A 72,089-nucleotide genomic window follows, 5' to 3' on the forward strand; every position below is an offset into this window, starting at 1 on the left:
TTCCTCACTATCCATTCCAAATTAGAAAGAAATGCTAAGCATTATGTTCTTTGCCTTTGGTTAAATATCATACCCTCTTGAAATACTGAAAGAAATGAGTATAAACAAACTTTAAACCAAAAAATAAAATTAAGATCTCTAAAGTGGTTAAAGTTTCAAAATATGAACTAAACACATTATTTGAAAAATTATGCTGTGGAATTAAGGAGAATTGGCAGAAACACTTTAATTAACTCTACTCTTACATTCCAAGAAGCTAAACCCAACTTACATTTAAGAATCAAAGAAATTCCATGAGTCAAATAATTTATTTTCAGAGAATCATATCAATCAGAATGGATCACCTTTCTGGCAGCTGACAGGGGTAAACCTGTGACGCTGGGTCACATCTGTGTATTCCAGCTGGCTTACTTAGGCTAAGTAGGGTGTTGCACGAGGCTGAGGCTCCCTTGTCAGTGCTCACATTCCAACAGAATATTCGTTACAGTTTAAGGGCAACCCGCTTGGAGGAAACCAGATGGGCTCCAGAAATGCAGGCAAGCCTTGTAAAGAAAAATGAGCCCAAACTCTGTAGATTTCATTTTTGATTTCAACTCAAGAAGACAAACAAATCTACAGATTTCTGCCCAAGAGTGTTTCTCAATTGCCAAGGAGGAAACTAGTACCATAACCTCAGAGGAGGAGGAGCAATAATATCCACAGAAATGTTTTAAAAAGAAGAAAAAACCTCCAGGAAAAGACTATCACCCCTTTGAATCTTGACACTGGACCAAATCTGAAAGTTGTGAGAGATTAATTTGGGATAAAAATAATTCAACTCTCATTGTGAAAACAGAAAATTCAATTGTGAAGAACAGAAACTTCCAAAGTGCAACCTATACTGGAGTTAGGCTGAATTCTTTTCGTTGTCAAAAATGTACTTTCGAGTACAGAAGATTTTTAGGGCAGTGTTTGTGTCACTGCAAAAGAGAATTTTTTAAAGGAGAAAACCCAAAACTATAAAGGGGAAAACATTGACACAATACATATTTATGTTATGGCAAATGTTTACAAGTGATAGACTGGAAAAATACATGCAATATAACTGACAGACATAAGGTTAATATGAATGTCTAATGTAAATTATCCTAGAAATTATTAGGAAACCATAAGCCCAGAAGTAAATGGGCAGAAAATATGGACAAACCCATCAGAGAAGAGGAATTGCAAATCATCTGTAAACATGAATACTGACTCTCTGTTCTACTCATTCCAGACAGGTCCAACTCTTAGGAGAAAAGTTCAAGGTCAACAACAGCCTAGCCAGGAAAAATTATATATGGCATCAAGAGAGTTAATTTCTGCCGTTTTCCAATCTGTGGTTCCTTTAAGATAGCAAAGCCTATAAAAAATACATGGATTTGTTACAGTATTTATCACCTATACTGCCTTGCTGATATACTAGGAAAAGCATCAGACCAGCATCATTGAGAGTGCAGGTTAATTTAAGCTTTTAATAGATTCAAATTCTTTTCTCTCTCTTTCTTTTTTTTGTTTTTAAAGATTGGCACCTGAGCTAACATCTATTGCCAATCTTTTCTTCTTCTTCTTCTCCTCCCCAAAGCCCCCCAGTTGTGAGTGCCTCTGGTTGTGCTATGTGGGACGCTGCCTCAGCACGGCTTGATGAGTGGTGCCATGTTCGCACCCAGGATCTGAACCAATGAAACCCTGGGCCACCAAAGAGGAGTGGGTGTACTTAACCACTTGGCCATGGGGCGGCCCCTAATAAATTCAAATTCTGTTTCCTCACTTGTGTGAGGTAATATCTCCTCATTAATCTCTCCTGAGCTCTCACCCCAACCAAAGTGAAACTAACAAACCATCTATGGCCACACCTCCATTTTGGACTCAGTTGTCTATAAAAAGTATATAGTCCCAGACAACCAAAATGGTGACACATGCGATATCCCACTCTACTGTCATCTATTGATTCCATCTATTTTAATGATTATAGTTTTATTTTGATTTTCTACTTTTTCTTGAGTCAATTTTGACACACTTTAGAAAATGATCTATTTTATCTAAGTTTTCAAATTTCTCAACATTAAAGTTTTCGCTGTGTATTGTGTAACGTCTCCAATATATTTAATTATCCTCTATTTTCATTCCAAATATTGCTAATTGTGTTTGCCCTGATCAAAGTTGCCAGAGTTCTGTTTAACTGATGTAATCTTTTCAATAACCTGTTTGTTTTATTGGTCCTTTTTAGTGCATCTTTTCTTCTAGTTTATAAATGCCTGATTCTTTTTATTTGGGTCTTTCTACTTTATTTGCATATTTTAAATATTTTTAAAAATTTTCTGTATATTATGACGTTTGACATCTAAAAAATCCTTTCCGGCTGGAGAGAGATGTCCCATCCTGTGGCTAGCTAATTCTTAGAGATAGCAAAGCACCCAGCAAGGAGTGTGCCTTTGATATGCAAACTAACCAGTTCAGAGCCAAACCTCCTCTCTCTGGTTCTTACACCCAGGAGGCAATATTCCTCTGCCTTAATCATCCCAGGGCTAGATACCAGGCCACTAAGAACCCCTTCTGTAGCCCACAGTCTTTTGAAATTACTCAAACTAGCCAGTACTAAACTGTACAACCTGTCTTGCCTGCAGGAAAGGCAATGGCCTAAACCTTCCCTTGGCTCCTGCCTCTGCCTCCTAACCACCCTGGTTTCTTTTCCATGTGGCCCTGCATGTGTCATGCCTCCTGTCTCGAGGACCTGTGAGTATGATAAATTTTGGTTGGAGTCTGGGTAATCTCTTTACATTCTTGAGATTTATCTTCTAGTTCACTAATTCGCTATCTGTATCTAATATTCTGTTAGTCTATCAACTTAGTTTTTAATTACAAAGATATATGTTTCTAGAAGTTCTGTCTGGTTTTTTTCAGATCTTCCTAGCCATTTTTGTAAATCTTGTTATATATTCATATTTTTAATTCCCTTTTCTATTTCTTTAAGCATTTTAAACAAATTTATTTTCTATATCCAATAATATCAGTGCTGAGGTTCTAGAGGGTTAACTTCTGCTGTTTGTTTTGTTTCTTATTTTGCCTTTTTTTCTCTTCTGACTTGAGCTTATCTAATTTGTTTCCTCAGATGATTTGTAATTTTGGATCATGAGTTCATGTTTGGCTGTGCTCTATCTATGGGAATCTGGTTTGTGTATCTATCAAGAGAGGATTTGCTTTTGCTTCTGTCAAGATATCCAGGACATTAGAAAGCTAGGGGATAGTTTTAGGTAAGTTTCTAAAACTGAGTTTCCTAAACAATGCAGGAAGTACAAATTCAATCACTGAAACTGTACCAGGGTAGAGCACTGCTTACCATTTCTAAAGGGAGACTTTTTTCACTAGTGTTCAGGCTTAGATTATTAAGTTCCTTAGCCATTTCTCTTTCTCAATAGACATGTTTTCCTGCCCATACCCTCTTCACTGAGCATGTGTCTCAGTTCCATAGCACAATTTTCACACAGGGCCAACTCCTTTTTACCTGCCCTGATGTAGCTAATAGAACACAAGCTTCTAAAAAGGCAAGTGCTCTAAAGTCAGCTGCAGATTCAGCATCAGCTACCACCTTCATATAGCTATCAGGCCATAGATACCTAGAGGGTACATAATCCACACCAGGCCATTCAGAGTTCTTGTATGGTTTTTGTTTTTTACCTGAAATTTAGAAAAAAGGCCCATCTGCACTAGTGAAGCTATTGGTGTCCATGTTCTGCTTCATGTGGACTAAGCTGGTCTTTCAAAGGAGAGAACAAGACTAAGGTGCAGAGTGATAAAAGATGAGAGGTGATAACAGAGTGTCCTGGAAATGTAAAGTTTCTGCTTTTACTTGTTCTTTAATCTTAGATGATCCAGTTCTGTCTATACCTATTTCACAATTCATTAATTCTCTTCCTTTAATTGCTGAAGAACCAAGTATACCTCTAATAAAATTTCCTTTGGCATAAACTAGTTCATGTTATGTTTCTAACATTTGCAATCAACAGAGTCACGACTAATACACACCTATTTTGTTTCACATATCTTTTTCTTTTTAATATCCTACAAAGCCTACCTATTGCATGGCAATGAATATTGTTGAATTAAATTGACTTGAATAAGATGGGCACATTAACTCCACATAGACTGAAAATCGACTTTTGGTTTGGTCTCAGACTACTTCCAGTTCATGCCACTATGTTCCATCTATCAGGATCAGAAGAAATAAAGCAACCCAAGATCTTACTCAAAATAGTTTCAATCTCCAAGAGGGACCAAAAATTATGCTCCCTTCCACCACAAAACTCACAAACTTCCCTAAGGAATTCTGAGAATCAACCTACATATGATACAAATGTTCAAGTACTAATCTGAACTGTCTGAATATCCAAAACTTTTTCCTAAAGTCTCTGAAGTGGAAAGATCTCATAGAAACAGAAAAGACAATACGTTGTTGAATCAATGACTAAGTGACCACAAGCAAAGAGGAGTGGAAGTCTGAGGCAACAGATCAGGTAATTTATGCCAAAATTTACTATAGTATAAAAATACCTTTGTGCCTCAAATTAGCCATGTTTTCTGTTATCAATGATCAAACCTTTCTGCTTTTCACCCCCTGGATACAGAGACGCAATTCAGTGAGTCATTGGTCAGAATGGAACTGGGGGTTAGAAATTAAATCTTTGTGCTAACCTTGAAAGTTGGCTCTCCTGCAATGAATGTGTCATAATGAAGGCCTCATTCTCATCACTTCTCTCCATGTTTAAACTCTAATTTGTAAAATGCATCTTTATCTAGCAGTCCTACATAGACTTATCCTCACTCCAAACATTAAGACCAAGGTTTATAACCTATATAAATAGATTACTCCACTAAATTTTGAAAAGCAAAGAAAAAGAAGAATACGACATGAACACCAAAATGCATCATTTTGAAATATCTTTTTAAGCTTTCACATACTAACATTTCCGTTTAAATCACAGATTATGTATTTCAAGATCAAGTGTCCCCATTCCTAACCCCATTATCCTCCCATCTCCATTCTCAAACTTCAGAATTTATCTATTTGTTCTTCTGGAAGACACAGATCTTCTGGGAGTTCCATTCACTGGCTGTTTTAGTCCTCTGTCTTTGACAAATGGGGTCCTTCCCAGTGGAAGCTTCTAAAGGGATTTTTCCAAATGATCCACACCACATTGAAGTGACCATTCAGGCAATTATTCTAGGAAAACACTCTCTGTGAGTTGGCCAGACAGGATGAAATAATTTTCTTTAAACCCTAAAGAGAAGAATAAGACATTTTGGAATGAAAATGGGTGAGGTGCCAAAAAGAATTTCCCCACACAGAAGAAGGAGTGGTGGAGGACCAAAGCAAAAGATAAATTACAGTGTCTCTGCCTGCCCTCTCTAACGACGCCTGCTCTGGAGCTTTGTTTTGTTCTCTCTACGGTTCTCCCTGGACTTACAGCCTGGCTTTTCAGTGTAAAGTGAAAATAACTAAAATGAATAAATAAATAATTGCTGTTTCTAGAAGATGCTGTGTTTCCTAGGCAAGGCATTAAAAGTCCAGCAGTTGTGATATATTTGACCCTCTGAAAATAACACGCCGCTGGAACTATGAAGTCTACTTCTGCAATAAGCAAAACTTCTTAGCTTAGTACTTCAATATGTTATCAGTATGCTCAAAAGTATTTTCTTTAAGTGAAATCCTTGCCATGAAGAGTCTTTAAATGTAGATAATAACTTAAATTCCCATGAGAAATTCTCATTGAGAATTATAAATATTATCAGCACTGAGAAAGACTGCAAAACCCCTTCTCATTTTACAATTGAGCAAACTAAGACCTAGCAAGGTGTTCAAGTTCACTCAGCTGATTAGCTGCAGTGTCACTTCCAGAATCTAAGTGTCCATGATTCATAGTCCACTGTTCTAACTATCTGATCACCACCTAGTATTCTGCTAAGTAGGATATAAATATAATGATGATTCATGCAGATACAATTTTTAAATTATTTCTGTAAGGATACTAGGAATAAATTCATGAATTGCAAATTTTGTCATCCTTTCTCAGTGGGCAGTATTGATAAGTTTGGCTTATCTTAAACACATTTTACTAATTCAGTGCCTTCACTATATTTTATTTTTTTCTATTCAAACATTAAAGTCAAAATCTCTGACCATAATAAATACATGAAGAAATTAATTCCACTTCTACATTGTCAGCAGGAGTACCACAGCCATCCTAACTGCTATCAAAAGTAGATAGTAAACTAATTCTCAAAGTTAATCTTAATAAACTTAGGTTGACAGTGAAATAGATCACAGAGAATAAATTATGTGTTGTGACCCTGGAAGATATATTCATGAACAACCACTTGACCTGTGAAGTAGGTTTTCACTGCTACTGTTTTTCCTAAACCAGTATTATTTCTAAGAAGGTCTAAATGGGAAGAAGTTTCAGGTTAACCTCCGTGTAAAACATGTGTCTGAATCTCGTGGGTGAAAAAGGAGAAATAATACTGATGTTAACCTAAGTGACATAAAATAACAAGAAAATCAGAATTGATTGGAAATGGCATATTTGGGTGTTTTTCACGGTTACTAATGAAAAACATACTGTATTTGTGTAAACAATACACTCAAAAATATGATCTTAAACTTTAGACATTTAGCAAATGAGAATTTTCCCTGGAAATGATAAACATTTGAATAACAGCTCAAAAACTGCTGAGTATGAAACTTGAAACTGAAAATAAGGCAGACAATGAGGAAATCTGAGGGCTAGGCACGAGGGACACCAAAATCGAAACCACAGTCTTTGCACTCAAGTTGCCTCATGTCTAGTTGGCAGGCAGAAATGTAAATGCAACCCACATGTTGGCTGGGTAACTCTATCCTTTGAGAGTTCCTATAAAATGGGATGAAATACATGAGGTTTGTACTCTGAGGCTAATTCCTGATTCTGATAATCTTGTTCTTGCTGAACTCTCTTATCTCCTCGCCATCCTTCTGCCCTGCACTGCCTAGATTTTCAGTGCAGTCCCCTGTGTTTGATTTCAACTGAAACATTGCTCACACAAGGCATTGGTAGGTGGCAGACTTACTGAAACTTTGTGGCAATAAGGGAATGAGTGTTATACCACAAAATCAAACAGCAAAGAACTTGATTGTGGAATTGGACAGATCCCCGTGCTCAAAAGTCCTTTGGCCACTTTTCTTTGGTCTCTTTTCCCCATTTTCCCACTTTCCCACTATACTCTGCCTTCTTTACCCTCTCTTCTCTCTCTTGCTTACCCCTCAAGCCCCAATTCTCTTTAATCTCTTTAAATAGTTTTTTTATTTTTATTTCACTGGCTTCTTCTAGAGTATGCCTTCATATCTTCCCTTAAAGCATTCCCCTGTTAGGATGCTTTCCTAAATAGAGACAGTTGGCTCTCTAAGAGGAACTATCAGATAGGGGGTTAAAATAACAAAGTTCTCCGTAGCAACATGCATGATATGGTATGATAATTCCTATAAAACTCAGGCAGTACAAGCAGCAGCAGTTGCATAGTAAGAAAGCAATGGAGGGCCCGGTTTTATTATCTGCATTAATAAAAGTTATCAGTTATCTGTTTTCTCACACAGTTATTGTGAGAATGAATTGATTATGAGTGTGGACTCTGAGTTATATTCAAATGACACATAAGGTATTCAATACCTAGCCATGGTCCATAGCAAGCCTTCAACTAATTTGACAGGCACTCTTCTAGACATGGCAGGGGGAGATTGAGAATGTTTCAGGAACAAAAAAAGCATCAATGATGATCCTTTTAAAACATTTAGCTTTGAAACAGGTCACCATGGAGGCATTCTAGGAAGAGGGAACAAAGTGGCAAAGATATATATAGGAAAGAAAACATACAATGAATTCATATTGGGGAGTAGTGGTGGATAAATTAATAGAAGTAGGTTAGGCAGGGCCCAAGGCAGGATAACAATTTTGGATTTAATTCAATAAATTGAAAAAAAAATCATTGCTGTCACGTGTAATGTGACTGACAAACAAATGTGTTTGCTTGCATGATCTCATCAGAGTATCCAGAACATGAGATGTAAGAGTCTGTGCTGTCTGCTCTGGTCAAGCAATTCCTATAGAGTGGTTTTCAGCTTGGGACTCCACACTTTGTGGAACTTTGATAAGCTCCAACTCATTCAAAAGAGAAGAGTAGGAAGGAAGCCTGGAACTTGACACATGAGGAATGACAAAAGGAACAAGAGTCCTTATCCTGTAGAGTGGAAACTTCAAGGGGCCAGTGTAATAGATTGTGACATTCTTGAGAACATGGCTTGGCATTTTTGACCTTTGAATTCTCAGTGCCTGCATATGGTTGCTACTCAATAAAGGTCTGTTGAACGAATGAATGAATAATTGAATGGCCAGCTGCCATACAGAACAGAAATTAAATTTGTTCTTTGTGTCCCCAAAGGGCAGAGGGTGATGGAAGTTGTAGAGATATAGACAGCAGCTTGACATAAAGAAGACTTTTAATGCATACAAACTGTCAGCAATGAATGGAGCTGCTACCACAGCTGGTCAGGTTTCCACTCACGTGGTGGGGTGAGCAAGCTAATGCTTGAAAGGGGACGACATATTCACCCCTTACATTCTATGACTCTTCAGTTTAGTCAAAATTTTTGAATTATTAGTATGACGTAGATTTCTTATAATGACTTGTGAGCATTTTGTTAATATACTTACGTATGCAGGAATAAATTGCCCTGCAGAATTCTCTTCTTAAACTTAGTTTTCACATTGCATTTTGCTGTGTTTCACACGTCACAAATTGGTGAGAAAAGACCATACATATGTACATAAACACACAACCCCCACAGCTACCATACACATACATTAGACCAAGTATCCAATTTATTCAGCTGAAGATGTCAGTCTTTTCAGGAGCCAGGTGACCTCACCAGCAAGGGCAGATGTAGCATATCTTAACACACTTTCCTTGGCCCCTATTGCTCCTGAAGGGGCGATGCAATTGCTATTTAGATTTTCTAGCAAAATAGTATCATACCATTCCCTTTTATAGTTGCACTTGGAAAAACTTTTCCATTAACAGTTATATTATTTTGTTTACTGAAACCAGTCCCCTCACCTCATTCTTGAACTAAATTTAGCACCAAAAAGGTATAACTTCATCGTGGAGAGAAAGCAAAGTCACTACCCAGGTTTGGCTGAATCATACCTCTGCCTGGGCTTACCAAAATTCCCCCAAATCTACTACTTTGCACAGTTATAAAAGTAACTTAACTCATATGTTTTTCCTAAGGAATTAAATTATCTTCTTTGAACATATTGTCTAGTATTTTCTTAATTCAGCCATTCTGTTTCATAGCTCCTGGAAAGCATGGACAAAAGAAATCTTAGCACCTATGTAATCATAAGACTAGATAAAGAAACAAGAAGAACAAAGTAAAGAACCCCAAGAAGAAAACATGAAGGAAATATGGAAGAGTTTTGTCTCTAATAATAAAACAAAAATGTCTTGCTTTGGATTGAATGTTTGTGTATTGAATTCCCCTGAATTCTTATGTTGAAGCCTAATCCAGTATGAGATGGTATCAGGAGATGGGCCTTGGGGAGGTGCTTAGGTCATGAGGGATTGCTCTTTCCACCATGTGAGGTTACAGTGAGACGACGACAGTCTATGAACCAGGAAGCTGACTCTCACCAGGCACCAAATCAGCTGGTACCTTGATCTTGGACTTCCCAGCCTCCAGAACTGTGAGAAATCAATGTTTGTTGTTTAAGACATCCAGTCTACACAGTATTTTTGTTATAGCAGCCTGAACAAACAGGAGTCTATTTCACAATATTTTGATATCTATACAAGAGTAACAATTGTTCAAATCTGCCTAATAACAGCCATCCTTCCAAAAATTGTCAGAACAAAATTCTGATCTTTTTTAAAAAGATAAAAAGCATAATAATTTAAATGACTACCTTTGGACACTCTTTATTGTACCAACTGAATCTAGAAGAACCCAACCTTAGTTCTAAAAGAGATGAGAAACTGGGGCGTTAGAGTACTTATCAAGGAGATTTAGGCAGCAGATTTATGTGCCAGCTGTGGTTTTAGGACTTATGACCCTATTTTAATGGTGTAGAAGTTCATTTATTTATTAAATATTTATTGAATACCTACTCTGAGTCAGACACTGTCATGGCTTTTCTCTATTCAAATACAAATAGGACAAGATCCCTGTCCTAAGGAGCTCCTAAAAAGCTATATTATTTTATCATTCCCTTTCATTTTAACCCTCGCAATTCCTGCCTTGAGATATGATTATATCATGTATGAAATTGAACAAATTTTGTAAAGAAAATTAAAATTATATCATAAGGAAAAATAAGTTTTGAACAAAACATTAATGCTCTATAAATCATTGCTATTTTCACACTTGGTGCAATAGCTTAAAATTCTAATGAAAATAAATCTATTTAATTTAATATAATAGTTTAGATTAAAAGTCACTGTCTCCCAAAGTTTTCTCCCCAAATTCTATACAGATTAATCTCTCTCTCTCTCTCTCTCAAATTTTCCTTTTTTTCTACACTCTGTAGAAATGGTGACTTTTATAATGACCAACAGAATGATCTGTGAAGAGGGAAGGAGGAAATAGATTTCACAGCAGAAGAAATCGAACCCATCATAGTAGCAAACGAATAGAGAAGATAACAATGAATAATTCCCAATGGTGAAAATATTTAAAAAGATAATGTTGTCTGGAAAGCAAAATTTTATCAAACTTTCATTTGATCTTAAGCAGCATTAACAGAACTCCAGCGCACAGAGTCAAAATATGTGTCCCAAAGAACATTCGGGCTGCAGAATGTAAGCAGTCGCTAAGCACAAACATCAAACAAACAAACAAAGACACTCCTCATGGAGAGATGATTTCCATAGTGATATGTAAGTTAATGAAACACTGTTTAATACAAGACTACCCAAGATCTTTAATTTTCTAGTTAAAGTTACATATTACAACTTTCCACAAGGAACATATAATTTTCTACACTTATGAAATGTGCTTGCCTATGGAAACATTTTCTTGAAGAAACACCTTGCCGAAGTTTCCAGGAAACACAGACTCAGGTGTTGGGAGGCTAAAGGAAGTGACGTATGTAAAGCATCCCTTACAGAGCCTGGAACAGAGCAGGTACTCACTGAAAGGTGATGGCAGTTGTGACAGTAATGGAGGTGTTGTTGCTGTTATCACTGGACAAGGAAAGTCATTGATTTTATGATAGCCGGCCAACACCTGAAACACACATAAACAAACAGAGGGCAGAGGGGAACTAGCAGATTTTGAGTACTACAACATGTTAAGCATGCAAATGCATTATCATTTTATTATTACACCACACTATGAAGTAGGTTTATTGTGTCAGTTTTATAGATGAAGAAATTGAGGCTCAAAGCATGCTTACAGTTGCAAAGTGAGTAAATGATAGGCCCATCTGAATTCAGAATTAATTCTCCATTGTCAAATCACATTAATTTCTCAAAAACACTCTAGATCTTATACATTACAGAGGTTTTATTTTGTTTTGTTTTTGTATTTGCCTTATATTACACCAAATAAAGCAGTGCAAAGAGGATCACTCTAGAGAATAAAACAGAGCTGAGGGTATGTCTCATTTACTTACTGTGTTTACTTACTCATTTACTTATTGCCATTTACTAACTGTGTTTCCTTAGGCCTCAGTTCCTCATCATAAAATTCTAATAGTCCTTCCTTCCTTGCTCTCCCTCCCTCCCTCCCTGCCTCCCTCCCTCCCTCCTTCCTTCTTTTCTTCTTCATAATGGCAGTGGTTTTTGAGCAAACCAAGTGAGGGGAAGAGTGGAAAGAAGTAAAGTTGGGGGAGTAAGCAAGATAATGAAGGACATTCTAGGCCATGGAAGGAAGGTTAAATATTATATTAAATATAAGGAGAACCATTGTAGGATCTTAAAAGCAAGGGAAAAGCATCATCAGATTATCATTGAGAAGATCCCCTTTGTTGCTGTTTGAAGAATGGATGGGGGCACTCTTTTCAGGGTGAGGGACAAGAGTGAAAGTAGAGAAACCAGTTAGAGGTTGACATGTCAGAGGCAAGAGATGGTGGAGGCCTGGACTAAGTAGCAGTGGACAGGAGGTGAAGAAGAGAGTTTCAGATATATTTTCAAGGTAGAATCAATAAGGCTTGCTAATGTGTGTAATATCTAGTTTATCAGAAAGGAAGGATTCCTAGATTTTTGGCTTGAATAACTTGATAGAACACTGTACTTTTTAGAAGAAGAGAAGAACAGGGGTTTGAGAAAATGGACATGGAAAGGGAAAAATCCAGAATTCCATTTTGGATCTGTTAAATTGGAGAATCTGAGACACATCCAAGGGGAAATGTCAGGCAGGCATTTGGACATGAGAGTAAAGAGCTCACGGGAGAGATGTAGCCTCCAATGTAAATGTGGGAGTCATCAGCACAACAGAGCTCACTTCCTTGGGAACTGATGAGATCACTTAGGGGCAAAGGTTAGAGATGGAAAAGATGGCAGCCTGTGACCAACTCCTGAGTTACTCCAAATGAGGTAGTCAGAGGAAGAGCTAGCAAAACAAAGAAAAAAGAACACACTGTGGAAGGAAGGAAAGCAGGAGAGAGCAGTGTTTCAAAACTAAGAGAATAAAGCCCTACTAAGTGACAGACACAGGGAATACAAAAGTAGTGAATCACTGAACGTGTTAAATGGAGGATATTTTGAAATATTGATTCTCTCTTCCCCTAGGGTGGGATGCAGAGTACAGGTGATGCTGCGGTCCATGGGAGAAGAGGGACACTTCCCCCCTGTGGATGAATGCAAGTATGAGTTGGTGTAGAAATGTGAAGATGAGGGATATCATGCCTCATGGTGACAACTTTCCCCAGGAAGTATGAAGTTCTTAAATCAAATCAAATCTTAGATACATGGAACCATGTAAAACAAGGACAAAGTTTCAATATACATGAATCTCTGTACAAAGGTGCCCTGCAAAGTGAGGACTGTTTGTATAATCATATAAATGGGCATAATGGCAAAAAAGATTGCAAAATTTTAAAGTATACTATAGTATAAGAACAAATGAGTTTTCTGTCAAAGCTGAGCCTATTAAGCACTTGACTGAACCAAAGAATGGACTGTCTTCCTAAAAGGGGCCTGTGGCCCAAAGGAAAGAGGGAACGTTGACAGGGAATAAATGAGAAATTTCCTTACTCATTCTTCTCTCTTTCCCTGAAACTTTTACTTTGCTCAAGGCCATTAAAGGACAGCCTAGGGACTGTGCACCTCGGGATAGTTTATAGAGAGACCCTGACCTTGGTTTCTTTTCTTTTGAGATGGCATTGGTTAGTTTCTTAATCTGATCACACCTGGTGACTGGAATGGTATAGCAAGAGTCCAGTTGAGATACCTGTGGATAAAATCCACCCAAAATGTAAGGGAACACATAGTTTGAGATCCTGGTGAGCAAAGGACCACTGGTGATGCAAGCATAAAACTGTGGAGAGCTGATGTGTGCTTTGTAATGCCAATTCTAAACACGTACATCAGGTTTCACAAACTAAAGTCATGTATAACCTTACTAAGTTGAGGAAAACAGTGTATTTATAAACTTTCATAGCTTCTCCAACTTTTCCCATAGCTTAGAATTGACCTTCTTTTTAGTCCCTTGGTCTCTAAACTGAGTTTTGAGAAAAACTCACCAAGCCCAGGGACATCTTCTAGACTGAAATTGCCACTGTGCCTCCTCCAACCTCACAGCGAACTCCCCCTTCTCTAGTCTCAGTTAGATTTGGTATCTGGACCCCACGCTTCTCTCCCAAATTGAAGAGGCAACTCTCAAAATTGGATGGAAAAAAGACAACGAGATACCACTACACACCTATCAGAATGGAGAAAATCCAAAACGCTGACAGCACCACATGCTGTTGTGGATGTGGAGCAACAGGAATTCTCATTCATTGCTAGTAGGAATGCAAAATGGTAAAGCCACTTTGGAAGACAATTTGGCAGTCTTTTACAAATTAAGCATACTCATTATACAAGCCAGCAATCATGCTCCTTGGTATTTACCCAATGAGTTAAAAATTTATGACCACATAAAAACCTTCTCGTGGATGTTTATAGCAGCTTTATTCATAATTACTGAAACTTGAAAGCAACCAAGACGTCCTTCAGTAGGTGAATGGATAAATAAACTGGTACATCCAGACAATGGAATAATATTCAAAGCTAAAAAGAAATGAGTTATCAAACCATGAAAATAAATAGAAGAACATTAAATGCATATGACTAAGTGAAAGAAGCTAATCTGAAAAGGCTACCTACTGTACGATTCCAACCATATGACATTCTGGAAAAGCAAAACTGTGGAGACATTAAAAAGATCAGTGGCAGCCAGGAGTTAGTGGGGAGGGAGGGATGAATAGGACAAGGACAGGGGACTTTTAGGGCAGTGAAACTGTTCTGTATGATTCTACAATGACAGATGCAAGTCATTATACATTTGTCAAAATCCATAGAATGTACAACACCAAGAGTTAGGGTTTACCAAGAGTGAACCCTAATGTAAATTACGGACTTTGGGTGATTATGATGTGTCAATGTAGTTTCACTGATTGTAACAAATGTGCCCCTTTGGTGGGGGAAGTTGATAGTGGGGGAGCGTGTGCATGTGTGGGAGTAGGAAGTACATGAGAACTCTGTGTACTTTCTGCTCAATTTTTCTGTGAGCCTAAACCTACTCTAAATAATACAGTCTACCAAAAAAAAAAAAGGGGGCGGAAAGCTACTCTCTTAATAAAATTCATCCAATTAGCTGAAAACCCCTAGAACTCTCTCAGATAACAGGGCTTGCTGTGGCCACTCAAAAATATTCTTATTTGAGGGCTGGCCCGGGTGGCCTAGTGGTTAAGTTCAGCACACTCCAGGGGGAAAAAGTCTTATTTGATTCTCTCTTTAGCTGAGTAATGATAAAAAAAGAAAAAACCTTTAAAACTTATTCTTTAATGACTCTAGTTTCCCTGGAGGCTCTATGCTCCCCCCACCCCCTCATCCCCATACAGTCCCAGTTCAAATAGGTTATAATACATTTTTACATATTTTTAGGATAATCCATGTTCTGGACAGCATAGCAGTTGTAATTCATTGGTTTTAAATTTTTATAATCTATAAGTTTAAAAAAATCACAGGTGAAAAGAAAAATGCTATGAAGTTCCTAGTTTAGGATGATTTTTAAGAGTTTATTATATAAGTCTGTCTTTATTTTGAGAAAGTGACTTCAACAGGTCATGGTGGGCCTAAATTCAGACAGAACAAGCCCAAATTCCATCCCTCACTGCCATGCTAAACAGGAAGGAACGCATAAAACTGTCAGGCCATTTCACTGAAAGGTCTGTATTGGAGTTTAAAAAAAAAAAGGAACATTTCCAGTGGTCATCTGGAAGGTTTTATTTCATTTGTTTGCCTTATAAATTCGTGCTTGGTCATCTTATTAAAAGACAACCTTGCTATAGAAAACACAAGCCTGCTCCATGAAATTATGCATCAACAAATATTGATTTGCACCAGACTGGACCGTGGTTGCAGGAAGGCAAAGCTATGGCCCAAATAGTCCCATTGATTCAGGATAGAAGAACTGTGTCTTCTGTCTGTTTTGACTCTCCAGGATTTCCCTAACTTTTCCCTCATCAAAAATATATCAGTCTGCGGACTGAGGTGTTGAATGAATGTGCCAGTAGGTGTGAAGCACTGGGCAGGAGTGGAGAGCTCTTTGCACTTCCCTGTAAAGTCTTGCCCGCCACTGGCAACCTTGCCCTGCCCTGCCTTGCCTCTCTAGCCACTGCTCTGGCTTCATGCTAACTACTTTTCTTCACTGAGCTTTCACTCACAGGCCATCTTACCTAATACCAGACAGACTAAAACAGACCTGCTCTTTTATCCTCACAAAATGGTAGAATCAAGACAGATGTGGCACAGTTTGGAAATGTAGCAGAGGGTGCATTGAACTTATTACCTATATACAGCAAAACTTGATGAAACATAGCTGACTCCTCAGTCCACCCTCTCCATCTTTTCTGCATTAAAGAAAGTAAATAGGCAGCTACACTGCAGGGAGTTAGTATTATGAGAAGAGAATACTACAAGGGCATAATAGAACATATTCACTCAAAAGATTCTTGGGGGGTAGAGAAGGCAGTCAAGGAAGCCTTTTTTGAGAAGTGATGACTAAAAGGAGACACGAAGGATGGGGAGCATCTAACCACAGGTAAGATGTAGAATGGGTGAAATGCAAGCTCCATATGGCTGGAAGGGATCTTATTGTCCTCATTCATCATCTCAGGAAACTCAGAAAGATGAAGCAACTTTCTCAGAATCACATAGCTGTTAACTAGAAAACTGGGATTCAGTGTCCTTGAAGGAGACAGAAAGACCTAGGTTCAGTCTTACAAGTTATTTCACCTCCATAAGCCTTAATTCTCTCATTTGTAAAGTGGAGATGAATTAAATTCTTACTGCAATGCCTGTAAAATAAGAATCAAGCAATCAGTGGTATTAATTCTTCATCATTGTGTATTTCACCAGACTGCAGGCTGTGAGTATGCAGGCAGTATGTCCATCTTGCTCACTGATATATCTGACAGCTTTACCTAATGCCTGGTATATGACAGATTATTCAGATGTACGAAGAAATTATTGAGAGAATGAAATGAAAGAAGATGCATGAAGTTCAGGGGCAATGCCAGTACTTCCTGAATAAATCTCAGATCTCCTTACCTACCACCACATCAATAAGACAACGCTTTTTAACCACACAATTCTACTTGGGATACGAGCGTGTACCTTTACTCATTTGCTATTGCTATTGCATATTGGCATATTGCATATGCCATTTGCTGTTGGCATCCAGGCTCAATACTACACTAAATGGCTAACAGTTGTCCAATCTATGCATCTTGGCAATAGGTTTGGCATGCTCCACTGCTACAGGCACTAGTACCATCTCCAATAGACATAATAAACAAGAAGAAGGAGGACTGGTGTATCCAAGACAGAATGTAAATCTGCCTGTCTCCAGGACATCAGAGTCATCCTCGGGGGAAAATAGCTACAAACAAATGCTGTTCATTATTTTAAGGTGCTAAAACCTTAAGATTTGTGCATAATTGTAATTGTGCATTTACGTAATAATATTCTGAATATTCTGTAATAATTGTGCATTTCTCTGTCTTCTCCTGATATTTTGACCCTCTCATAAACATAGATTTCAGCTTTCCAAAGGCTAGCTGATTGTGTTGGGAGCAGAGAAGCCCTGGAAGGCTCTTTGTCTCCTCTGGGCTATAGTGAACAGCATCATCCACGAGACCCCGTGCAGTGGGTGGCAGAGTAGATGCATTTCTCACCAGTGCCTGTTGAGATGGTCACAGCCATCATATCAGAAAGCAATTCTGGTGATTTACACAGAAAAGAAGTGGTTGAGAGGCTGGGATTTGCTAAATGTCCCCTCTAATACTTAGCTATCAATCCTCATGACAGCAACTAGAGGCTTAGTCTAAATCTGAGTGATAATATGCCCACCAGCTTCACGAAGAGAGCCACAGAGAGCAAAATAAAAAGTGAATCAGGTGTCACTTTCACTCACTTTTCTCCTAATAATGAGAAAATGTGTTGGGAAGCTTAAAAGAGATACATCAAACACATTAACTTATGCTGATGAAATTTCTGAAAATAATTATCATTATCATTCTAGGCAACCCACATTGTCTGATTCCAAGACAGATTACCTGGAATTGGATTCCAGACAATCTATTTTAATGAGGAAAACACTATTCTATTAGTAACTCTATTCTGCTCCCACCCCTCCCACCCATCCTCATTTAAATTCTGGTAGGCCACAGACCACCACAAGCTGGAAGTGCTAATATAAGAAGAAAATCCCTGGTAATCTTCAGTTTTTTAAGCATGTGCTCATTAAAAAAAAAGAAGAAAATTTGAAAACTCCATGCTTTGGAAGGAGCAGTGCCTGTGTGGAGGGGCACCATTCCCCGGCACCTGGTTTCCAGGGATGCGGAGCTCATGCCCCTGCAGGCTGGTAACTTCAGGCCTGAGGCTTTCCACAAAATGCAGCAATCTGTTATTTGTCTCCCTATAGGTTCCCCCTGCAGTACAGTAGCACATTCAAGCAGAGGATAATCATAAAATAAAAGTGTCCACTGAAGATGGAAAATGTACACCGAATACTAAGCAGATGCCTGGAGACCTCAGTTGAACAGAACAAATTGCATTTAAGAGGTTGATTTGAAGGATTTATTTTTTTTTCATTTTTATGTTTGCAAATAAGGTAATTCAAACAATGCCGTCATAGAAAGTTTGCAAGTTTGCCAATTAATGCATTACTTTTACATTCAAAGACTACCTGCATATCATTATAAACACCTGAATGAGCAATGAGACAGTCTGCATTTTAGAATAAGCTACATATCATATCTGCTTAAAATAGAGATTATTCCCTTAAATAAAAGTGTGATAAAAATTCCTTCTCCTACCCAAAGCCTAACTTTCTGCTTGTAATAAGATCCCATCACACTTGTCTCTCAAGGATTTGGCTTCTACAAGTGTCCCCATTATCTCCTGCAATATTCTCTTCCCCTCTCCTGGATCATTGCCATCAGCACTCAGATCAGAGGGCCCCCTTGATGCTAAATCCACCTCCAGACTCACTTCTCTGCTCCTCTTCATAGCAACACTTCTCTAAGGAGTTGTCTATATTCTCTCTTTCTATTATTTCCCACCCATTCTTTCCTGAATCCACTCACTAGTAGGCTTTTCTTCCCACAGCTCAGCCCTAGGGAAAGCGATCTGGTTAAGAGTAGCAATGGTATGCATCATAAATCCAATGCTCCATTCATGGTCCTCACCTTACTGGACTTCCCAACACATTTACACAATTGAGCACTCCCTCCTCCTCATAACCTTGTCCTAGTCACCTCTCAATGTATCACTGCCTCCTGGCTTTCTCCCCATTTCACTGGCTGGCCCTGATGCATCCTCTCTCCCTGCTCCTTCTCTCTTCCTTGCCTTCACCAGGGCTCAGGCTCTACACCCACTCTCTGGGAGGCCTCATCAAGTTCCTTGGTTTTAAATGCCATCTACATGTTGATGACATCCCAATTCATATCTCTAGTTGCAATATTTGCTTAGTTCCTGACCCATATAGTAGGCACTGACCTCTCTACTGAGATGGCCAGTTGAAACTGTGCCTAGTGCTATTCCCCTTCAAGTAAAGGTGCTATTACACAGGCCCTCAGCCCCACACCTAGGAGTCCCTCTTACCTCTCTCTGTCTCCCCCTGCACACATATAATCTAGCAGCAATTCCTATATGGAATCTGATCACTTCTCATCACCACAGTGCTGCAACCTGGGCCCGGGCCGTCATCATCTCTTATCTGAATTTAAGCTAGAGACTTCTAGCTGGTTTCTCTTCTCCACCCAGAAGCCAAAGGAATCTTTAAAAATACAATTTAGATCATGTTCATTTCCTACTCGAACCCTCCAATGGCTCCCTGTCCATCCAAACTCCTTTTTGTAACACTTAAGGCTATAAAAGACCTGGCCCCACTTATCTCTCTAGCCCTCTCACACTGACCACTCTGTCTTGTGCCCTCCACTCCAGCTACTCGGGCAGCAGTGCCATTCCTTGACCCTACCATATTCAGCCCCTCCTCAGAGTCCTTGTACCTGCCATTCTCTCTGCCTGGAAAAATGCTTCCTCCAGATTCTCCTCTGTCCCTCACTGCTCTCTGCAGTCAGATATCAGCTCCTCAGAGGGGATTTTCCCAGCCATCCTTTATAAGATAACACTCACCCTAATTCACTGCCTAGCCCCTTACTCAGCTTTATTTTTATTCACAGCACTGATCACATCCTGAAATTATATGTATTTATTAACATATTTACTATAATTTTCCCCAATTTGAATGTAATACTACAGGGCAGACACATAATTGTCTTATTCAAGTTTTTGTTCCTAGTGACCAAAACAGTGGCTGCCACATAATAGATATTCAATAAATAATATTTTGAACAAAAAACAAATAAATTTGGCTACAAAAATTATTAATTATATATTTTTTATCATACTCTTAAGCCATTATCAAATCAATTTTAAAATAACTTAGATGAGAACAGGAACTATTGTACAAACCAATGTCCAAAATCATTTTAAGAATTTAACCAAAGTTCAGTCCAAAGATGAAAAGATTTTGAATGAAGGCAGAACTTGAAAAAATACTTTAAAATATATCTATTTGGATGATCAATTAAGAATACCAAAGAAATTCTGAAAAAGGGTAATGAGAGGTTGTGTGGGAATGGATGAAGACGGAGAAAATGCTTGGGAGAGACTTGTCCTACAAAATGCTAACTACATTTTAAAGCTGCAGTGATTAATAATGTACTTCTGCTATACGCACATCACAGAGATATTGAGAATAGCCGCAAAATCTGTGAAGAAACCCTGGCATGTGTAAAACCTAGTATAGTATAAAGTAAACATCACAAGCCAGTAAGTAAAAGACAAATAATTTTTTAAATGGTATTGGGCAAAGCAGGTATTTGGGAAAACTCCTAACCCAGGACAGGGCAACGATAATGACAACAAAATTCTAAACCAACCAAAGACATGAATATTAGAAGTAAATTATAAAAAGACATGACAAAAATAGAAATAAATATTTAATGGATCTTGGGGGAGGGGAAGGTCTTCCAGAGCATAATGTTTACAGAAAAAAATCAGTAACAGTGACCACGTTCAACAAACAAAAAACAAAAAACATGTTGGAATGTTAAGAAATATAAACAAATGGAAAAGGCAGTTCTCAAACTAGAAAAAATCCAGAAAACATTTCCCAAAGACTAATAAAGTTAAAATTTTTAGAAAATATATAAATCACCCCTACAAATCAGTTACCTCATGAAGAAAATAACCAAAATAATGTCTGCTTTGCACGGGGTGGTACTTGACAAGCACTTGGTAGATATTCAATGTCCTGCTTATTATTAACACATTTAAAACAAAACACTAATCTTTTAATAGAAAAGGGAAAATGACAAAAATAAAAGGTTAGCAAGTAGTCAAAATAAACAAATAAATGCAGATGAAAACTATGGCTTACCATTTCTACTGGGCAGTTAAAAATTACTCCATATTTGAAAACTGTTCTCAAATTATTGATACTAATATAAATTGATACAACTTTTTCTCAAAGCTGTTTGGTCCATACTACCCAAAGCAATCTACAATTGATTCAATACATTTCTTCTCAAAATTCCACTGGTATTTTTCACAGAAATAGAAAAAAAAATCCTAAAATTTATAAGGAACCACAAAAGATCCAGAATAGCCAAAGAAAAAGAGCAAGGAAAACAAATAGGAGGGGCTGGCCCTGTTACCGAGTGATTAAGTTTGCGCACTCTGCCTCCAGGGTTTGCTGGTTCAGATCCTGGGCGCAGACCTCCTCACTGCTCATTAAGCCATGCTGTGGCAGCATTCCACAGAGAATAACTAGAATGACCTACAACTAGGATATACAACTATGTACTGGGGAGGCTTTGGGGAAGGAAAAAAAAAGAGGAATATTGGCAACAGATGTTAGCTCAGGGCCAATCTCCCCCGCCCCCCCCAAAAAAGCCATAAAAAAAAAGCACCAAAATCATAGGATTGTCATAGGCATTTAATTAAAGCAAACAAACAGGAGGCATCACACTTCCTGATTTCAAATCGTATTGCAAAGCTATAGTAATCAAAACAGTGTGGTACTGTCATGAAAACAGACACATAAACCAATGGAATAGAATAGAGAGCCCAGATATAAACCTACCCATATACAGTGACTTAAATCTTCAACAAGGACGCCAAGAACACACAAAGGGGAAAGGATGCTCCCCTTAATAAATGGTGTTGGAAAAACTGGATATTCACATGCAAAAGAATGAAATTAGACCTTTATCTTACACCAATCACAAAATTCAAGTCAAAATGGATTAACGACTTAAATGTAAGACCTGAAACTGTAAAACTCCTAGAAGAAAATGTAGCGGAATGCTCGCTTATGTTGGTCTTTGCAATGATTTGTTGGATATATATGTGACACCAAAACATAGGTAACATAAATAAATAAGTGGTACTGTATCAAATTAAAAAGCTCTGCACAGCAAAGGAAACCATCAACAAAATGAAAAAGCAACCTATGAAATGGGAGAAAGTATTTGCAAATCATATTTCTGATGAGTTAATGTACAAAATATACAAGGAATTCATTCAACTTAATAGCAAAAAACCAAAGAATCCGATTAAAAAATTGGTAATGAGTGAGAACAGACATTTCTCCAAAAAAGACATACAAATGGCCAACATTTATATGAAAAGGTGCTCAGTTTCACTAATTATCAGAGAAATGTAAATCAAAACCACAATGACATATCACCTCACACTGTTAGGATGGCCATTATTAATAAAACAAAAGACAAGTGTTGGCGAGGACATGGAGAAAAGGGAATCCTGGTACACAGATGCTGGGAATATAAATTGGTACACCCATATGGAAAACAATACAGAGTTCCTCAAAAAGTTGAAAAATAGAACTACCATATGACCCAGGAATCCAACGTCTGGGTATTTATCTAAAGGAATTGAAATCAGGATCTCAAAGAGATATCTGCAGCCCCATGTTCATTGCAGTGTTATTCACAATAGCCAAGATATGGAACCAACCTAAACGTCCATTGACAGATGAATGGATAAAGAAAACGTGGTATATACATATAATGTAATATTATTCAGTCTTAAAAAAGAAGGAAATTCTGCCATTTGCAACAACATGGATGGACCTGGAGGACATTATGCTATGTGAAATAAGCCAGAGTGAGAAAGAGAAATACAGTATGACCTCACCCATATATGGAACGTAAAATAGTCAAACTCATACAAGCAGAAAGTAGAATGGCAGTCACCAGGGGCTGGGTGGAGGGGAAAATGGGGAGATGATAGTCAAAGAGTACAGTCTCAGTTATGCAAGATAAATAAGTTCTGGAAATTCACTATATAGCAGAATGCCTATAACTAAAAATACTGTATAATATACTTGGAATTTGCTAAGAGGGAAGATCTTGTGTTAAGTGTTCTTACCACACACATGAAATAATAATTATAAAGGGGGCAGGAGGAAATTTTGGAAGGTGATGGATATCTTTATGGACTGATGGTGGTGATAGTTTCACAGGTGTATACTTATCCCCAAATTCATTGAGTTGGATACATTAAATATGTACAGCTTTTACATATCAATCATACCCCAATAAAGGGTTTTTTTTAAAAGTCCATCTAATCTGAGTATAAGGTACAGCATAATTTTAAGTACCACTAAAAAAGAAAACAAACTAGCAACAAGATATGCCATTATGTGTAAAGTGCACGTGAACTGGAGAGATGACGAAAAGGAAAATGTGAGCAGCTTAGAACCAGTGAGATATATTATAGCAGGAATCTTAACATTAAAAAAATCAAACTCTTTCACCCAGTAACTTTCAATATTAGTAGTATAGTGGATTGAATGGTAGCCCCCCAAAAGATATGCCCACATCCACACTTCTAGAACCTGGGAATGTGAATTTTTTGGGGGAAAGGATTTTTGCAGATGTCATTAAGTTAAGGATCTCAAGATGAGGTCATCTGGCTTATCCAGATGGACCCTAAATCCAATGACCAGTGTTCTTATTAGAGATACACAGAGGACAGACACATGGGGGAAGGGGAGAAGACTATGTGAAAAGGCAGGCAGAGATTGGAGTTAAGTGGCCACAAGATAAGGAATCCCAGGAGTCAGCAGAAAATGGGAGAGTCAAGGAAGGAATTCTCCTCTAAAGGCCCAGAGGGAGCACAGGCCTGCAGAAACCTTGATTTCAAACTCCTGGCCTCCAGAATGGTGAGACCAAAAATTCCTCTTGTTTTAAGCCTCCAAGTTTGCAACAAGTTGTAACTGCAGCTCTAGGAAACTAATACAGGGGGATAGCCAAAATTTTTTAAAATATTGAGAAAATATAAATGAATAAATGAAGAATAAATGAAAAAGGAGATTCAAAGGAAATATACCAAATGTTGATATTGATTATATTTGGGTAAAATTATCATAGGAGGCAAATGTTTTCTATAATGTTCTTTTCCAAATTTTCAGCTATGAGCATAAATAACTTCTAATAATAAATGATATAAAAACATAACACTGAAAGAAGTCATTTTTAAAAAGGAAATTGTTCTACCATAACCCTATTACTATAGCTTAACTATGCCTTTTCCTCATGCTACCTTCTAAACTTTGTCTTTATGATTAAACAAGATATATGTTGCCAGTCAAATGCAAAGAAGAAACATTTCTTAAAATTTCTCTATTATAAAACTTTGGAAGGATTTACTTCTGTATGTTTTCTTTCCTCAACATGTGTTCACTTCTTTATGCATCCCCCTCATTCATCTTGAGCCCCCTTTTGTTCATTTCCTCCCAAGGTGTTCCTTATAAATGCATATTAGTATTGCTTTGATAAGGTTTGGGCATATCTTATCCAGATGGAGGGTTTATTGCTAATAAGAGTGTAGCTCGTCCTGACTCATATATTTGAATAGTTCAGGTTCTTCAAAGCTTTTATTTTGCAGCTAAAATTATTATAAGATTTTTAAATTAATAGACTCTATTTTTTAGAGCAGTGTTAGATTTACAGAAAAATGAGCAGAGAGTAAATAGAGTCCCATACATTCCCTAGATTCCCCAGCCAGTGCCCCCTATTACATCTTACATTAGTGTGGTACATTTGTCACAACTCATGAGCCAATATTAATACTGATACATTATTATTGACTAAAGTCCATTATTCTTAATCAAAGTTTACATTAGGGTTCACTCTTGGTATTGTATATTCCAGGGGTTTTGACAAATGTGACATGTATCTACTGTGAGAGTATCACATAGAATATTTTTACCTCCCTAACGGTCCCCTGTACTCATTCCTATTCATCCCTCTCTCCCTCCAAAACCCCCAGCAAACACTGATCTTTTTACTCTTTTCACAGTTTTCCCTTTTCCAGAATATATATATAGTTGAAATAATATGAATGTAGCCTTTTCAGATTGGCTTATTTCACTGAGTAATATGCATTTAAAGTTTCCTCCATGTCTATGCATAGTTTGATAGCTCATTTCTTGTTATACTGAATAATATTCCATTCGTCATAGCTTCTTAAATCAAGATAGATTTGGAGAAGCCTTGTAAACAGCTTTCTCCATTGCTCCATATGAACTTCCAGACCTCTACATGCTCACCTAGTAGTGGCTATTGCATTTATGAATAGACACTTTGCCCAAGAAAGCAAATTCACCATAGTCCTGAGGGGAAGTTTGCCCACAGCACTAATGTCCAGTCAAATTAGTTTCACCTAGATTGTGCAATCATGTCTGTCTGTTCCTTGAGAGACTAGTTTGCTCTTCATTCAATGGGGGGAGGGGGGGGATGTAAAAGAGTGCTTCCGAGGGACTCCTTGTTAAAGTGGAAAAAAAAATGGAGGAAAAAAAAGAAAAAAATAGAGAAAAAAAAGCGTTACTTATTGAGATTTCAGAAACTAACTTTTTTTTTCTCATTATACTGTCATTCACTAGTGGTTCACTTCAAGAGACTTGCATGTGCTACAATTCCCCATGTTTCCTTAGCAAAATTAATTTTCCCTAGGAGGATTTATTAATACTTTTCACACAGTGATAAATGCAGGTTTTCCAAAAAAACTAATTTGTTGAAACATATTATCTTTTTTTTTATTATTGTGCTATAAAATTCTCTTGGGCTTTGTTTTTAATGACTTATTTAATTTGATTTTTTATTTCAATTCTTCTCAAATGACATGATTCTATATAATGTCACTTCCCCACCTATTCTTTAGTAATTCTTTCTTCCTCATATGATTTTCCAAGATGTTCCTAAGATGTTGATTCCTTGAACCTGACAGGTAACTGTAATGATTCATGCAATGAAGAATTTATTAGTGTTGAGCAAAGACAAGCACAGAATCTGTAATGCTAGCAAGGACCACAGAAGCATTCCATGCACATACCCTTTTGGAAGCCATTCTTACCCCACCCCTCACTTCCCAATTAAGGTTTAACGTTTAGAAACTTCTCCATGAAGCATCAGAACAGCAATTTTTAAAACTTCATGTCATGTAACTGCATTTGTTCACAAGTGCTGAAACATAAAATTTCTAACAACTCTGTTTTATGGGGAATCTCAAAAAATAGGGAGGGAGAGCCAGCCCTGATGGCCTAGTGGTTAAAGTTCAGTGTGCTCTGCTTTGGCAGCCCAGGTACTGTTGTCAATTGCAGAACCACACCACTCATCTGTCAGTAGCCATGCTGTGTCAGCAGCTCACACAGAAGAACTAGAAGGACTTATAACTAGAATATACACCTATGAACTGAGGCTTTGGGGGTTGAAAAAAAAAAGGAGAAAGATTGGCAATAGATGTTAGCTCAGGGTCAATCTTTCTCAGTAAGAAAAAAAATAAGAAAGGAATACATTGAGAAGAAAGCTGATTTCTAGCAATTAGGCTAACCAGCGTTCACTAATTTGGACATAATAAATGATCAAACCTTATTTTGTAGTTATAAATGTTTCAAGTTTTAGAAATTTAGGATACATATAGATAGACACATTCTTATTTAAATTCAAAGTGCTATACTATTTGAGCCTTTGATTCTTTTCATTCACAGATTATGTAACATAGGGAAACATACACGAGAAAAACTCCAGTACAGTCTCATTCTACCACTCTTGTGCTTTCTACCAATGTCTACTATCTGCCACTCTTGTCAGGTATTTAAGGACAACTAAAAAAAGACTATAAAAGTATAGATACTGCAGAGATTATGCAGGATACTAAATTACACTGGAACACCCGTTATTAGGGCCTGGCCCATTTGAATCCCTAATTTATTGGGGTTGTATAGAAGAGAGATGGATGGTTTGGTGACCAGATCAGGAATGGCCATGTAGAGGATCAGAATTTTACCATCCCAAAATATGTCTCTTTGGTTTGACTATGTTTTTAGGACAAAAGACTCCGAAAGAGGGTCTGGCCCCGTGGCCGAGTGGTTAAGTTCGCGCGCTCCGCTGCAGGCGGCCCAGTGTTTCGTTGGTTCGAATCCTGGGCGCGGACATGGCGCTGCTCACCAGACCACGCTGAGGCGGCGTCCCACATGCCACAACTAGAAGAACCCACAACGAAGAATACACAACTATGTACCAGGGGGGCTTTGGGGAGAAAAAGGAAAAAATAAAATCTTAAAAAAAAAAAAAAAGACTCCGAAAGAAACTTTGACCTTCCCCTAACTGCCTAAAATAATTTTAGGTAGAAGGGCCTATCCCAGGAAGGAGCTATAACCACAGATAATTCTAGATGTGACAGACAGAAAGACATCTCGCAAGGTCCATTTTATCAAAATATCCCTTTTGGATCCTATTGTCTGTAGACGGCCCAGCAAATACTGGTTTATCAAACATTTTCATCTCCATCTCCATGCAAATTGCCTTCCTCGCCTTTGAAGTCTGAAACCACTAATGCAAAAATCCTCCTTTGTCTTAGCTGAAGACAGTATATAACACGGCAGTTTTGGATCTCAGTAAGATGGCGGCATAAGCAGACTCTGAACTCATCTTCTCCCACAAACACAACCAGGTTACAACTATTTTTGGAAAAATTATGCCAGACTGAAAACTGGATAAAAAGAATCCCCACAACATGGGACAGTCCTGACTAAGGCAGAAGGGACAGAAATTCCTGCTGGAGAGGAAAAAAGCCACCTTTGGGAGCAGCGGAGTTTCTCAGCTGGCCAGGTGGGACCGACCCTAAGGTACCCAGCCCTCCCTGGAGGAGTGAGGTCCAGAGCAGGGCTGAAACTGCTGTAAGTGTACTTCAGACTCAGCCCAACTGAGACGAGGGTCTTAGTGTCTGGCTTTGCTGGCTATTAACTGCAGCGAGGATACCCCCAGAAAAGCTATTGGCCAAAAGTCAAAAGACCCAGGTCTTAAAGGGTCCACGCACAAACTCACTCATTGCAGCAACCTAAAATCACCAGAGAGAAGGCTGACAGTCCTTTGGTGAAATGAGACTCAGCTGCTGGGTTCTAGGGGTATCTTGGTGAGAGAATGGACCTCTCAGGAGACTGAGACATTGGTGGGAACCATTGTTCTGACCTGGTCCAGGCATGCTGACACAGACCCCAGGGGGCGCCATTGAGGTTCTTCACTTGGCCTGTTAGCCCAGGGGTCTGCCACACCCACTAGAACACAGATTTAATCCAGTTCAGCCAGGGCAGGCAGCTGCCCCAGGGACCGGCCCCACCTAACAGCAAGCCCTCAGGCTACTTTTCAGCCTGCATTGACTGGGTGCCTTGACCATCTACAGGCAGGCAAGTGTGTCCACCTCTGTGGGGCAGGGCTTGTGTGAGGACCAGGTGAACTGTGGGAGGCATTGGGGGAGAGGTGGGGGCCTCTGCAGTGTGGTGTCAGGGTATGCTCCAGGGGGTTGAGAAGTGTACATGGACTAGGACTGTGTTGACAGTGTGTGTGGTCCTGTGGGGGGTGAGGCTTATCAGCGGCAGAAGACCTGTGCTTCACAAATAGCCATAAAAAGGATCAGCCCCACCTTCCAAAGTCTGAAACAATTGAGTGCCCCTGTGCCTAGGGCCAGCCCCACTCAGCTGCACTCCTAACAAAACTGAAAACAGCCTTGTGGGCCTGAGGCCTATCACAACTGTAAGCCCCTGAGCCTAGCAACCAGCTACACTGGGTACCAACCCAATTAAGAGGAAAACTGCAATAGGAGTGTGCTGATAGACTTTGTAGCCAATGGTGCTGAGGCTCCCCAAACTGGATTTACAAACAGCTGGTCAGGGAAGGAAAGACTAGACTCCCTGGGTACCTGTAGTAAGAACAACCCTGCCACAGAAGAAAGATACAAGTAGCCCACAAAGGGGTCACTCCAGGATCATTTGAATTAGTGACCAGAGGGAAGAACACTGCTGGGCCTCATAAGGCATCTCATACATGAGGCCACGTCTCCAAGATCAGAAGACATAGCCAACTCACCAAATACATAGAAATAAGCACAGAAAAAGAGGAATAATGAGGAGACAAAGGAATATTTTCCAAGCAAGGGAACAGGACAAAATCCCAGAAAAAGCACTAAATGAAACAGAAACAAGTGACCTACCTGACAAAGAGTTCAAACAAAATATCATGAGGATGTTCACAGATATTGAGAGAAGACTGGATGAACACAGTGAGCTCATCAGCAAAGAACTGGAAGATATAAAAAGAAACCAATCAGAAATGAAGAATACAATACTGGAAATAAAAATTCATTAGAGGGACTCAATAGCAGAGTAGAGGATACGGAAGAACGGATCAGCGAGCTAGAGAAAAGACTAGAGGAAATCACCCAAGCTGAACAGAAAAAAGAAAAGAGAATTAGACAAAATGAGAAAACTCTAAGGGAACTCTGGGACAATATCAAGCATACTAACAATAGGATTATAGGTGTCCCAGGAGAAGAGAGAGACAAAGGGGCAGAAAATTTATTTGAAGAAATAATAAATGAAAATGTTCCTAACCTAAGGAAGAAAACAGACATCCAAGTACAGGAAGCACAGAGAGCTCCATAGAAGATAAGCCCAAAGAGGCCCACACCAAGACATATTATAATTAAACTGTCCAAAATTAAAGATAAAGAGAGAGTTCCAAAAGCAGCAAGAGAAAGGCCACAAGTGACATACAAAGGGAAGCCCATAAGGCTATCGGTGGACTTCTCAGCAGAGACCCTACAGGCAAGAAGAGCATGGCACGACATATTTAAAGTGCTAAAAGGAAGAAATCTACAGCCAAGAATAGTCTATCCATCAAGGTTGTCATTCAGAATGGAAGGAGAGCTAAAGAGCTTCCCAGACAAGCAAAAATTAAAGGAATTTATCACCAAGAAACCAGTTCTACAAGAAATGCTGAAGGGACTTAATTGAGTGGGAAATCAATGAACACAAATAGAGATTAAAAAACATTATCAAAAAACCAAAAAAGACCCAGGCAATAAATACTTGTAAAGGTAAAAATATAATAAGGTAGCAGATCAACTACCTGTGAAGATAACATGAAGGTTAAAAGACAAATGTACTAAAATCACCTATTTCAATGATAAGAGGGTAATGATAAACACACACTAAACAGGAAACTACATGTGATTTCAAAAACATAAAATGTGGGAGGAGGGGAGTGCAAAAGTAGAGCTTTTAGAAAGACGTCAAGCTAAAGAGTCTATCAACTCAATATAGACTATTATATACATAAAATATTAAATAGGATCCTCACGGTAATCACAAATCAGAAACCTATAATAAGTAAGCAAAAATGTAAGACAAAAGAAATCAAACGTATTACTAAACATAGCCATCAAACCACAAGGGAAGAGAGCAAGAGAATAAGAAAGGAACAGAGAAGAACTACTAAGACACCCAGAAAATAAAGTAAAATGGCAATAAATACATATTTATCAATAGCTCCCTTAAACCTCAATGGACTAAATGCTCCAATCAAATGCCATAGGGTGGTCAATTGGATAAAAAGACAAGCCCCATGTATATGCTGCATACAAGAGACACTCGCAAACTTAAAGTGAAAGGATGGAGAAAAATATTCCATGCAAATGGCAAAGAAAAGAAAGCAGGGCTAGCAGTACTTATATCAGACAAAATAGACTTTTAAACAAAACTGTAATAAGAGACAAAGATGAGCACTACATAATGATAAAGAGAACAATCCAACAGGAAAATATAACACTTGTAAATATCTGTTTACCCAACATAGGAGCACATAAATATATAAAGCAATTATTAACAGATATAAAAGGAGAAATAGACAGCAACACAATAACATTAGCGGACTTTAACAATCCTCTTACACCAATGGATAGATCATCCAAACAGAAGATCAATAAGGAAACACTGGCCTTAAAGGACACATTAGACCAGATGGACTTAGAGGATATATATAGAACATTCCATCCAAAACCCACAGATTACACATTCTTTTCAAATGCACATGGAACATTCTTCAAGATTGATAACATATTAGGCCACAAAACAAGTCTCAATAAATTTAAGACTGTCGAAATAAGACCATGCATCTTTTCTGACCAGAAAGGTATGAAACTAGGGGCCTGCCCAGCAGTGCAGTGGTTAAGTTTGCACGTTCTGCTTCTCGGTGACCCAGGGTGCACAAGTTAAGATCCTGGGTGCAGACATGGCAACACTTGGCAAAAGCCATGCTGTGGTAGGCGTCCCACGTATAAAGTAGAGGAAGATGGGTACAGATGTTAGCTCAGGGCGAGTCTTCCTCAGCAAGAGGAGGAGAATTGGCAGTAGTTAGCTCAGGGCTAATCTTCCTCAAAAAAAAGAAGTATGAAACTAGAAATCAACTACTGGAAAAAAACCTAGAAAACCCACAAAAATGTGGAGATTAAACAAAATGCTACTGAACAAGGATTGGGTTAATGAAGAAATCAAAGGAGAAATCAAAAATTCCTGGAGACAAATGAAAATGAAAATACAACATGCCAAAATCTGTGGGATATAGCAAAAGCGGTTCTAGGAGGGAAGTTTATAGCAATTCAGGCTTACCTCAACAAAGAAGAAAAATCCCAAATAAGCAATCTAAAAGCACACCTAAAGGTACTGGAAAAAGAACAACAAACAAAGCCCAAAATCAGCAGAAGGAAGGAAATAATAAAAATAAGAGCAGAAATAAATGAAATAGAGACTAAAAAACAATAGAAAAGTTAATGAAACCAAGAGGTGGTTCTTTGAAAAGATAAAGAAAATTGACAAACCCTTAGCTAGACTCACCAAGAAAAAAAGAGAGAAGGCTCAAATAAATTAAATCAGAAATGAAAGAGGAAAGATTACAACGGACACCTCAGAAATACAAAAGATAATAAGAGAATACTATGCAAAGCTATACGCCAACAAATTGGATAATATAGAAGAAATGGATAAATTCTTAGAAACATACAACCTTCCAAAACTGGACCAAGAAGACGTGGAGAATTTGCATAGACCAATCACCAATAAGGAGATAAAAACAGCAATCAAAAACCTCCCAAAAAATAAAAGTCCAGGACCAGACGGCATCCCTGGTGAATTCTACCAAACATTCAAAGAAGACTTAATACCTATTTTTCTCAAACTCTTCCAAAAAATTGAAGAGGAGGGGAGGCATCCTAACTCATTCTATGAAGCCAGCATTATCCTGATACCAAAACCAGACAAGGACAACACAAAAAAAGAAAATTACAGGCCAATATCACTGATGAACATCAATGTAAAAATACTCAGCAAAATACTAGCAAATCGAATACAACAATTCATTAAAAAGATCATACATCATGACCAAGTGGGTTTCATTCCAGGGATTCAGGGATGGTTCAACATCCGCAAATCTAACAACGTGATACACCAAATTAAGGAAATGAAGAATAAAAATCACATGATCATTTCAATAGATGCAGAGAAAGCATTTAACAAGATACAGCATCCATTTATGATAAAAACTCTAAACAAAGTGGGTATAGAAGGAAAATACCTCAACATAATAAAGGCCATATATGACAAACCCACAGCAAATATCATTTGCAACAGAGAAAAACTGAAAGCTATCCCTCTGAGAACAGGAACCAGACAAGGATGCCCACTGTCACCACCCTTATTTAACATAGTATTGGAAGTCTTAGCCAGAGCAATCAGGCAAGAAAACGAAATAAAAGGGATCCACATTGAAAAAGAAGAAGTGAAACTGTCACTCTTCGCAGACAACATAATTTTATATATAGAAAACCCTAAAGAATCCACTAAAAAAATTTTAGAAACAATAAAGGAATACAGTCAAGTCGTGGGATACAAAATCAACGTACAAAAATCAGTTGCGTTTCTATACACTAACAATGAAGTAGCAGAAAGTAAGAATACAATCCCATTTACTATTGCAACAAAAAGAATAAAATACCTAGGAATAAACTTAGCCAAAGAGGTGAAAGATCTGTACACCGAAAACTACAAAACATTGTTGAAAGAAATCAAAGAAGACACAAAAAAATGGAAAGATATTCCATGCTCTTGGATTGGAAGAATTAACATCGTTAAAATGTCCATACTTCCTAAAGCAATCTATAGATTCAATGCAATCCCTATCAAAATTCCAACAACATTTTTCACAGAAATAGAACAAAGAATCCTAACATTTATATGGAACAACAAAAGACCCCAAATAGCCAAAGGATTCCTGAGCAAAAAGAACAAAGCTGGAGGTATCACACTCCCAGATTTCAAATTATACTACAAAGCCATAGTAACCAAAACAGCATGGTAATGGCACAAAAACAGACACACAGATCAATGGAACAGAATCAAGAGCCCAGAAATAAACCCACACATTTATGGACAGCTAATATTTGACAGGAAGCTAAGAGCATACCATGGAGAACGGAGAGTCTCTTCAATAAATGGTGTTGGGAAAACTGGACAGCTACATTCAAAAGAATGAAAGTAGACCATTCCCTTACACCATGCACAAAAATCAACTGAAAATGGATTAAAAATTTGAATGTAAAACCCGAAACCATGAAACTTCCAGAAGAAAACATAGGCAGTATGCTCTTTGACATAGGTCTTAGCAATATATTTTCAAGTACCATGTCTGACCGGGCAAGGGAAACAAAAGAAAAGATGAACAAATGGGACTACATCAAACTAAAAAGCTTCTACACAGCAAAGGAAACCATCAACAAAACGAAAAGACAGCCTAACAATTGGGAGAAGATATCTGCAAACCATATATCAGATAAGGGGTTAATATCCAAAATATATAAAGAACTCATACAGCTCAACAACAAAAAAAACCAACAACTCAATTAAAAAATGGGCAAAAGATCTGAACAGAGATTTCTCCAAAGAAGATATATGGATGGCCAACAGGCATATGAAAAGATGGTCAACATCATTAGCTATCAGGGAAATGCAAATCAAAACTACAATGAGGTATCACCTCACTCCATTCAGAATAGCTATACTTCACAAGACAGGAAACAACAAGTGTTGGAGAGGAGATGGAGAGAGGGAACTCTCATATACTGCTGGTGGGAGTGTAAACTGGTGCAGCCACTATGGAAAGCAGTATGGAGTATCCTCATAAAATTAAGAATGGATCTACCATATGATCCAGCTATCCCACTGCTGGGTATTTATCCAAAGAACTTGAAAACGCAAAGGCATAAAGATACTTGCACCCCTATGTTCATTGCAGCATTATACACAATAGCCAAGACTTGGAGGCAACCTAGGTGACCATCAAGGGACGAATGGACTAAGAAGATGTGGTATATATACACAACGGAGTACTACTCAGCCATAAGAAATGATGAAATCCGGCTATTTGTGACAACTTGGAAGGTCCTTGAGGGTATTATGCTGGGTGAAATTAGTTAGAGGGAGAAAGTCAAATACCATATGATCTAACTCATGAGTAGATGATAAAAACAATGACAAACAAACCCACAGCCTTGCAGACTGGATTGGTGGTTACCATAGGGGAAGGGGGGAAGGGCAAAAGGGTGATTAGGCTCACATGTGAGGGGATGCACTATAATTAGTTGTTGGGTGGTGAACATGATGTAATCTACACAGAATTCGAAATATATTACGATGTACATCCGAAAGCTATATAATGTTATAATCCAATGTTACTGCAATTTAAAAAATTAATTAGGGGCCTGCCTGGTGGCACAGCAGTTAAGTGCGCATGTTCTGCTTCTTGTTGGCCCGGGGTTCACCGGTTTGGATCCTGGGTGCAGACATGGCACCACTTGGCACGCCATGCTGTGGTGGGCATCCCACATATAAAGTAGAGGAAGATGGGCATGGATGTTAGCTCAGGGCCAGGCTTCCTCAGCAAAAAGAGGAGGATTGGCAGTAGTTAGCTCAGGGCTAATCTTCCTCAAAAAAATAATAATTAATTAATTAATTATTTTTTAAAAGGTGGCAGTTTCGGCCGTATTGGTGAGTTACTCAGTTTTCCTGGGTTTCTCCTCCCACGTAGACATGTTATTAAACTGTGTTTGATTTTATCCTGTTATTCTGTCTCATCTCAGTTTAATTCTTAGGCCAGCCAGAAGGACGTAGAGTAGAGGGTAGAGGCATAGTTCTTCCTCCCCTGCAGTTGCAAATGTGAAGCAGAAGTAAATGATGGGGAAGTGAAATCAAAGGAAAGCACAAGGTGAGAGTCAAATTAAGCTAAGTCTCAAGTAGCAAAGACATCTGGCAAAAAGAACGCAAGGAAAAACAATAAAACTAAAGGTGTGGGAAAAAAGAACAGGGAAAACAGGAAAGGCTAGCAGTTAAATTACTGTGTTTGTGTGGAGGGAAGTGAGCAAATGGAGATGTTAACGGTGCTACTTCTGTGATGAAACATGAATCCGTGGGCCTATGTATGTTCCAAACTACTAAAATTAGCCTATAATATATCTGAAATATTCAAAACAACAAATTATCCAGATTCTCTTCCTAATGGTGGTTCTAGATCTTATCTATAGGAAAGACTTAAGGACAGGAATTTGGTTGGAAGAGAAAACCGAGGGATTTATCATGAAATTATGTTTTTACGTAAGTGGCCTTATTTTTCCTTAAATGTAAGTTATAGAAAAATGAATATAACAAACCTTACTTAAAAGGCTCTATTCACATTTTACATAATATTTTTAAATACTTGTAGTTCATATTAATATATTTTATTATGATAAGATTGTAGCACTTGGTGATTCTTTTGGCTGCAAGTTAAAGAACAATTGGTTAAATCTTAGACAATAAAGATTTTAATGACCTTAAAAAATGAGAAATCAGGAGAAAAGCATTCTAAATTTGGTATAGCAACTCAGCAGTGTCATCTGCTCCACCATCATCAGAGTACTGTATTTTTGTCCTCGGGTATGTCACCTCATGACTTCAAGATGTCTACTGAAGCTCATGCATCATACCCTCACACAGCAGTATTCTAGTCAGGAAGAAGAGAACCTTCTCTAAGGTTCTGCATTTTATTAATTTAAGAGAAAATGTGTCCCAAGAGCCCCTTTCTCATCCTATTAACCATAACTGGGTCATATCCACCCTTGAATCAGTCAGAAGCAAAGTGGAATAGAATTGCCAAGAGACTGGCTTGGACCGATCATGAATCATCCCTCAGGTGGCTGAAGGGCTTACCTTCCCTAAAATCAGGGATTGCCACCTGTTACCTAAACAAGTTGTGATGCTGTCAGGAGGGAAGGAACAGGGGCTGCCACACAGGTGCAAGGGGCTTTCGGGGACAGGCAAAAACTAAAGTTTCTCACCAGCACATCCTTGGGTGCCATCATTCTCTGTTGTATCAATGACAGATCCTTGTTTCAGCCTTGCATTCGTGCATTTTTAGTCAACCTGGGAGAATGAAGAAAATGTAAAAATTAGTCTGGTCTCTAGGTATTCAAAGGTGGCAATATATTTCATATACTTTCAGATCACAGCTGAAGAAATAATTCAATCAGTAGTTATGTGATTAACAGTTACACCCCTGGGCTTAGACATAGGCCTTTAGTCATGACCAGGCAACACCTCTTGGATTTTTACTCAGAGAAATGATTATTCCACAGTATGACTTCAGAGGCAACAGCGGGTTCACCATCTTCCTCCTACTGCCTGGAATTCTTAGTATCTGGAGTGGTACCTTTAGAGGTTTGTTTCTCAGACTAAGACTTTCACTCATGTTAAAGCATAATTGTTGGGGGATGGATAGTTATTTAAACTTTACATTATTACACAGTAGTGTGAACTAATTTTAAGTTGTTTCCTGAGAACGAGTTTTTGTAAGCAGAAGGGAGAGGTAATATGATGAACGTTAGGAGATGGTAATTTGGAACTGGCTTGGCAGGGAACAGGATGGGCATGATAGAGGCATCAAAGACCCACTCCAAAAGAACAAAAACTAATTTCACATTTTCAATCTTTGAGTCTATGTGCATTTCTATTCGAAAATGAGCATTGTATTATCTATTCTATCCTGAAAAAAGAAAATTACTTCTGTCTTCAAAGTTTTTCTCAAAGTTTCTCTGTTTTCTCTTAGTTTTGATAAGTAGTAAAAGTTTTCTGGAGAGTATTTCCCTTGGGTTTTTTTTTTACATGTTTTCCTAATATTGCTCTAGAATTTAGATATGGCTCAAAACCTGCCAAAAAGCAGACTCTAGCTGTAAATTATATACTAATAATGTAATATAATGGGATAAGGCATTGAGCTGGCCATTTTCAGGAGGTAGAAGGATTTGGAAAGGAATCCAATTATAAAATCTGAAAATCATCTTCTAGTTAGGTCTTCAACCACAGAAACCTACAATTTTCTCTTTAGTTAAATTTGATAAAAGATTAATAATTTCTTCTGACTCTAAATGCTAATTTATACTTACTCTGATATAAGCTTCAAAACAATACAAAACCTAGACATTTAGGTTGAAAATAAAATTCACAGTCCTTTAATTTAGGAGCAACTAACTAAAAATAGTTATTTGAAGTTATAATGAATACATCAGAAGATAAATTTGTGTAACTGATTTTAACACAGATTCCTCTCACTCTTATATGTAAGGCAACCAACTTGTCTTGGTTTGCCAGGGACTTTCCTAGTTTTAGCACTGACAGTATTGCATCCAAGGAAACCAGGAGAGTTGATCACATCAACTGTATAGAACACATCAATACTGGGAAACCAAAAGATTGTAGTAACTTCATTGATTAGATACTAATCTATGTAGCTAGCATTTACATCAGCATGTTGGATAATATAGAGCATATTTCAATGGATATTTCTCTAATTAGAACCCAGCAACTTCTTATTAAGTCATTGAATCAACTGAGTCAATAATCATTCTGCTACATATAAAAAAATTATGGTGATTCATGAAACAGCACGTGTGCAGGTTTCTTAGAGCACCTGGAGCTAAGGTGCTATGTTTTAGAGCCCAAGACAAGCACATATTGTTGCCGTTTGAATTTTCTAAGAACGCTGAAAAAACTTATGCTCGGATTTGTGAAGCCGAAAGGAAACATATAATTGTGTAATGGTCTAGTGAATCGAGGGCAGCCATACTGGCAAGGCAAGCAGAGCTCACTTTGGGGCAGTTGAATAACTCTCACTGTTCATATAAACTGTATGGAATTCAAAACATAATCTTCATAACAACCCTGCAAGTCAGGCATTATTATCCCCTGAGGCTCAGTGAAGTTACGTAGCTTGAACAAATTCATGCAGCTAATACACAGTACAGCAAGGTTTGAGCACAGATCTGTCTGTCCATACAGCCCATGATACTGCCCCATCTGCCCAGTACAGCCAAAGCGTCTTCTGAGGAAAAAACAACATTTAAAATAACTTACAAACCTATAATATACGTATGAACATGATGGCAGTAAGTTCCCTCCATCTGAAAAACTGAATAGTTGAATGGTGATGGCATATAGATGAATGGATCCACATTTTTAGTATAATTGTGTTACTGCTGTGATTGTTCTTGTTCTTATTGTTTAGCGAATAGAGCAAGAGAGTTTCTTTGTGGGAATTGCCCAGTGAAGAAAAAAGAGCATTCTTGAGCAAGAGTTAACTGCTAGAATGGCAGCATCCGACACACCCATCTTGCTTCTGAAGTTGTTCTCTGCACTCTCACATTACTCTCACACTTTCCTGGAAAAGGAAGAACATGCTCTGCTATTGGACATGAAACACACAAGAATCACTCCAGTCTCAGGCCATGTAGACCACTTGCCCATTTTGTACAGACAGACATGAATGTTTCCTCTTCTTTCCCTAACTCAGAGAAGTTATGGATCTAGTGAGGGATCCCAGGTGGTTCCCAGTAGAGCAAGTGATTAAGGGAGTGGTTTCTGGAGCCAGACTACCTGGGTTCAAATCCCAGCTGGACCACTTGGTTGAGTTATTTCAACTCTGGGCCTCAGTTTCCTCATCTATAAAATGGCAATGATCAATTTCCCTCAGAGTTGTTGTGCAATTACCTTTGTTAATCTAAACTGGCACACAGTAAGCGCTCCATAAGTTTTAGCTATTATTGTTCTCCAGCAAGGGCATATAGCATTCATAAAAAGCCATTCACTGAGTCTAAGAATCCACAGTGTTTAGTACTAGGCACCAGAACTACAACAGGTTTAATATATAATCTTCATATTTAAGAAAATTACAAATCAATTAAAAAGACAAGAAATGTAAGTAAAAAACACAAATTACAATATATATAGGACCAGTAATTATCAAATTTGATTGCTGACAGTCAATACTAGACAGATACTCTTATTTACTCTTCACAGATGAAAAATCTGAGCCTCAAAGAGGTCACTCTTGCTCTTAAACACCATGCAACCTGCCTCATTATGTACAAAGGACTGTGATCTCAGTTTCTTCAGTCCCAACATGCCCTGAAGTCAAAAGAGTAAGTATGAAAATCTTGGTGATCTTACCGAGGAAAGAAAGCACTGAGAAAATCAGCAACAGCCTGGGAAAGCTGACTCACAGAGGTCCTAGGCCCAGAGCATGCGGACCTTTCCATTGTTGATGCTGGCCTGTTACAAGCTCAAGTTAATTCTCAATAGTCATGCTTCTTTCCTTTATGGTACAGATTTCAGGAATCCAATGAGCTCTCCTTCAGCTTTTAAAGCTGCTATCACTCAGTTCTTTGAGAACTGTCCTCATAGCCCTCAAATTTTTGAGGAGTTAGATGAGGTCTCCCTTCTGGCCATTTCCTCCTCAATCTCCCTCAGTTCTCACAGCTCCTGGAGACAAACTCATAGATCCTATGTTTTTAAGCTGTTAAATGCCACTCAGTTTGAGATAACAGAGAATAAGAAACAATGGACGGGAGAAAGTAAACAAGTTTGAGAATCTTACTAAGTTCTTAGAGTCATGGTCCCTGGTTGATAGTCGCTACCTTCCTTTTGAGAAATTAACAAGGAGGTCTTTTGTGTTTGATTCCCCTCTTCAGATCCACAGAAGGAAGCTGACCAAACCTCTGCTCTCACTTTTTTGTTTTTTTCTAGTAAATCCATTCATAATGTGAGTCACCATGTAAAACACCACATCTCAAGTCTTTGGCCCTGTACCATATCATGAAGCACACCACATCTGCACCTAATCATATCTGGCTTCATATGGATTTAATAGGACTATGCCAGAAGTGCATGTAAGCACAAATTTAACCAGAGGTTTCCAGCTGTTAAATACAGCTTCTAAGTAGTTAAAAGGCAACAGCTAAACCCGTAAATGTTCCCCCCCTCATTTTTGAGACCAAAATATAAAGATACAAATGCTCTGGTGAATTTCAAGTCACTGGAGAGTAGGGTGGGATACACTTGAATACTTGGAGCAAAGCTGGCACAATATGGCACCCAAAATGTCACGGCAATACTGATGCTGAATGGACACGAATACAAGCGGATTGACGACTGCAGACGCTGAGCTCTAGAAGGTGAAGGTGGGGGTGGGGGTAGCTCATTTTTCCTAGGCAGATAACTCAACGGTGCCTTCCTCCTCGCTATCAGCTCTGCTAGCACGAATCTCCACGAGGGTCCTGGCAAATCGGGTCATTCATGCTCTCACTTTTTTATTCCTCACTTTCCTAGATGTAAATAGTCTTCTGAATGAATGAAACAACCAAAAAACTGACTATGTTGCTGGTGGTAGAAAACAGAACAAACCAACTCTGAGACAGAAGTAGACTCATACTGAAGACTTTGAAGGAGTCTCAGAAAAGCTATTCTCCATCACAAACATTCGCCATGGAAAACAGAGGCAACAACTGCTCCTAACAAAACACATCGTTTACAAATAAAAAAGCAGGGCATGGAACCCTGAAAGAGCTGAATGTTGGGAATGTGGGCATCTATCTAAAATGGTCTTCAAATCTGAAGCAGAAAGCATCAATATTAATTTTGATATTCCGTAGGGACACTGAAACCACTGGAAAAAAATTAAAAATATGACTTAGCTTGGATCTGTCCAGTTGATTGTCTCTATAGGCTGAATTTTATGGATAGCTTCACTTTCCTATTCAATTTTAATGTTTTATTTATTTATATTCACTTGTGTTTCAAACAGGATTAAGGAAGTTCAAATTTCACAGATGGATGGAGACCAAAAGCTAAATCTGATAACGATCGTTAATGTGTCAGGTTTAGAAGGCAGTGGAAGAGAAGAATGTCTCCTCAGACCTGAAACAATCATATTCTGAGACTCTAAACACTTAGAAAGGTGTGTTTTGTAGGAAATAGATTAATAGTTTCAGTTTCATTAAAAGTAAAAACTCAAACCATCTCTGCTAAGAAAAAACGAAGAACCTGTACTTAAAACAACAGGCATTTTATGTTACTAAAGTACAGGACATTAAGCAAAGGTTTGGTTGTCTTGGTGACAAATTGTTGTCACAGAAGATGCACATCTCACAAAAAGGAGATGTAAAATGCTTTCAATATACGATATGCATTATAGAGAAATGGAGAAACTAAAAAATAAACTGACAAAAACATCCATTTTTGTACCATTTAAAGATCTGTCCTGGCTTAAGCAAAGGATCCCTCATGGCACCTTGTGTTTGTTGAGCTCCTAAAAGCTTTCCTAATGTGTCTTGCAACTTAGCATCAACCAGAAAGGTTTTAAGGTAAGGTTTATAGTTTCAGTGATTTCTGTACGTGTTTTCTTCTTAATTCAATGCCCCACAGTTGTATTCTTAATTGCCCAAATGACTCACGAATAAGGACTTAGCTGAATATTGTTAACATGTCTATTATTACTGCTCCACAATATATGAGAAAGACACCAGAATGCAAAGAAAGCAAATGTTTTTCCTTTGATGTTCTATCAGAGAGTTCATTTAGTCAAAAGGAGGTTTAGAAGGCCAATCATCTGAAATGTAGTCTTCTTAATCTATTGATAAACAGCTTAATAAAGGAGAAAAACCTTGGGGATCCTGTATGAGAAAGTAAATTGGTACATAATTCACATTGTAATTATCACTATAGACTAGGAGAGAGTGGTTCAAAGAAAAAGAACTTCATTGAGTAGGACAGTAAAGGAAAAGATCAAGGGCAAATATGCAGATGAGAGTCCCATCTCGACCTCAAAATTTGTCTGTCTCTTTATTAGTAATAAATAATAAATATTTATTAAATTTTTAAATATCACTTGGAGAAAACTGCCATCAATATTCTGGTGTATTTCCTTCCCAATTTATTTCTATGATTTTTTTACTTACTTAGTGCTTCCTAATAGTATAGCTCACTCATCATAAACATCTTTAAAGGCCGTGAATCACGTTCAACATGCTGAAGGCATCATGATTTATTTTTCATTCCTCTACTTTGGAACACTTATGTCTTTAATAAATTTTGTTACTACATGTGAACCATCTACTGATAGCTTTGCAATGTGGAGGGAGGAGAAAAGAAAAAGAGAGAGACACTAGTTTTTAAAAGGAAGAAATACTACACTAAAAATAATCCCAGCATGTAATATATGACATATATATTAAGATCTCATTTATATATTGCTATATATATTATAATACATTTACATATTATATATATAATTTAGAAAAAATGGAGTTTGATTTACATATATTGATTTGTAAGGGTGTCAGGCTATACATCTGGGCGTTATCACTGGTCCCCGGACTGGGGAATGATTGACTCTCATGTAGCTCAACTTTTAAAATCAGCAAGTTTAATTTTTGTATTTTGAAAAGGGCCAAGTAAAAAATTTTTATAATAACATTTAAAAATGCATAAATAAAAAAGTCAACCAGAAGAAAACTGGAATTATGCATATATGCAGTTTGACCAAAATTATATTTTAAATATCCCTATTTATTTCAAAAACTGAAGAGAAGTATATCAAAATCTGAATAGTGGTTATCTTTGGACGTTGGCGATACGGGTAATTTTTTCTCACATTCTTATTTTTTTACTTTTTCTAATATTTTATAATACACATGAATTAGTTTTGTAATGGAGAAAAACAAATTCTACATCTTATTAAAATTAAAAAGCATACCTGGCTTTAATTCCAGTCTGTTGCCCTTTAGCTGTGAACTGGACAAATCATTTGATCCCCCTAATCCTTATTTTCATCATCTGTAAAGAGGATTAACAATGTCTCCTCTGCCTACCTGATGCGTTTTTGTAAGAATTAAATAAAAAATCTTGTGGAAGTACTATATAAATCACAATATTCCATACAAATATATGACATCATTATGACCAATGATTTAACTAGATGAGTAAGTAAAGAGAAGGGAGGAAAGACAACTACAGTTCCTTCTACTCCTTAGCAGCTACCCAAGTACAATTTATCAAGCTACTGGTAAAGGATGCTGAGAAGGAGGGAAAAAAAGAATGGGAGTGGAGTGGGGAAGGAGGAACTAGCGAAGCAAAAGAAAAAACTGCTTATAGACCTCTCACAATTATCACCAAAGCCGAAAGTGAAATTCCTTTACTGCTGTGTCATACACCCCTAAGGCCATTATGACCAGATGCTAGGAGTGCCCCAGACTGCCAGATGCTCCTCCTACCTGATTACATGATGAAAAAAGGCACTTGTTAAATAGCTTTCCAATGTAGCCTTCTCCTTTTTTCCTATATCGCTTTATTATACTACACCAAAATAAGTGCTTTACAAAAACTGATCACCTGTTTTCAATGGCATAATCCATTCTGTTTCAAAATAAACTAGATTTTTAAAATCATTTGACTCTCCTGACAGAATACCTCTTCTGTAAATTAAAAAAAACTTACAAGAATTAATATTACATTAATACAATCTGAAAATGTGAATTACTTCTTATTTTTTCATAAAATATTCTCAACTAGATCACTTAACACATTTAAATGTGTTGAACTATTTTGATATGTGAAAAATCAGATTTTACACTGGCCACCAAAAGCCTAGTAGTTTTGCCAGTGATTAAAAACTACTTTTCTACTAAGAAGCTGGATCAAATCTAATTATCAAAAACCATCACTCATTTTAAATTACAATTTAAAAGCCCCTAACTGTTTTGAATCAACTTCTGTAATCATTTGTTTTTTCAGAAAAGACTCCACCTTGATATCATAGACTACTACTTGATATTAAATAGATCACTTTTCCCAAAAGTGTATTCTGGAGCATACTGGTCCCATGAGGTGCTCCACGAAAGATGGGTGGGGGTGGAGTGGGATGAGGGGATTGTTAACATGTGAACTTGAGAAATGTTGTATCCTGTATTCCCTGTTAGAGAGTCACAGTGTAAACTAGCTAAATAGATACTTAGAAGAAATCTTTGTAATTCATCCTCAATCACTGCTTCCAGAGTTCACGCAGCATGCAAACATCTTGTTGCTGTTTTAGGAGGAAGGTGGAGATGGTGAGAATCTAGAACGCTGGAATATACGTTGAGAAACTAGATTTTATAATTATTAATACCCCTTTTAGCGCTGAAATTTCCTGATCCTGTGTGGGTCTATGAAAAAGTAGTAAGATATACCCTGATTATAGGAAAATTATGTCAGAAAACTTTACAATGTGATGTCAGAAAATTTACAATATGGTTAAAAATAAAAGACTTACAATAAAAGTCCTTGTTGAAAATGATTAATGCCAAATACCCCCTTTTCCTGATATTTCACACCATAATGAGTTGTCTAACAGCAACATAAAACAAGGTGAAAAATGGAATAGATATAAGATTATTAAGCATTAAAGATTACTGCTTTCATATCCAAAATAAATAGTCTTTATACAGCGGTGCCCTTTTTCTTGTGCACAGATCATCTTTATCATTTGTATAATACATAAAATGAAGAGCCAGAAAAAATATCTTTAATTGATGCTTCCAGTTTTCAGAAACCTGTGGTTGTAAGGTTGATGTATGTCTAGCAGAAGGGTGGACAGTGCAAAGTAAACTGCAGAGAAAATAGAATGAATCTAATGGAACCCAAAGTACATCCATTCCCCAGCACTTAGAGAAACTGCAATGAGAAATGGTGTAGAGTCACTGTGGAGACTAGGGCCAAGGGAAATCATAGCAGAATTACTTTTCAGTTACGTTCTAATTAGCTTCTATCTCATCTTTATGTCACTGAGGACATGCACTTGCTTTGAGGACTAGCTAATGGCTTACTAACAGGGCAGGAGCAAAAGAAAATGCACTGTCGAGGTCTTGAGTTTCATTTTGCCCTCAGATTTTTTTTTTTTTTTTCTGAAATCAACCTTAACATTTGCCTTCAACTACACAAATCTGGGTCCGATCCTGGTTCTGCCACTTCATGGCTGTATTACCTTGGGCAAATCCTTTGATGTCTCCGAGCCTATTTCCCTTATATGTAAAATTGAGATGATAGTATGTAACTTTCACATAATGTAAAGACTAGAGATTGTGTAAGTTGAAGTTCCTAACAGGGTATCGCTCAGTGGAGGCAGCAATGATCATTACACTCTTACACTCTAAACGCAGGTCTGAACCAGGCACAGTGGGGCAATGAGTGGAATCTACAGTCAGTTCTACTCTCACACTATTCTAAACAAGAATATCTCCATTCATGCAGATCTCCCATTTTCTCATATCCATCAGGCTGAGCAACCACCGCCCCTACCCCATTCTCTCCCCATGTGGTGTGTTATGGTGAAACAGCAGATGTCATTGAGCATTTACTGCATGCTAGCAACGTGCTCAGCCTAATCTCACAGACTTTCCATAACAACCTAGTAGGTCAAAACTGTTACAAATGCTGAAGCTGTGGAATGAGGATGGCGATGGTACCACCCAAAGTCATCCTGGCAACACAGCTGGCACTAAACTGAAGCATTCCTGGCTTCAAAGCTCATGCCCTTCCTCACCACACAGCACCAGTACTTCCATCCAGATCCATCATGATGGAGTGGTTCTCTTCTGCTCGAGGCAAGCAGTTTCCAGCCTTTTCCTGAATAGCTTCTCTTTAAAGATAAAAACTATGGAGACCTCTACTATATTCCTCACCAATGATACCTGTACTTTTAATTTCCTTTGGGACAATGCATAAGGATAAACACTACCTTGATTTCACATATACTTTCATATAAATTTACATGTTATTAGGCATGACAGCAGCTATATACATTAGAGAAATAGCTTCACTATTATGTAAATTTTTACCTAAATCTGCAGCCCGTTCATTGGGATCCACCATCTAGCTCTTTCTCGGTCCTGCCAAAAGTTACATTTGACCTAGAAGGTCTCCTTTTAGATGTGTAGGTTAATCTATATTTTGTATTATATATTTGCAATCTATATCTGGTATTACTATACATTTTAACAGGGCTATAACAGCTTCATTCTCACAGAAACGGAAATTTTAGATACTCTTTCATTTATCCTGTATATATTCCTATATAAATTCATAATGTGTGTACTTACTATATGCCACGTACTGGAATATAATAGCACAATTTTAATGTCTGCCTTCATAGACTTTGTAGTCTGTAGGGATACATGGATAAGGAAGCCAACCATCTAATTAAAATCCATTCTGGAAAGTATTATCAAAGGCAGTACAAGCCCTCAGGAGGCTGGAAGAGGATTCTAATTCAGGGTACCAAGAAAAGCCTCCAGGAGGGAGTGATATCTAAGTGACAGCGAGAAGAATGGTAGGAAACAGTCAAATGAAGGTACCAATGAGGAATGAGAAACAGTAGGGTATGAGAGGGGAGAAGGTAGATTTAGGGAATCACAGAAGTTTGGTATATGGTAAAGGTAGAATGCAAGGGATAGAGTGTTCTAAAATGAGGCTGGAGACCTAGCCACAAGCCTTAAAGTTCTGTGTTAAGGAGTACAGATATTATGTGGTCTGACTGGCATAAGGGAGAAATACTACATCTCTTCAAATTGCCCAACATAGATGCCAACCTCTATGCTGCCAGCTCTTATATATCCAAACCCTAATGCAGAACACCAGATCACCTTTACTAATCTGGTGCATCCACCCACCCCCTAGCCACTGCGAGTTTTGGTGAGTAACAGTTCACAGATGCCCCCTCCTCCAGAAAACTACCCTGGGCTGGTGGAAGCCACTTCACCCCCGAAGAAGGATATGTACCACCTAACAAAGGCTCTCTCTTGTGATCAAGCTTTCATCAGCCTCCTCTAAACCCTTTGCTCCCCTAGGCTGGACCTTGGGCTTCCTTCTCTGTCCTTGTAGAATCCAGTTTGAGTAAGAATCCTGCTCAGTCAGGTTGGGGGAAATCTCCCAAACTGGTATCTGACCACCCTCTATCTGATCAAATTCCTCATCCTCTATGCCTGATACCTTATCAGCCTAGCCTGCCTTCAGTAAAAACTCTGTTGAGTCAGTCTAGCAAGAATCTCCCTTATCCCTTAGAAATTTTTTCACCCACTGGCCCCCTCCCTGCTCCTTGGTTATAATTCCTACTTGTCCTTGTTGGAGTTGAAGTTGAGCTCTATATCTCTCCCCTCCTATAAAACCCCATTGCAGTAGCCTCCTTTGAATAAAGTCTGCCTTACCATCTTTAACAAGTGTTGTGGACAAGTTTTTCTTTAGCATAGCCCATGACTGAGTGATTATGGTTCAGTGATTGCTTCTTCAGTGCAGTTAAGTGTCCAAACCCTCTCCCATGCATCAGAACAGGATGAGGCTTGACCTGAAACTACATCTTCACTTGCCTCTTTCTCTCTCTTTCCTTACTCTGCTTCACTCCCTCCTCTAGAGATTTTCCTGAAGAGCGTTCCCGCCATAAATCAAGCACACCTGAATCCCTGTCAGGCTCTGTTTCTAAGGAACCCACCTAAGGCATGCCACAAAGGTTCAAGAAAACCTTTTTGAGATGAAATAAATATAAAGGATATTAAACTAAGTAAAGTCATCTTCAGATGGAAGACTCGGCAAGCACTTATTCATGTGGTGCAGGCTCTTGGAATGGTACCATAACTGAGGAAACTCAGTCCAAAAGACAAAAGTTGTTTCAAAATTACTCAATATTTTAATGTGCAATCTTCTAAAGCTCTGACACGGACTAAATAAGCCACAGTAACACTTCATAAAGTCCTTCCCCTCAATCCACTTTCCTCACACCAAAGTTGCTTTTCAATCTCTCTCCTTAAAGATTCCCTAGCCCCTTCCACTTAAATCCCATCCCAAGTGGCCCTTCTTGTCCTCCCCATTACTCCCATATCATACATCACTAAAGCATAAACACACTCCCCCACCACGCGCCCTCAGAAGTTAAGCAGAACCAGGTGGTGAGGGGGCGGGGAATGAAATGCTGGAAATATGCATATATTAATAATTTCTGTTCCATTGTTGTCAAAGTGTCCCACACATTTTCTGATTATTTATTTGAGGACTAAATCCTTAATGTTTTTCTCTAATGTTCTTTCCATTTTGTTTCTTAGCAAGTTGTACTCTATCAATAAAGCAGAAGCACAGCTAAACCCCTGAAAGCAAAATAGGGGGAAAAAACATTATGAAATAGCTTAAAAGTAAGACGATTAAGATGTCCTTCTTATTTCTCTCTCACTACACATCATGAGACAAAATGCTTATTATTATCAATAGAGGGTTCTTGTACACCAAGAGAGTCTTCCTTAAAGAGTATGAACTGGAACAAAGCAAAAATACAGGAAGATCAAGAATTATCTTCATCAAGGAAAATGATTAACACCATCCACCTTCCAAACAATGTGGCAGTTTTGAGATTGCGAAAAACACTTTGCACTCATCCCTGGAAGCTCCACAGTGGCATTCATATGTCCACGGATGATCCTTTCAGATGTGCTGCCAGGAGCTATCTGTACTTTGCTAGAGTGAACTACCAGTACGAAGAAAAGTCATTAAAATCTTAACCCTGGAAAATGTATCTTTGAAATTCTTCCTTTAGTGGGTAGTGGCAGCAGCAGCAACAGCATAAGCCCATTTATTGCAACGTGTCAACACAGTCCCATTACTGTGAATGTACAGCACTGTGTACAGCAGAGCTTGGCTCTGCCCAAGCCGTCAGGAAGTCCACTTTCTGTCAAGTGGGTTGCTTTTCTATTTTAATAGATGCAAACTAAAGAAAATCCCTGTTTTTATGGCTTCAAGAATTCTGTGTGCATACTTCAGGTGTCTGATTTATATGTTTTTCTAACCAACTCCAAAAAGAAAATATGATCACAGGTATTTTTTTAAGCGTTGCAATGCCAAATTTTATTCCAGAGAGTTGAAGCAATAGATGGCTAAGCTGCCTCACCTTCCTGGTCTATTTAGTCAGGATGAGATCAATCCCCCAGTGCAGTTGCAAATTCCTTGAGCAAGGTCTCTACCTTTTTCAATGTTGTATTCCAAGCATCTACCATAAAATCAATTAGTGCTTAATGTATTTGAGCTGAATTTCTTCCAACCACATAGTGATAAGATGAGAAGCTCTTCTCCTACATCCAGGAGTTACTCTGATAAATTGGGACCTAATAATGTATATTACACTTGTATTCTCTCATTAAACATACTACTATCAAATGAGATCTTACAGTCTCAATTATATGAGAGGAAGAAACTACTTATTCTATTTCTTCAATATTTCTTCTCAACGGCAACACCAAGAAATATGTTTCTACCAGACTATTGATAGCTAGAGTTAAGATATAGTTCAATTTTTGTTGTTAATGCCATCGAGTCCATTCCAATTCCTAGCAACTCTGTGTGCAGCAGAGCAGAGCCCTGCCCATCTTTTTTGCAGCATCCTCTCACCTTCTGGCTCTATATCAGACAATGCTCCACTGTTATTCAAGGTTTTTCATGACCACTTTTTTTGGAAGTGGGTGGCCAGGTCCTTCTTCCTAGTCCGTCTTATTCTGGAAGCTCTGCTGAAAACTGTCCACCATGGGTGACTCTGCTTGTATTTGAAATACCTATGGCATAGCTTTCAGCATCACAACAACATGCAGCCCCCACAGTATGACAACTGACAGATGGGTGGTGTGGTTCCTTGTCCTGGAAATGAACCTGGGCTGTGGTGGTGAGAACACCAAATCTTAACCACTAGACCAACAGGGCTGCCTCTATGGTTCAATATCAACGTTATATATCATTTGTATTATGATGTTTTACTTTTGAGTTAATAATTATAAATAATGGGGTTGAAGGATGAGGACAGATTTCTTCAGAATAGTTCTTACCTCAGTTAATGAGTATTATTGAGTAATGAGTATTCCCAGCCTGTTTTCTGCTACCTCAACATCCTCTGGTGACTAGAAGGCATCCTATTGAACACTTAACTGGGAAGGAGGTAAAAAATGCAAGAAGTATAATTGCAAGCTCAACCTAAACTGGCAAACAGGTGTACCCTGATAAGCAAGCAGAGTTGGAGCCTTTACATGAAACTTGAGCTAACTCTGCTTAAAATAAATACCCTGAAGAAGAGCAAGGAGTGTGAGGTGAGATGAATCCCCAGAACTCATATGCTGGAAAGACTATTCTATGTTGAAAACAACCAAGAGTAACCTAATCGGTATGTCTTCAAGATACTTCAGGACAGAATCTCTCCTAGAATGCATACGTTTGATAAATTCACAACAGTATCAAAAAGGAATATTTTACTGGTACCGGTATTTTAGAGAATTTAATGGCTTAAATTAAAATTCTGGTGAAGGATGAATACTCACAACTTTGGAAATTTCTTGGGCAATATAATGTGGAATTTACTTCTATGTAGAATTCTTAGTGAAGTTTACCACAGGAAAGTATTTTCAATTGAATAAAGGTAATCTTTTTTTTTTTTGAGGAAGACTAGCCCTGAGCTAACTGCTGCCAATCCTCCTCTTTTTGCTGAAGAAGACTGGCCCTGAGCTAACATTTGTGCCCATCTTCCTCTACTTTATATGTGGAACGCCTACCGCAGCATGGTTTGTCAAGTGCTGGCATGTCCACACCTGGGATCCGAACCGGCAAACCCCGGGCCGCCAAAGCGGAACGTGTGCACTTAACCATTGCACCACCAGGCTGTCCCAGAATAAAGGTCATCTTGATTAAAGTCAATTTTAACCTCTCACCATTAAATGGATGATGAAAGTTATATAACCAGAAAAACTATATTGTTATTTGTCTCATGGGAGTTAAAGAAGAAATCTCTAATAGAAAGGCTGCCATAATATGCAAATGGAAGCTCTTGCCGCAGAGTTCAAGAGAATACTGGTAATGTAGGCTCAATTTTAACAAACCACATCCTGCACAGGCTGAGTTACATCAAATCACTGCTCTTCCAACGGGACTGTGGACATAGACTTCAGTGTTTCTGAAAGGGAGTGCTCCCTTGAGAACACGTACCATTTAAAATATCTTCTGTTAAAGACCAGAAGCTGCTGAAGTACCACTTGGTCACAAGTAAGTTGGATTCTTCACATAATGATAAAATTCAGGTGCTAAGATAAATCAGGAGGGCCAGGATGAATTACCTTCATTTTCTGCAACATCCATATAAATGACCACAAGTGTGAAAGAAGTCAAAAACACTCTCAATAAAAATTTTAAAAATAAAAATAAGATCCTTTGCAACAGTTGTTAGGCCACTATGGTTGATAAAGGCTAAAAGTCTGTGTGGTGAATGGACCATAGGGACATGCATGGAGAAGCTTCCAAGTTATATGCTACAAAAGCCTTTTGAATAAGAGAAGGTTTGTACTAATCTGAATCAATTCCATAAGAATAGCTGAACAGGGGCTGGCCCCGTGGCCCAGTGGTTAAGTTCGCGTGCTCTGCTGCAGGTGGCCCAGTGTTTCGTTGGTTCGAGTCTGGGCGCGGACATGGCACTGCTCATCAAGCCACGCTGAGGCAGCGTCCCACATGCCACAACTAGAAGGACCCACAACGAAGAATACACAACTATGTACAAGGGGGCTTTGGGGAGAAAAAGGAAAAAAATAAAATCTTTAAAAAAAAAAAAAAAAAGAATAGCTGAACAGACCCAGCATCCAGAAGGCAGCATAGGCAGACTCTGAACTCACCTCCTACCATGGACACCACAAATTTACAACTACTCTTGGAACAATTATCCCTGAGAGAGAACTGAAAACTGGATAAAAAGAATGCCCACAAGAAGGGACAGTGCTAACTGAGGGAGAAGAGGCAGAAATTCCTTTCTGGAGAGAAAAAAGCTACCTTCTAGCTGTGAGGCTTCACAGTCTACTGGGAGTAATCTTAAGGTATGAAGCCTTTCCTGGAGGAGTAGGGGATCTGAGCAGGGAAGTGTTACCACAATAAGTAGATTTTGGACTCAGCACAACCGATATGAGTGACACAATATCTGGCTTTGCTGGTTATTAACAAAACTAGGAATACCCCCAGAAAAGTTATTGGACATAAGGGGAAAAAAGCCTGCTCTTAAAGGGCCCAAGCACAAATTCACCGATTTCAGAAAGCAACCTAAAATCACCAAAGAGCAAGGTGCACAGTCCTTCAGAGAAAAGAGACTCACTAGATAGGCTCTGGGTGCATCTTGGTGAGAGGTGAGATCTCCCCAGGCTGGGCCCACCTCCCCAGGGACTGAGACACTGGTGACAGGCATTATTGTGACCTAGTACAGTGTGCTGACACAGACGCAGGCAGACACCATTGGAGTTCTTCCTCTGGACTGTTGGCACAGGGATCTGCCCCACTCACTAGAGCGCTGATTTAATCCAGCTCAGCCAGGGCAGGCAGCCTGACTTAGGGACTGGCCCCACCCAACAGGAAGCCCTCAGGCACTTGTGGGCCCACATAGGTGGAGTGCCTAGAACCCCTGCAGCTCAGCAAGTGGGTCCTCCTCTGCAGGGCAGGGCTTGGAGGAAGAGCAGGTAGAGTACATGGGGCATTGGTGGAGTGTGTGGGCCTCTGTAGTGGGGTAACTGGGTCCACTTTAGTGGGTCAAGACATGGGCACAAGGTAGGAATCTGTTGATGGGGTGTATGGCCCTGTGGGCAGTGGGGCTTGTCAGCTTCAGCAGACTTGTGCTTCTCTAACAGCCACTTGGGCGTCAATCCCACCTTCCAAAGCCTGAAACAATTGGGTGGTCCCATGCCTGGGGCTGGCCCCACTCAGCTGCAATCCTGAGACAGCTGACTACAGCCTTGCAGGCTGGAAGCCTACAGTAACCAGCTACACTGGAAACCTACTCACATAACAGAAAACAGCAACAGGAATGTGCTATGAGATCTTGCAGCCAACTGTGCTGGGGCTCCTCTTGCCTGATAAAGTGACTAAAGGGACCATGGCGCCAAATGCAGCTAAGCAGTACAACCAGCTGGCTAGAAGAACAGCCTAGCCTCCCTTGGCACCTGAAGTAAGGGCAACCCTGCCACAACAGAAGCACACACATAGTTCACACAGGGGATACTCCTGTAACATTTGGAACTGGTGATGAGAGTGAAGCACACTGCTGGACCTCATAAGGCATCTCTTACATAAGGCCACCTCTCCAAGATTTGGAGGAATAGCTGACCTACCTGATACATAGATATAAGCACAGAGAAAGAGGAAAAATGAGGAAGCAAAGGAATAGATTCCAAGTAAGGGAACAGGACAAAACCTCAGAAAAAGAACTAAACAAAACAGAGACAAACAATCTACCTGACAAAGAATACAAACTAATAGTCATAAGCATGCTCATTGATCTTGGGATAAGAATGGATGAACTCAGTGAAAACTTCAACAAAGAATTGATAAATATAAAAAAAGACCCAATCTGAAATGAAGAATACAATACTGGAAATGAAAAATTCACTAGAGGGACTCTATAGCAGAGTAAATGATACAGAAGAATGGATCAACGAGCTGGACAAAAGACTAGAGGAAATCACCCAAGCTGAACAGATAAAACAAAAAAGAATTAAAAAGAACAAGAACAGCCTAAGGGACCTCTGGGACAACATCAAATGCCCTAACATCCATATTATAGGTGTCCCAGAAAGAGAAGAGAGAAACAAAGGGGCAGAGAATCCATTTGAAGAGATAATAGCAGGAAACTTTCCTAACTTAAGGAAAGTAACAGACATCCAGGTACAGGATGCACAGAGAGTACCAAATAAGATAAACCCAAAAAGGCCCACACCAGGACACGTTACAATTAAAATGTCAAGAATTAAAGATAAAGAGAGAATCCTAAAAGGCACAAGAGAAAGGCAACAAGTTACATACAAAGGAAACACTATAAGGCTATTGGATGACTTCTCAGCAGAAACCTTACAGGCTAGAAGGGAGTGACATGATATATTTAAAGTGCTGAAAGGAAAAACCCTACAGACAAGAATACTCTATCCAGCAAGATTATCATTCGGAATGGAAAGAGAGATAAATAGCTCCCCAGAAAAGCAAAAACAAAAGGGCTTTATCACCAAGAAATTAGCCTTGCAGGAAAGGCTAAGGGGACTTATTTAAGTGGAAAAGAGAAGACCACAAACAGGAATGAGAAAATTATCAAAAAAGAAACAACAAAATCATTGGTAAAGGTAAATATACAGTAAAGATAGCAGATCAACAAGCTATGAAGCTAACATGAAGGTCTAAACACAAAAATACTAAAATTATCTATTTCCATGATAAGAGGGTAATGGACACAAATGCACAAAAAAAGAGGTTACATATGATATCAAAAGCATAAAACATGGCAGGAGGGGAAAAAAGAATAGAGCTTTTAGCAAAAGGTCAAACTAAAGAGACCATCAACTTAACACAGATTGCTATATACGTAGGTTATTCTATATGAACCTTATGGTAATCACAAAGCAGAAACCTATAATAAATACACAAAAAATTAAGAGAATGGAACCGAAACATAATACTAAAGAAAACCATCACGGCACAAGGGAAGAGGGAAAAAGAAGAAGAAAGGAACAGAAAAGCACTACTAAAATACCCAGAAAAAACCTAACAAAATGGCAACAAGTACATTCTCATCAATAGCTACTTAAAATGCCAATAGACTAAATGTTCCAATCAAAAGGCATAGGGTGGCTGATTGGATAAAAAACCAAGACCCATATATATGCTGCATACAAGAGACACACTTTGGACCTAAAGACACTCACAAACTGAAAGTGGAGGGATAGAAAAAGATACTCCATGAAAATGGCAAAGAAAAAGAAGTTGGGGGCAATACTTATATCAGACAAAATAGACTTTAAAACAAAAACTGTAACAAGAGACAAAGAAGGGAACTACATAATGATAAATGGAACAATCCAAGAAGAGGATATAACACTTGTAAATATCTATGCACCCAACAGGGGAGCACCTAAATATATAAAGCAATTGTTAACAGACATAAAAGGAGACATAGTAGGGGACTTTAACAGTCCTCTTACACCAATGCATAGATCTTCCAAACAGAAGGTCAATAATGAAACATTGGCCTTAAACAACACATTAGACCAGATGGACTTAGTAGATATATACAGAACATTCCATCCCCAAACTGCAGAATACACATTCTTTTCAAATACAAATGGAATATTCTCCAGGATTGATCACATATTAGGCCATAAAACAAGTCTCAATAAATTCAAGAAGATTGAAATAATACCAAGCATCTTTTCTGACCACAAGGGTATGAAATTAGAAATCGACTACAGGGAGAAAATCATAAAAGTCACAAATATGTGGAGATAAACAAAATTCTACTGAACAATGATTGGGTCAATGAAGAAACCAAAGGATAAATCAGAAAATACCTGGAGACAAATGTAAATGAAAATAAGACATGCCAAAATCTAGGGGATACAGCAAAAATGATTATAAAAGGGAAGTTTATAGCAATACAGGTCTACCTCAACAAATAAGAAAAATACCAAATAAACAATCTAACAGTGCACCTAAAAGAACTGGAAAAAGAAGAAACAAAGCCCAAAATTAGTAGAAGGAAGGAAATAATGAAAATCAGAGCAGATACAAATGAAATAGAGACTTAAAAAAAATAGAAAAAAACAATGAAACCAAGAGCTGGTTCTTTTTAAAAGATAAAGAAAATTGACAAACCTATAGCTAGACTCACCAGTAAAAAAAGAGCGAAGGCCCAAATAAATAAAATCAGAAATGAAAGAGGACAAATTGCAACAGACATCTCAGAAACATAAAAGATCATAAGAGAATACTACAAAAAGCCATACCCCAACAAACGGGATAATCTAGAAGAAACAGATAAACTCTTAGAATCATACAACCTTCCAAAATTGAATCAAGAAGAAATAGAGAATTCGAATAAACCAATCACCAGAAAGGAGATCGAAATAGTAATCAAAAACCTCCCAAAAAATAAAGGTCCAGGACCAGATGCTTTCCCTGGTGAATTCTACTAAACACTCAAAGAAGACTTAATACCTATCCTTCTCAAACTCTTCCAAAAAATTGAAGAGCAGGGGAAGCTTCCTATCTCAATCTATGAAGCCAACATTATCCTGATACCAAAACCAGACAAGGACTACAACAAAAAAAGAAAACTAGAGGCCAATATCACTAATGAACATCAATGCAAAAATCCTCAACAAAATACTAGCAAATTGAATACAACAATACATTAAAAGCATCATACACCATGATGAAGTGGGGTTTATTCCAGGGATGCAGGAATGTTTCAACATCTGCAAATCAATCAACATGATACACCACATTAACAAAATGAAGAATAAAAATCATATGATCATCTCAATAGATGCAGAGAAAGCATTTGACAAGATGCAGCATCCATTTATGATAAAAACACTGAATAGTATAGGTGTAGAAGGAAAGTACCTCAACATAATAAAGGTCATACATGACAAGCCCACAGATGATATCATTCTCAATGGAAAAAAACTGAAAGCTATCCCACTAAGAATGGAACAGACAGGGATGTCCACTTTCACCACTCTTATTTAACATGGCATTGGAAGTCCAATCCAGAGCAATCAAGCAAGAAAAAGAAATAAAGGTATCCAAATTGGAAAGGAAGAAGTGAAACTGTCACTATTTGTAGACGACATGATTTTATATACAGAAAACCGTAAAGATCCACCAAAAAACTTTTAGAAATAATAAGTGAATATGGTAAAGTTGCTACAAAATCAACATACAAAAATCAATTGTGTTTCTATACACTAACAACAAAGTAGCAGAAAGAGAAATTACGAATACAATCTCATTTACTATTGCAACAAAAAGAATCAAATCCTAGGAATAAACTTAACCAAAGAGGTGAAAGACTTGTACACTTAAAACTATAAAACATTGTTGAAAGATATTGAAGAGTACACAAAGAAATGGAAAAATATTCCATGCTCTTGGATTGGAAGAATTAACGTAGTTAAAATGTCCATACTTCCTAAAGCATCTACAGATTAAATGCAACCCCTATGAAAGTGTCAATGACATTTTTCACAGAAATAGAACAAAGAATCCTAAAATTTATCTGGAACAGCAAAAGACCCCAAATAGCCAAAGGAACCCTGAGAAAAATAACAAACTGGAGGTATCGCACTCCCTGATTTCAAAATATACCACCAAGCTTTAGTAAGCAAAACAGTATGGTGATGGCACAAAAAAAAGGACACACAGCTCAATGGAACAGAATCAAGAGCCCAGAAATAAACCCACACATCTATGGACGGCTAATTTTCACAAGGGAGCCAAGAACATACGGTGGAGAAAGAAAAGTATTTTCAATAAATGGCATTGGGAAAACTGGGCATCCACATGCAAAATAATGAAAGTAGACCATTATCCTATGCTACAAATAAAACAACTTAAAATGGATTAAAGATTTGAATGTAAGACCTGAAACCATGAAACTTCTAGAAGAAAACATGCACAGTATGCTCTTAGACATCCGTCGTAGCAGCATATTTTCAAGTACCATGTCTACCCGGGCAAGGGAAACAATAGAAAAAATAAACAAACGGGACTGTATCAACCTAAAAAGCTTCTGCACAGCAAAGGAAACCATCAACAAAATGAAAAACCAACCTAACAATTGGGAGAAGATATTTGCAAACCATATATCTAATAAGGAGTTAATATTCAAAATATATAAAGAACTCATACATCTCTACAACAAAAAAACTAACAACCCAATTAAAAAATGGACAAAAGATCTGAATAGACATTTCTCCAAACAAGATATACAGATGGCCAACAGGCACATGAAAAGATGTTCAACATCACTAATTATCATGGAAATGCAAATCAAAACTGCAATGAGATATCACCTCACGCCCATCAGATTGGCTATTACTAAAAAGACAGGAAATAATAAGTGTTGGAGAGAAGAGAACTTTCATACACTACTGGTGGGAGTGCAAACTGGTACAGCCACTATGGAAAACACTATGGAGATTCCTCAAATAACAAGACTATCGGGGAGACAGCCCCATGGCTGAGTGGTTAAGTTCACTCACACCACTACGGCAGCCCAGGGTTTCACCAGTTCGGAACCAGGGCATGGACACGGCACCACTCATCAGGCCATACTGAGGCAGCATCCCATATAGCACAACCAGGTGCACTCACAACTAGAATATACAACTATGTACTGGAGGGCTTTAGGGAGAAGAATAAAAAAAATTTAAAAAAAAAAGAAGATTGGCAACAGTTGTTAGTTCAGGTGCCAATCTTTAAAACAAACAAACAAAAAAAAACAGGACTAGAACTACCATATGATCCAGCTATTCCACTGCTTGGTATTTATCCAAAGAATATGAAAACATGAATGCTTAAAGATATGTGCATCCCTATGTTCATTGCAGTATTATTCACAATAGCCAAGACTTGGAAGCAACCTAGATGCCTACCAAGGGATGAATGGATAAAGAAGATGTGGTATATATACACAATGGAATACTACTCAGTCATCAAAAGGATGAAATCTTGCCATTTGTGACAACATGCATGGACCTTGAGGGTATTATGCTAAAGCGAAATAAGTCAGAGGGAGAAAGACAAATACCATATGATCTCATTCATAAATAGAAGATAAAAACAACAACAATCAAACACATAGAGACAGAGATTGGCTTGGTGGTTACCACAGGGGAAGGAGGGAGGTGGAAGGGCTGAAAGTGGTAATTAGGTATATGTGTACGGTGATGGATTGTAATTAGTCTTTGGGTGGTGAACATGATGTAATGTACACAGGAATTAAAATATAATGATGTACATCTGAAATTTATATAATGTTATAAACCAATGTTACTGCAATTACAAAAAAGACTAACTGAACAATGAGACACTTGTTTTTTATATTTCCTAAATTATTTCAGCCCCTAGCACAGAGCTTATAATATACAAAGCATTAATAAATATTACCTTAGTTGAATTGAAATCTATTTGGAGACCAACATCAACCCAGCTATTGAATTTATTCAACTGAAAGTTAAACACTTATCTTTACACTGAAGGGTAAAGACTGAAAAGTCATTAAAGTGCTTAATCAGACCATCATTGACACATTCCCACATACAAGTGGACTTGACAAGTCATGCCAGGGTTAAATTCTAATACAAGGCAAGACTTCATGGAGTCTACATGTGGTTGTGAACTAAGCATTTGAGAAACTTTAGTGGCCTGCAGGTTATTCTGATGGCCTGGAACTGGTTCAGAAAATTGACATTTCAAAATTGAGTAGTACTTAAGAGGTATCACTTTGGGTGTAAACATGAAAACACATGGTGTTGGTCAAGAATCTACATTGATTCTGCAGGTTCATTCTGAGGGAAGGACTTTATAAATGCCACAGACTTTTTTCCCCCTAAACTAGCTTGAAGTGTTCCTAGAGCCAGTACTTTTTCCTGACAACAGATCTAGATTTACTTCCTTCAGGTTGGAATCTGGCCATACATGTGTCTCCTACCATCACCATGCCTCATCAGCCCCAGGAAAATGCTCACACTGAAAGAATGGAGCAGAATATTCTGGATAAGTCTAGGCAGACAGTTTGCCAGGTTTATCATTTCCTAAAATGGCACTCCGTGTTCACTGCTGGGAGTCATTCTTGTTGATGAACTAGGGAAGTGATATATCTTGGCTTGCATCTCCAATTGTAATTACACAGCAAACAAAAATAGATGCTCATTGCTGGTCAGTCTGTTTTACTCCTCATTTGCATTTGCAAAAGGTTTTCCTCTCCAGCATAATGCTGAAGTCGTTCTCCTCCTGTATTCTCTACTTCTGTCCAGAGAAGCCCACTCACATACAATATTACTGAGCAATTTTAAGTTTGCTAAAGATGTTGGGGCAGAAATGAAAGAGGGCACTTATCTATAGCACATTTCATGGCAAACAATCCTCAAATTCCCCTCTTCTCCAAAGACCTCATCAACAGCAATTGCATAAAACCTCTCTGTCTCCCTCTCCTCAACCTGGCCAAACAATTCAACTCTGCTCCCATACTCTTATGTTCCACTCATCTCCATGCTGAGCAAAAAGAAAAAAGTTAAAGAAATAATTATAACAACGCCTGTATAAAGGCAACAAAATTCATCAGAAGGTGGCAGAGAAAGGTAGCTCTGTTAATACTACTAGGAAGACACCACAAGTTTCATTCAGGCATCCCCTTGGTGTGGTACCACTCAGTCCATTCAGCATATCAAAACAGTTACTCCAAACTTAACAGGACTTTCTCAAAAAGGCATTATTTTGCAGGAGTGCAGATTCTCTCTATATTGTTTCTGTAGCAACTAGACATCTGGACCAGTATGACTTCTTCTGATGGTAACTGATATCTAGGGGACTGTGCCTTTAAGTTCCAGAGAGCAGAGAGGCAGTATAGCCAAAGTGTGAGGATATGGTCCCTATGCAAATGAAGGAGTAGATTCATTGGGTTCAACTTTCCCCAAGTCATCTGGGTCTAGAACTCATCAGAGTCCCAGTGGAAAAGAAGCAACCTTTGCCTCTCTGTCAAAAAAAGCTATTAATATGATCTCAACTGATATCAAATAAATGCTTAGGGGTTTTAAACTAAGCTTGGCTAATAATGGGGCGGATGGATTTAGGAGAATTATAAATAACTATATATGCCAATAGTGATGTACTTTTGTTTGTTTCACATTCCTGATACTGATTTGCTCTTTTGGAGTTTAATAGCTGCATTTCTAATATGATTAGCTCAAAATAATAACTGCTTCAGTGAAGGATTTATATTGAAATCCTGTTTATTCTCTGACTGTTTACTGCTAAGCCAATGTGGAAACATATAACATTTATCAGCTATTTGGACATTTGTCTCTTGAAAAAGTCTTCTATATTAGGAAGTTCAGTGAGACTTAATGACCGGAATGTAGACCACAAAAAGTGAACTTGTTTGCCCTCAGCCAAGAGAACAGGCACAGTTGTACAGATGCGGAAACTATGAGATACAACCGGACACAATTCTCTGCAAGCACATTTTAGAGATATTTAAAGTTCCATAAAAAATAAATAATATTGTAAGGTGAAGTTTCCTTTAAAAAAAAGTTCTGGCCTCTTCTTATGAACTCTGTATAAAATTGGAAATAAAAATATCCCCTTACATAAGTCTAATAGGTTTGTGACGGTAACAAAAGACCATGGTGATATTGTTAATTAGTTAAGAATCATTGGAGTGACGTACATACTGTAAATGTAGACAAGCAACTTTCCCTTTGAGCACGATGACTCATTTTGATTGTAATTGCTTTTGCAGGACTTTTACCCTTTTCCCAACCTTTATTTTATTAGCACAAAGACAGCAAAATTCAGCAGAAGATAGCAGAGAAAGGTAGCTCTGTTAACATTGACTTCTTGGAGAGGTTCTGCCTTAGAATATAAACAGCTGCAGGTTGAAAGTATCAGAAAATGTAGAATTGTGTCCTCTGATGGGCTCCACCTCCCACTTTAACCACCCAAAAACCCAAGACCCTAAATGAATTCTTCATGCCAGTTTAAAACAGTCATGCCAAGTAATAATCTTCTAGAAAATGAAAAGCCAAGCAACAACAAAAAGCTTGTTATTGATTGCCATTTTATAATTAATCCTAAACTGGCAAAGCCAACCAATCTGTAAATAAATCAAACTGTACAACTAAGGGATAATATACAGAGTGAGGGAAATTTTTATCCTATCCAAATGCATGAGAACTTTCCATAGTGTCTTAATGAAGAAAGAATGAACACATGCTTTTACATCAGTCCCTAGTCATGCACTATGTTTGGGAGGACTTAGATCAACATGAGGAATATCCCAGTGTATTTAAGACCAGATCACATCCTTGGATTCAACTGCCGTGTGAGCATGAACCTAATACTTGGAAGTGAATTTACAGGCTAACCATGAAATGCTGCATTTGAACACAACTGATATCTTCCACTTAAAATTAGCTACATTTTGAGTTTATGAAGCCATATGTATTTTGTTTTCCAATTTTTCACATGCAGTTGGATCTTTCCTTTGTATCACTTTTTTAAAGTTTCTCTGAGTGCTCTTTCTCAGTTATCCTGACCCAAGGACAAGTAAAAAATCATAGTCTCATGTCTCTACATTTCTTTTTCTTTGTACCAAGCTAATTCAAGTCAACTGGTACCTATTAAGTGCTTACTGTGTCAGGGAATCAGTATCAGAGAGTGAGGCAGTTAGAAAGGAGTTTAATTTGGCATCCACTGAGTGTTTACATTTAGGTTCACAAGGTCAGAGATTATGTTATTCCGGAATCAAGCTACTTTGCTAAATACTCTATTCAAAGATAACAATGATAATAAAATAAACGCCTTCCTCCTAGAACACACGTGAGATGCTTCTTTTGGAATAGCCATTCAGTTTAGTTATTTCATTGCATCATAATTTGGTTTTGAACTCTTGGCTTGGTAATAAAATCCCTATCATCAACTTTGCAAGATGCAAGAAAAACTGTTCTTACATGCTTGGCCCTGCCAAGGTCCCACCTAACTGGACCCAGGCCCTGCATCTCTGGCATATTTCCTGGCTATAGCTCCTAGGACATGAGTTCTCATTGTGAATGAGCTGAAATGCAGACTTAATACAAATGAGATTCTTCCTGTAAATGTGCGTATTGTACAGGAATCACTTCTGGTAACATTTTCCATGCAGGATTTAATTGCTAGAGAGCTTTTCTCTTCTATCTGCCAAAGCTCTTTTTTCTATTGTGCTCTTTGAATAATAAGGCACATGAGCCAGCTAACACACAGAGAATAAACAATACTAAACCGAATTTTTTAAATGAATTTACGTGAAACAGAATTCATGTCTGATTTATTATACATTCATCTGATTCTTTACATAATAAGTCAACAGACTTATAGAGAAACTATGACCTTCAAACTTTTACTTGACAATATGGAAGATAAAAAGTGAATTTAAATTATCATTCCTATTTGAAAAGAGATCACAATCTCTTTGAAAGGAAGAACAATACACTAAGCAACAGCAAACTGTTCAAGATACTATATTAGTAAAGCTAAATTGTGGGTGGCTTCTTTAATATGGGGATGTCTAAGAGGTATCTCAAACTTAAGACCAAAGCTGAAATCCTGTTCTTAACCCCCAAAACCTATTCTCCCATCACATTCCTCTTCTAAGTTAATGGCAAACCCAACCTTCCATTTAGAGTCATTCTTGATTCCTCTTTCTTTTTTTCACACATCACAACCAGTTGAAAAGCAAATCCTACTGGGTCTACCGATAGAATATACCCAGGATCTAGCCACTTCAGACCACCTTCACTGCTACCATCCTGGCCCAAGCCACCACAATTTCTCATCCAGATCACAGTTATAGTCTCCTAACTAATATCTCCTCTTCCTTCTTGCCCACTGTAGTTTAATCTCAACCCAGCAGCAAGAGTGATTGTGTTAAAATGAAAATCAGACTATGCCTCAGCTAAAAACCCTCCAATGGCTTGTTGACTCATTGAAGTAAAAACCAAATGTTGTACAATGGTCTGATGGCTGGTTAAGATCTGAAGTCCATCATTTATCTGACCTCATTTCTCACAGCTCCTCCCTTCTTCACTCCATTCCAGCCACAGTGGCCTTCTGCTGTTCCTCTCACATGTGTGGCGTATTCCCACTTCAAGGCCTTTGCCTGGTCCCTCTGTCTGGAATGTGAGCTTTCTCAGGGCTTGCTCTCTTACCTCTTTTAAGTCTTTGCTCACAAATTGCCTCCTTAGTGAATGCTTCTCTGACTACCCTATCTAAAAGTGCAATTCCCCACTAGCCCCCACTCGTCCCTTCCCTGATTTAATTTTCTCCAAATTCTTATTGCCTCCAAAAATATAAATACTGTAATTGTTTATGTATTTTGTTTATTACTTTTCCTTCTCCATTAGAATATAATCTCCTGTCTCTTTCTTCTACTGATGTATCCCCAGTACTCAGAAAAGTGTATGTCACACAGTAGGCATCAAATAAATGTTTGTTAAATGAATGAGGCCACTTAAAAAATCTTAAAAGCCAAATTAGCCTTTTGTCAAAAAAATTCCTTTATTCATACTAAAATACCAATTTATGTAATTTTCATCTGCCTAATAAAACTTTACCAATGTATCAAACTTTAAACTTAAAATTTTCTGAAGTGAGATGTCTGATTAGATTTCTAGATACCTGTCTTATTTCTCTAAACAAATTATGTTCTAGTTCCTCAACGTCCAAATGGAACAATATTCCAGGAAAGTTCAATCCATTCATCCAACTGTTCTGAAATGAAATTATTGGTCATCAACTCTGAAAATCACGAACAAGATTCTGAGGGTTATGACAAAGGATATAAGGAGAAGAGAGACATAGAAGGGAAGCATTGGAATGGTTCCACAAGAAGAGCTGTTTCTCACATTCTGCCTCAGCTTTTGCTAAAGAATCTCTAAGGAGGCAATTTTTTTGTTGTTCAAATTGTGTTTAGAAGCCTCCTCACACCAATTAAAGAAAATAGACCATTGGACAGTTAGAATTTTGTTTCATTTTTGGCTAAGCTGTCTCCCAAATGAACAATTTTGTCCATACCAAAAGACCCCCAGAGTGAGCACTGTAATTCCAAATTGTCTGTGGTGAAACTGTGAGAGAAAAGCATTCACAAAAGTTAGCATTATATCGAGGAAACATAAGGGAAGCAGGTGTTTGGCCTGGAAGAGGCAGAGTTTTAGATGGAAAAGATCCCATGAGAACTACGACATGTCTGTGAGACTGGTGCCTGTGTGAGCTTTTGTCACTGGAGCTTGGTCAAAGACCAATTGTCACCCATCAGAGACCAGATAAACCTCCTGATTCCAGATGGAACTAAAACAAAAGCAATTCTCAGAGACACAAAAACAAAATTGAGGAAGAAGTCCTTAAAAGGTTTTGAAAGGGTGATTTGGGACCACGTTTGTCCAAAGGATGCTGGAAAGAAATCTTCTGAACTTGTCAACTCCCAGGCTGGCTCGAGAACAGATTTACAGGCCCGTCCTCTCCCTATAGACTTCTACTTTTACATACAAGCAACATTTAAGACTGACAGACAGACAAAACAAGGCATTAGACAAGCAGGTAATAGGTGCCGAAAAACAACTTCACCAAAGAACAATATAAATCTGATCAGAAAATTAAAAATCTCAAAGAGGGACTTACTCCTAGGAAAACAAAATAAACTCAATGTGAAGGGGCTTTAAGAAAGCACTGGAGCTCAATTTAAACTATGAATATTATCATTTTATAATATATGATTGCTCTACCCTCCAAATAAGAAAACAAAACAAACAAACAAAAAACATCCAGTGTTGAAGGGCTTCAATGAAATACCAAAACTCAATTCTGCATGAACTTACCTCCCAACTATGGGCTAGTTGGCTCCTCCAGCACATAGAGGTGGAAGGAATCTAGGTAATTGAAGAAATCAAGATAGAATAATAGAGTACCCACTGACATTTGGAAGCTGGCCTGGTACAGCTAAGTTAGAAGGTTTATATTATTGGACTTAAACTCACAGAATAACACCCTCACATAAGGTTACTCTAAGACCATAATAAAATGAGAAAATGCAAGGCTACTTAATTTTATCTAAGCAAAGACAAAAAAAACCAAGTTCATTGCGGGACCCACAAAATATCAAACACCTCTTCTCTTGGCCAAAATGAGTGACTGCTACTTCTTTACAAATTACAGCTTTATCCTTGTCCTAGTCTTCCCTTTCTACCAGTAACATTGATTGGGGTACCCAATCATACAATTATCCCTGCTTTCTGACAGCATTCATTCTAGACATGCTTCCTTAGTCCCCTGCCAAAATCCCCAACCAAAGCCCAAATCCTATAGTATTTATTTTCTAACACCGTGTCACTGAGTATATTAGCATTCTGTGAGTGCCAGAACAAATTAGTAGAAACTGAGTAGCATAAAACAATAGAACTTTATTCTTTCAAAATTCTGGAGGCCAGAAATCTGAAACCAAGGTGTCAGCAAGGCTGTACCCCTCTGGATGCTCTGGGGGAGAATACATTCCTTAGCTCCTCTACATTCTGACAGCTGTTGGCATTCCTTAGATTGTGGCCTTATGACTGTATCACTCCAATCTCTGCCTCCATGGTCACATTACCCCCTCCTCTGTTTATCTCATATAGGGACACTTGTCATGGGATTTAGAGCCCACCCATATAATCTGGAATGATGTTCTCATCTCAAGATCCTTAACTTAATTATATTTGCAAAGATCATTTTTTCCAAATAAGGTAACATTTACAGGTTATGGTAATTAGGATGTGGAGATATTATTTTGGGGGCCATTATTCAATCTACTACACTGAGAAGCTTGATGGTTTCCCATATTCCCTCTCACTGCAATGAATGATAAACCCAACTTGTTCAACTACAGGTGTCTTCCTGGTGGTCTTTGGCTAGAGGGCATTGACAGAGAGAAAACGAAGCAGGATTTTGTGAGCACATAGCTGTGACACAGTTATGAAGGATTTCAATGTCCAAATAGCAAAATATTCCAGAAAAGTTGGATCCATTTATCCAACTGCTCTGACATGAAAATTTTGGTCATTGTCTCTAAAAAATCTAGGTTAACAATAAAACAGAGACATCATGAATCAGAGTGGTAAAGAATGGACAAGAGAAAAAGGAAACAGGAGGAGAAAGAAAGTAAAAGTCTCAGCCCAGGAAATAATCAAGAGTAAGACGAGGTAAGTAGAATATTCTTAATCATGAGAATAACACTCCATTCCACCTCCCTTCTTTCCTCCCTCAGATGATCTACCTTGGCTCTTTCCTCTAATTCCTCATTAAACATTATATTGAATGCAATTGAAAGGACAAAATAATGCCTTCTGGTTCTTATGTATTCCCTGCCTCAGTTGAGTTGTGCTATACATACAGAATTCAATCAGTAATATGAATAAACTTCCAATATGCTTTTTTACTTTGATCCTACACTTTCTTAGTTGTTCTACATGTTCTTAGTTGTACATTTTCTTAGTTGGAAAATCCTTTTGTAGGAAAAAAATAAAGTCAACAATTGATTATAAGTTTGACCATAACATCTTATTAACGGTTCAGACAAGTAATCTTCCTTTTGAAAAATGTTTATTTGAAAATAGACATCTCAAAGACTTGTGAACTGAAGTACTGAATAACTCTAAACCATTGTTTCCAATCCTCAACTGAGGAGATTTTTCTTAAATGCTGATACTAGGGCTCTACTCCAAATCAATTAACCCAGAATCTCTTGAGGTGGAGCCCAAGAATTTTTATGTTTTAAAATCTCTCTGGAGGATTCTAGTATGCTCCCATAGTTAAGAACCACTGCTTCAAATGGGACATGTGTGAGATTACAGGTCAGTTGCCTCATCACTATTACTTACTTTTGTAAAGAATATTATAGAAACAGGAACATACAAAATTTCTGACAAAACCAGCTTTAACGGCCATTATTTCTGACTGAAGACCTTAGATAATTAGAAATTTCAAATTTGACCTTGTGAGGAGCACTGATGTAATAAATTCTAGCAAGATTATGGTGAACAATTAATTTAGTTGCCATCATGGTTTGAGAAGATGTGAGAGGTATTTAAAAAACTTCAGGACTTACTGTAAAATCATTTTTAAACTAATGTATAGAAAACTGTCCCGTTTTAGTGTCTACAAGTACATAGAGTCAAACATTAAAATGCATTTATTTTTTGACACAGTACCTCTCCTAGCACTACTTGGAATAGTGAAGAACTCTAAGACTTGCTGTTATTACAAATGAGATTTTCATATGCCAGATGGGTCTACATGCCATTAAAAATATAAATTTTTAATTTTCAATAAAGTGGCCAAATCAATAAAACCAAAGTCTGACTTAAGGACCTAGTTAACCCACTAAAGAGGGTTTTTGGATGGCTCAAACTATTTCTTCCATTGAAACAACAGATGAGCACTTGGAGGAAGCTGAATGACGAGTATGGCTCTGCCAGAAGGAAACTGATAGGCTCCTTGCTATTTTCTGCTCTAGCCAAATCTTCAAATAAGAGGGAAGAATCACTAACTCTAATTCATCGTATGTCTCTTCATACCAATTCATTGGGGAAAACTTCTAGATAGTATCACTTGAAAACTGAAAGAACACATCACCTGTTAAGCAGTAAGGTCCAGAAGAGATGAGCAAAGGGGGGAAAATAACTTCACATTAATTACTTTTTCCATTTTAAGTCTAAGCAAATTTTTCTGTTCAGAATAATAAAGCGATAATGCTACTTGATCTCTTTCCCAGTAACAGAGGTAGTAGAGTTTAACTGATGGTTAAGAGCCTGGGTTTGAATACTGTTTGTCTGGTGCAAGCTGCTTAACCCCTTTGCACCTCAATTTCATTCACCATATAATGGAGATGACATAATAATATTATGTACCTTGGAAGACTGAGAAAATTGATGATGATATATGTATAATATATATAAATATAGTGCCTGGCACACAGTAAGTAATGGGTGCATGGATCAGTGTTCACATGGTTATTGATCTTGCAGTGCATGAGCCAGCCTCTCAGACAGCAGGTCTCCTCTGCTTTCCCCACAAGGAAAATCTCATAGCCTGAAGTCAATGAAACAAGTTGATAACTTCCGGCCTGAGGGAGACCTGCAAACCTCTTTTTTTCACCTGTGTGCATCAGTATTGTCTGTTTGAGCAACTGTTGTGTAGGAAAACAAATTGGTTGACTGATCAAAAAACTTTCACTGTTTTTCTAATGTTTTGTCATCAAGAAGAGACACAGCCTAAGGGTAAGTAGTTAAGCTAATTACTTTCAGGATCACACAATAGTCGACAAGCAGGCTCAGCTCAACTTTGGAAAAACATTGCTACTTAGGAAAACGAGTGCAGAACTGATGGTGTGGCGGATGGATGCTGTCAACTAAGGAAACAGAACTAAAGTATACTGTGAAAAGTATCCCTGATTTTCATGAAAAATGATTTTTTTAATTTTATTGCATAGATAAAAATTAGAGATGCTGCATTTAAGTATCACCTTTGACTATGTGCTAATTGTTTTGATTTAAATTTTGTTCTATTTTGCATACATATTTTCAAAATATTATATATATTTTTTCTTCTGTTAGCACGTAATGTATATTAGAAAGTATGAGATTTGTAATTTATTGCTGATTTAAGCAATTATTGACTTAGAATGATTATTTCTTTTCCTATTTCTCCCTTAAAGGATTGGAATTATTTTTCAGTTACAGCCCAACCCAAGGGTTTTCATATAAAAGTGTTCTTTGATATATACTCCACTGCAGTTTCCCAGATTGATTAGTTACATGAAATGAATTTTAATTTTAGGTACTTTACTTATGATAATTATCATATCTTCCATATCCTTTAAAATATTATTTTCCTAGACTTAACATACAATTTCTCTATCATTCCTGCGTATCCATATTCAGTTCTCTTAATTATTTTTAGTTACTTTCCTTAAATCTCCGCACTTCTCTGTCCTTTATTTCTAGAATTCAGTTGCCCAAAGCTGACTGCGGCACTGCTGAAACTGTAATACCATCTCCACCCTGGTTCATGAGGATTCTTCCTTGATAGGCCAAAGTTACATCAGTCTTAATTTACTGGCACCACATATGGCAAAATCATTTCCTCTCTGGTTTCATCTATGTCTCTTTTGGCAATTCAGTAGTCTAGGTTTCTTCTGCCCATAAAATACTTGAGTTTGGGATTATTATTTTTCAAATTATTAATATACTTTTGCATTTTTTCCTTTTGGAATTCATTTTGATTCTCAACTGCCCAAACTACCAATCTATGCCCTCACTTCTTTTTTTCAAAGTTTTCCTGGAATATTAATTTCTTAACAATCAAGTATTTTCAAAAATAAACACTAAAATATTACTGAATAATGCCTTTTTAATTTCAGAGCATATTCTCTTGAAATTTTGTAGGATATAAAGCCATAGTTTAAGTACATACAAGGAAAACTATATTTTTTAATAAAATAAAAATAACAGAGGCAGTAAAAGAGATGAAATTGTTACATATGTCTTTTTTAAAAAAGATAGTAGAATTAGTGTTAAAAAATAATGAAAATGAAGGGGCTTTTAAAACCATACTTTACTTTGAACCTTCCAAAAAGTACTGAGGGACCCTAGAACTATCTGAAAATGTCTAGAAGATCACAGGGTCTTAGAATTGAAAGGAATATTAGATGAAATTTCAAATGAAAAACCTAACCTGAAACCTGCGTCTTTGTTAACATGTCCTGTTGATCTTCCTTCTGCCATATAGTGAAACCCATAACAAGTCTATACTAGCTTCCTCAGATGTTTATAGATTGCTGTTTTAATTCTCATCTCCATTCCTTTCTTCTTTTGATGTGATTTTACATCTTTTACCATTCTAATGGCTACCCATGAACAGATACTATTTTTTAACACGTATTTTAATATGTGACACTTGAAATTGAACATTTGATTCTAGGCGATTTTTAATTGGCATTGTGGGCAATATGGTCAATTGGTAGTGCCAGGCCACCATTTGTATGGTGAATAATGCTTCTTGGAGTTAGGTAACATAATGCTCCAGATTAGCATTCAGCAATTATTGCCACCTTCTTCAAATATGTTGTCTAGTACTCTGATGACTAGAAAGCTTAAAACGCCACTCCTCAGACTTTCTTGCAGCTAGGATTTTGGCCTACCAATTGGAAGCAATCGTGAGATATTTGAAATGCACAAATGAGGTGAAGGCCATCTTTTCATCATACTGCTTTTGGCTGTTTTCTGCCGCCAGGAATGTTTATAAAGCTTCCAGCATCCAATCACCAATCTCATGGGTGTTGAGAGACATCTGCCACTGAGCAGGTGTGTCCCATGTGCAGCGCTCAAGGAGTTGCAGCAATTGTTCCTTCCTGATCCTAGGACTGCAGCTGCAGTAGCATATTCTTGAACTCACTCTCTTCAATGGCGACCTTCTCATTCCCCATTTTCTTCCTGGCAGGTGAACCTCATGGTATTCTATGAGTCATTCCTGCTCCCTAGCCTAACATCTGCTGTCCAGCCCTTCCAAAAATTACCATTATAATTTACTGTATTTAAATCATTTTCTGCTTAAAAATGCATAATAAGTTTTTTGTTTCCTGCACTAAACCCTATTTGTCATAAATACTAAATATAGTGAGACTATTATGCACCAGAACCCAGACTTTTCACCTCAATTACACAAAAACTATCACATGAACCTACTCATACATGTTTGGGTTATATAACTACCATATTCTGCTAAACTCCCCAGCCTTCTGGCTCTCCTTATGGGCAGGAAAGTGCCAGTGTCCAAAAGCAAGCCTCTGAAGATCACAGGTGCAAGC

This window comes from Equus caballus, chromosome 10 (assembly GCF_041296265.1).
Source record: "Equus caballus isolate H_3958 breed thoroughbred chromosome 10, TB-T2T, whole genome shotgun sequence".
NCBI lineage: Eukaryota > Metazoa > Chordata > Mammalia > Perissodactyla > Equidae > Equus > Equus caballus.